The 60,438-nt window shown below is 34.9% G+C and overlaps 2 protein-coding genes across 2 annotated transcripts in view; both read right to left on the bottom strand.

Annotated features, from left to right (window-relative positions):
• Positions 1-1,853: 1,853 nt before the first annotated feature.
• Positions 1,854-30,105, bottom strand: LOC129217001 (aldehyde dehydrogenase, mitochondrial-like). Its single transcript, XM_054851229.1, has 12 exons — positions 29,978-30,105; positions 28,089-28,193; positions 25,570-25,710; positions 24,492-24,571; positions 23,086-23,197; positions 22,040-22,282; positions 20,803-20,905; positions 20,525-20,709; positions 15,846-16,010; positions 4,857-5,014; positions 3,464-3,578; positions 1,854-1,987 (listed from the first exon to the last, which is right to left on the bottom strand). Exons 1-12 carry the CDS (start codon positions 30,083-30,085, stop codon positions 1,955-1,957), a joined length of 1,548 nt encoding a protein of 515 aa, XP_054707204.1. The 5' UTR covers positions 30,086-30,105; the 3' UTR covers positions 1,854-1,954.
• A 15,594-nt stretch (positions 30,106-45,699) lies between these two features.
• The window catches only part of LOC129235258 (EF-hand domain-containing family member C2-like), a 40,192-nt gene continuing 25,453 nt past the window's right edge, over positions 45,700-60,438 (bottom strand). Inside the window, exons 8-14 of the mRNA XM_054868971.1 lie at positions 58,529-58,680; positions 55,867-56,060; positions 53,654-53,787; positions 51,636-51,845; positions 50,319-50,411; positions 49,749-49,848; positions 45,700-45,786 (exon numbers count right to left, since the gene is read on the bottom strand). Of these exons, the coding sequence (XP_054724946.1) occupies positions 45,700-45,786; positions 49,749-49,848; positions 50,319-50,411; positions 51,636-51,845; positions 53,654-53,787; positions 55,867-56,060; positions 58,529-58,680 (970 nt within the window). The remainder of the gene's footprint in view (positions 45,787-49,748; positions 49,849-50,318; positions 50,412-51,635; positions 51,846-53,653; positions 53,788-55,866; positions 56,061-58,528; positions 58,681-60,438) is intronic.

Raw genomic sequence — 60,438 nt, forward strand, 5'->3', positions numbered from 1 at the left:
AAAGATTTATTACTGATATCATATCTTTTGAAGCATCGGATAACATGGCATTTGAAATTTTTCTACTTTTTCTGCGAGAAGTGTGGCAAGGGATCTTAAAAATTATTTCTGATAATAAAGACCGTCTTAAAGGTACAGAAGTAACTTGCATGACTAAACTGCTTCGAATGTTTGGAAGAGCACCCAATGTTTTTCAAAGTCTGCTCACGCTTTTAATAGAAACAGAGAAGTTGATTTACATCGATCGAAAAGGCAAACTTAAAGAATTTATGTGGACTGCTAATTATTTGAAATTGAAGCAGGATCTCCAGCAAATTGCTCCCCATAGGTGAGCCCTAAAAGTATTCGGGGATGGTGAATTATTGCAACTGGGAATCGCGCCCTTCGTTTGAAATGCGAAAGATTGCTGATCCGAGAAAGGACTGCGAAAGAAGAACAAAAGGAAGAAGTAGATGGTTCTGTTACAAAAGAAGAATCAAAGTCATTTCATTCTTAGATCGTGCAAGAATTCCATCAACTGGATCAAAAAAGATGGTACTGTTACAAAATAATCAAAATTTGGCATTTTCTTTAACAAGCTCAAAGAAAGGGGTCTTGCTACAAAATAATCAAAATTTAGCATTTTCATTTAATAAATAGTACAAGAAGTCCATCAACTAGATCAAAGGAAGATGGTTTTGCTACAAAAGCTGAATCAAAATTTGGTATTTTCGACAAATGGATCGTAAAGGCTACAGCAGAGTCAATTTTTCTTCCGAAGAGATCAAAAGAGAAATGTAGTAACTTGAAATTTGAGCTGACGAGTTACATCACAAACATTATGAACAATAACTGATTTTGTTTAAAAGTTAAGCAAACTTGCTTTGTAGCAGAAGTTTAAAATGTAAGACTTGATGCTGATCCCTTAGATTATTGAAAGCGTTTATAAAAGGGTAAAAAAATAATCTTTTTAGGCTCTACGTGTGAACGTGATAGTTATTTTTGTTGAAAAGTGACTGCAGAGAGTGGAACGATAAAACAGAAAACAAAACAATAGTGCAAATAGCAATAGTATCTGATAAAGAATATTACTATCTTATCGATCTCCCGTTCGAGATAAAATGCTTGATAAACTGGTTCAAAATTATGTTGCTCATTCATCAGTGTTTTAAGTCACAACATTTGTTAAAATATATTAAAAGTAGCCACTGAAATGCATTTGAAGTTGACTAATTTTATGAACTCGATTGGAACTGTTTACGAGTTAATGCATGCAGCAGCAAATAATTTAACTTTATGCTATTTCAAACATCAATAAAACTGAGATTCATTAGAAATTTAGTTGTTTTCTTATGTTATTTTTTCAGCTATTTCAGACGCTATAAAAAGTTATAAAACAGTGGCAAATGTTAAATTTACGAAGGCAATCTTTCTATTTCTATTACACTGTTAAAGTCAAGGTTGATTAAGATTATTTTTATTTTTTGCATTTAAGGTTGAAAGTAATAAATGTCTCATCAAAGAAGTACACCACTGTACTGTTTCAAATCATGAATGTTTTAGCTCATAGTCCGAAAAATAATAATGCTGCTCAAAGTGAAGTGTCATAGAAAAATTACAAGTCTAATGCTCCTTCATGTCTACTCTATTATGAATGAAATTTCACATGATGTAGTCTTTACTATTCCCACAAATTATCCATTATACTAGAATTTTAGTTACAGCTATCAAATCATATATTGCATCCGTGACGAGTTGTCACCTGTCTATCGTCTGTGACTTCGGCAGAAACGAGTCCATTACCTTAAAATTGGTAGATTAGGAAAAAAAGACGTTTGGCTGTATTTATAAGTTAGAGTCACAATGCAATAAATCGCAGCGAACATGATATCAATATTTATTGCCAATAACATTTCATACATTATTCTATTATGAAATGTCTTCCTTTAACATTTCATACTAGTTCAAGGTTTTTTCAACTGTTTTTCTGGGGCACTTTCATTGTCACCTGAAATGAAATGTTTAACATGAGCAAACATTTGAAAACCAACACCAGCTGTGGAAATACGCACTATAGCAGGAATATGTACATTTGAACTTACTGATCGGGTAAGTTTAATTTATTTAAATGTTAGGTATGATCTTTACATTTAATGTACGGGATGTTTTGTGTATTAGTTCACGTAGTAGAAGAACTCCCAACGTACTTCATTGATAAATTCAAAATTTCTTCCATATGTTTTAAGATAACAGCAGAATATAATTCGATATGAAATACTGCTCTCTTCACGAAAAAGATAGACCAAACGTAAAAAACAGTTTGCCAAAAGTTAGCCACGATACTATTTTTTAGGATTTAATACATGAAATACACCGCCAGCTCAGTCATTCCAGCCGAGGACTGCAGTTTCGGCAGTCCTCTGCTGGAATGACTGAACTGGCGATGTATTTCTTGTATTTCTGCCTTAGACCTGGTATATGGCGGTAACTTACTGACAATGGTAATAGCACTCGCCTGCTGCTTGGAACCAATTTGTTCTTTTGTGATTGACCAACGTATGATTGCCGTCGCCAAATGGTAGATTTCTTTGTTTACGTCTAACCTATCTTTCTCGTGAACGTAGCATAGTTTGTTTTGAAGCACATCTCACCGCATTAGTAGGATATGGAACAAAAGATCTACTATTTGTGCTTTTCGCTGTTGTTGTTTCTTACTTTACTCCTGAGTTCAATTTTTTATTTTGCTTCTGGGTGATGAAGTAACTCCTTTTTATGACCAACAAACAGTCTTTAGGAGCTTTTCTTATTCCCGTCTTCTCAGCAGGGCACCCCGATGGGAGATCACTGTGATCTTCCAAAAAATTCCTTATTTGGCAAATTTTGCTGACTATTCCTTAAATTTAGACACATATTGAAACATTAAGATTTTTTTTTCCTTTTTTTTTAAAGTTTTTAATTTTTTTTAAATGATGTCTAAAGTTCCTTCTCATTCGGTGTTATGTGTGTATGATAACGTATTGTATCATTTGGTAAAATGAAAATTACATTCGAAAAATTGAGAATTTTTGTCCCCCCAAATATTTTAGTTCGGGGCGCCCCTGCTTTTCAGTCTTTAAATATGTAGCGCAGTTGCTTGAAAGGCACACACACTTTAGATTAATTAATTTAATTTCTTAAAGAGCAATTCTTCCTAAGCCTGTGAGGTATAAAGACTTCGAACTTATGTTCTTCCAACGTTTTGTCATCATGTTTGAAAAATAATGTTTTATATGCACAAATTCGTGAAAGCTTTTATGAGTACAAAAAACGAAAGATTTTCATCAATCTACCATACTGCATAAAATTATTGTAATAACTTAATGCGCATATTTTTCCGTCGCTAAATCTCAAAATATAATCAACGGATACCTCCAACGGTTACAGTTTTGACCAGCGAACTGAAATATGATTTAAACCAAAGGCACTTAATAAGAACCAAACTTACTGTTTTTATTTCAGTATATGCTTGCAGTCCATAATCGCCCATTTCTCTTCCAACTCCAGACATCTTAAACCCACCAAAAGGAGCCTGTGCGTCGAAAACGTTGTAGCAGTTTACCCTATGTGACAAAACATATTTTAGAATTCAATAATTGCTGTGCCATAGTTACCATTTAAAAGATGGTGGGATAATACTTGGCAAAAGGAAAATTCATAGCAGCATAAAAATGAAATAACATCTGAATTCAGTTTTAGCCCGGGAGCAGAAGCAACGTGCGTCGCAGATTCTTAAGAAAGGCTGCAGCCTATTTTCTAATTGGTGTAGAAAAATAAAAAAATAAAAATTAAAGGAAAAAAATCTTCAATTTCAACGAACAAAGGTTTGTATTGTATTTCTTGGGTTCTAAGATAAAATCCGCAGACATCATATACTTGTAGTTTTTAAGCTTAGCATCTTATTTTGATGTATTTTACGATAATCCAATGTCGCAGACTATTATTGGGATTTTTAATCTGTGTCGCAGACTGCTGAAAAAAATTCTGCTCCCAGGCTAAATGAAAAAATAAATAAATAAATAAAACCTGAATTAAGTTTTAGCCCTGGAGCAGAAACAGCGCGACGCTGTAACGTGCGTCGCAGATTCTGCAGAAAGGCTGCAGACTATTTTTAAATTGAGGTGCAAAAAAATAATAATAATAGAAAAATACATTTTTTGAATGAAAAAATAAAACTTGAGTTTCAACATTCAAAGATTTGCACTGTATTTCTTGAGTTCATGGATGTAATGCTCAGATTTCATGTAATTGTAGTTTTTAAGTTTAACATTTTATTTTGATGTATTTTGCGATAATCTAACGTCGCAGACTATTATTCGGATTTTTAATCTGCGTCGCAGACTACTGAAAAAAAAAATCTGTTCCCGGGCTGCATGGAAAAAAAAAAAAAAAATTCAATTTTTTTGAACATACAAAGATTTGCACTGTATTTCTTGGGTTCAGGGATATAATCCCCAGGCATAATGTACTTGTAGTTTTTAAGTTAAGCACCTTGTTTTGATGCATTTACGATTAATCTAATGTCGCAGACTATTTTTGGGGTTTTCAAGCAGCGCCGCAGACTGCTGAAAAAATTTCTGCTTCCAAGCCTTCTCGAAAATTGTTTTTCGGGAAGTTGTATATTTTCTGTCTTTTTATTCTAATCTTAAGCAAAAAATATAATTTTTAACAAAGGCTGATCCCAATTTTTTCTCCATCGTCTTTGCGTGTTTTAATTAGTGAAAAACCGACAAACGACGTGAAAAATAAACCAAATAGAAATATCTTCTCAATTAAATGCCATCTGAAGGCGATTTTTCATTCACCAATGCGCACACGATTTGCATTTAAAATATGCTTACCACACGGTACCAGCTTGCAGTGCACTTGAAAAATACGTGATCTTATCAATATCTTGTGAAAATATTCCTGCTGCCAATCCATACATGGTGTTGTTAGCTCTTTCTACTAGTTCCTCTATTGTTTTGAATTTAAGAATTTGCATCACTGGACCAAATATCTATGAAATAAATAGTGTGAGATCAGTTTTAAATATTCAAACAGAACAGAAGTCGAACTTAAAAAAAAGCATAGCAACCTGAAATCGTTTTTGACGAATTAAAGTTTTCTTAATCAGGGATTGCCGTCAAGCGATTGCTCTGCATTACTTTGCTTAAATTTTAGTTTACATTTTGAAATTTTTTCATTTATTCGCAAATTAAGGGGGTCCGGGACACGTTTTGAAATTTTTTTTATTAAATAGTTTAGAATTTTAAAAAATTTTTGCACTGATTCACCATCTATTTATAAAAGCAAAATCATAGCAAAAATATTTAATAAATCATTTCTTTAAATTTAAATGTATTATTTTTTAAAGAAAAAAAAGGGTCGCTTTATATCGCAAGAAGTCAAAATATTCTTGCTAAATTTTCAAATTGTTTTCAAAAAACTATGCACAAATATCTAAGCTATAAATTTTATTCGGCGATTTAAAAATATTAATTTAACCAAATATGGAAAATATCTGAAGAAAATTTCAAAAAATTCTAAAATACTTTTTTTTAAATTATATTATTAATTAATTTCCAGCCGAGGAAATGACTGAGCTGGCGGTGTATTTCTTGTATTTCTGCTTTAGCCCTGGGCTAATGGGCGGTAATTTACTGAATATATACCATGCCTTGCCATCAATTTTCGAGTAGAACCGAACCATTGCTTCGGTCACTCGGCTGGTCTGTGCTAATTCTACATTAGCTACCAGTTTGTTTGGCCCTCTTGGCTTCCATAAGAGGTTTTCCATCTCCAGCTCAGTCACTTTCCTATGCCGGGCTGATGAGTGCTAATAAGTACGAAACTGCAGTCCTCGGCTGGAAATGACTGAGCTGGCGGTGTATTTCTTGTATTTCTGCTTTAGCCCTGGCTAATGGGCGGTAATTTACTGAATACTGTTACTGTAGTTCATGGATTAAAATAAGCTTTTGTATATAATTGATGGCAGTGAATAACGTTTATATGACGCGAGTTTTTTTTACTAGCGTTAACTGCATTTTTAGAAAGGCGAACGGAAAAAAATTAGTTTTAAACAAGGATGTTTTTTTTAAATTATAAATGTGTGATTTAAGTTCCAAACAACTGTAGAATAAATTGAGCTATTTTCTTGAAACTTAGATGTGTTGATAGATTGAAAATTTTCCAATTTTTTGAGTTATATGTTCTTGGATGGTTTTATAGTGAAAGTACATTTTTGAATGTTTTTATTTTTGCTTCAATGACGTTATTGGTATAGCGTATTTTCTGTGTCAAAGTTAATTTTATCAAAATTATTGAAGTTATCCTCCACTTTACTCTACCTTGGAGTGAAGTGGGGGTATCAAAACATGCTCTTTTAAAGGTATCATTGAGAGCAAGCAATCTAACAAAAGATTAATGGTTCTGTTTCATGCTTAATCTACGAGGGTCATTCAATAATTAAAGATTCAAACTGACAGGAAGATAAACCATTTGTTTCTACAAAATAAGACTTTTCCTACTATTCAACATAATTCCCATTAAGTTTATGCGCTTGTCCCAACGGTTTACTAGCTTTTTGTATACTGGCTGCAAAGAACTCTTTGTCTTGATTTCGGAACCAATTTCTCACACATTTCTTGACATCCTCATTGTCCTGAAACCCCTCTTTCAGTAGACTAATTAAATGAAAATCAGAGGGTGCTGCATGGGGATTATAAGGCGGATGAGGCAGTACCTCCCAGCTAAATTTATCATTGGTTTTACGGGTTTTTTGAGCAACGTGAGGACATGCTTTGTCTTGCTGGAGAATCACACTTCTGATATGAGATCCACGACTCCTCTCTCATGACCGTTTTCAAATTTCTTTTAAAGCATATCTGGTGAGGGCTGTTAGTTGTACGCTGTTCCTCGAGATAATTTCCAAATCCCGCACTTTCAATAGGCCTGCCAGAACGGTATTTGTCAGACACTGATTCTCAACCACTTTTGAGCTGTTCTACTCACTTGAAAAATATTCCACGGTTCATACAGCTTTCACCATACACTTTAGTCATTCTAGAAGATGATACATTATCTGGTTTATTACCCCCAGTAATCAAAAAACGAATTACAGAACGTTGCTCAACCAATGTGGAATTTTCATGAAGACCCGTTATCGTTTATCGTAGTTTTGAGAGTATAGACAGAGCAATGTTGATCAATTGGCTGATTAGAACTCACCTCAATGATGCCAACTTACGATCCCAAGTGTGTCAAACTTTTGTTCTACCAACAGCCCCACAACAATTTGTGTCTTTAAGTAGGGGAAAACCACCTATATTGGACCACTGCTGAAATTGGACCGGGAGCTTAAAATCTATCGTAGAGTTCTGTGCTACACTCTACCGATGGAAATACAGAGATTTGTGTCTGAAACCTTTGAGGATGAAGTTTCGTCACATTTCGATCTGTATAGCTTGAGTTACGATGTGATTTGTGTTGAAAACGTGTTCGATCTTATTTTGAGAACTTGTATCTAGTAGAATAATACTAAAATTTGTGAACTGAGAAAATTTCTTTTATAGTATTATAAACAGTATTTAAGGGGGAGAACAGCAATGTATTTACATGCACAGTTGAGGTAGCGAGAAACAAAGGGATGCAAGTGGCAATATTAAAAATTTGGAGATAATCAGTACAAATGGTAGGTGAACCTCTCCTCTGTCTTGGGGCAAGAGATTGTACTAGTAGCCCTGGTAGGTGCTGCTGTACAGTATGATTTAGAAAAAAAATTCAATGAAAGCTTACCTAGGATCTGATCTTTACACGCGTTTTACTCGAAGCTTAAAATAGTCCATTTGCATCCCTTTGCTTCTCACTGCCTCAATTGGAAAATTTGTTGACAAGGTATAATTAAAAGAATAAAACATGGCGTGTTTTCCTTTATTGGACCGAAAAAAATTTCCTACATCGGACCGGTGGTCCAGTTTAAGAATATGTAATCAAGCAAGCCTTTTTACTTATCAGGTTATAAAATAATTGATTAGTCTAACTTAATAACGTAGTTAGGATTATTTTGAGCATATTTTAACACTAATTTGGTAAATTGATTTTGATTTTTTGTTTTTTTCAAGCACACTTTCTAGAAGCTGCCACCCATAAAATTAGGTGTTTATCCAATAAGCTTCAATTTCAGTTTTTTTTAATATAGTTTTTTAATTTGACTACAATTTGTGCTAGTTCACGTAACTTGTTGACTGGTTATTTTATTAATTGCAAGGACCGGTAGTCCAGCTTCAGAACATGAAATTCAAACGAACTTTTTAATTTTTTTATCGAAAATAATTTATTGGTGACATTTAAATGCGCATTTAGGATTACTTAAAATATAAATTAAGGCTTGTTAAAGCATTCACACTGGTTTTTTCTTAAGTAAGTTGCTTAGAAGCTTCAACCTCATAAAATAGAGTTTTTTTTTTTCTTTTTTCTTTCTTTTTTTTTTTTTAGCCAGAAGTTTTAATTTTAGTTTTAATAGATAAAATTCCTTATTATTTTTTTTTAATTTGACTGATATTTGTGCTCGTTAACCTTGCATTCTCTAGAACATCAGTTTGACCTTCTAGTACATTTGTGTTTAATTACTGCGACTTTGCAGCAACCGAGTCAGAAGTTTTCAGTCTAGATAAGACTACCAAAGTAAACATGCTACATGTTCGGTTTCAGCTGTTCAACATGCACAAGAGCAATGTATGGATAAAATTAATACAAGTTCCGAGGAATCAGTGGTTAGTTCTCATCAAGTTTTGATCGTCGGTTTTATTGATGATTTTGTTAAGGTGGCACACATATTACCTATGCATAAAAAATGGAAAGTAGAAAAGGAAACCTACTTCGGCAAACGTTCTAACGTCTTCGCCACAGAAAACGGACACAGAACAGAAAAAGCCGCAAAAGAAGGAGCAAAAAACCACACAAAGAAACTGGTATTGAAATATTTGCTATAGAGACGAAGGGCAAAGCATGATTCAGAGTATGAAATGCCATCAGTAAGTTCATCAACACTGCGCAAAGTTAGCCCAGAGCAAAGGAAATTCTATTGTTCATCCTGTAAAAAGACTGTACAGTTCTAATGCAAGTTATTATATCATTTACTGTTACGGTCTAATGTAGGAAATGCATGGTTCAATATAAGCGCATATATTCCTAAATTGGATTTTTGCAACTTTGTCAAAAATAATTTAAAAAAACAATTACAATCATATTTTCAGAAAATGTATGTACCTATGGCGGTTCCTAATTAAATTTGGCTTCAGATACCCTATTTTTTATTTTTGTTTTGCTTCACATTTAACGACACGGGCCTCTGGCTCTTAAGGGGGTCCAATATACGTTGTCTTTCCCTACACTGATAAGCAAGAAATTTCTCTTTAGAACTTCTAACAAATTTAAGTAGCTATACTTAAGCGAATTAAGAAAGCATTCATAAAACAGTGACGTTAGACCTCATTTCAGAGATAGCATCGCTAAAATGTACCAATAAAGCTTTTTTTGGGGGGGGGGGGGGTCAGGACTTTGTTTTAGCAAAAAAATGATCATGATGGTGAGTTGCAGACGCCATTTTGATGGGTTTCGTCTAACAATATGTCACTAAGTGAATTTTATCAAGAACTTGAAGAAAAAAAAAAGATTTGCATAGTATTTCATGACCTGGAAAAAGGTCTTTTTAAAAGTGTATTTGAGAAACATTTCGTGAAGAAATATAGAGGTCGTTAATTGGATGCGCCGATGAGCAATGGTTAATTGCTTCTATTGGTTTACCAAGAGAGAGAGAGCATTCTGAGCAAAATTATAAATAAAAACAGAAAAACAGGTAGTAATGTACATGGGCGCCCATATGCAAAGTTGAAAGGGGGGGAGGCTCATATATTTTCCCTGTGGTTTAGCTTGATATTTTCCATGTGGAAACCGATTTCAGGGCAGATTAGAGTCATTAAAATTTGACATTTTTAATGACTTATTCATTAATAGCTGGAGAAGAAAGGTTTTTACATTTTTGTAAAGAAAAAAGTACTAAACGCAAAAGGAAGTTCTAATTTCAAAGGGGGGGGGGGGGCTCGAGCCCCCCTTGCCCCCTACATGGGCGCCCTTGGTAATGTACTTGGTTTAATGTAATTAAAATGTTATCGTCTGTGTAAAATGTATACCAATACACTTCAGGCAAGTTAAAAATTTTAGTTTATACTCTCTAGAACTGATATTGCAATAAGCAGTAAGTTACCGACCCTAAGCCAGAGTTAAGGCAGAACTGCTTGCAATATACTGACAGTCAGGTTATCACATCCATAGTCCGGGAGCAAATGGTTTCCCGTGCGATTTTTGTGATACAATTATAGCAGTTAGTTTTTCTGAAAGGTATTTGCATGAGGAAAACGAATTCAGATGTTGCCACCCCCCAAAATGGTGCAGGGGGGCTGGGGGCAGCTATAACTGCCGTGGGGGGCAAGTGATTTCCCGTTCAATTTTTGTGATACAATTGTGTGACTTAGCTTTTCTGAAAGGTATTGGTACGAGAAAACCAAATTTCGATAATGCCAACCCCGAAAATGGTTCAGGGGGCAGGGGGGCGGCTATAACTACATTTGGGGGGGCAAGCTGTTTCCCGTTCAATTTTTGTGATACAATTATGGCAGTTAGTTTTTCTGAAAGGTATTGACACGAGGAAACCGAATTTGGATGATGCTACCCCCGTAAATGCTGCAGGGGGGCGGAGGGGGGAAGGGATTATAACTGCATTTGGGGGGCAAGCTGTTTCCCGTTCAAACTTTATGATATAATTATGCGAGTTAGTTCTCCTGAAACGTATTGGCACGAGGAAACCGAATTTAGATGCTGCTAACTCCGAAATTGGTGCTGGGGGGCAGGGGGGGGCGGTTATAACTGCGTTGGGGGCATGTAATTTTTCGTTTACTTTTTGTGATACAATTATGGGAGTTAGTTTTTCTGAAAGGTATTTGCATGAGGAAAACGAATTCAGATGTTGCCACCCCCCAAAATGGTGCAGGGGGGCTGGGGGGCAGCTATAACTGCCGTGGGGGGCAAGTGATTTCCCGTTCAATTTTTGTGATACAATTGTGTGACTTAGCTTTTCTGAAAGGTATTGGTACGAGAAAACCAAATTTCGATAATGCCAACCCCGAAAATGGTTCAGGGGGGCAGGGGGGCGGCTATAACTACATTTGGGGGGGGCAAGCTGTTTCCCGTTCAATTTTTGTGATACAATTATGGGAGTTAGTTTTTCTGAAAGGTATTGACACGAGGAAACCGAATTTGGATGATGCTACCCCCGTAAATGCTGCAGGGGGGGGGCGGAGGGGGGAAGGGATTATAACTGCATTTGGGGGGCAAGCTGCTTCCCGTTCAAATTTTATGATATAATTATGCGAGTTAGTTCTCCTGAAACGTATTGGCACGAGGAAACCGAATTTAGATGCTGCTAACTCCGAATTTGGGGCTGGTTTTGTTGGCATGCTGCATTCTTTCAATGATGTCAAACAGTCTGGAATTTCAGTAAGGGCTCTATTGTTTGATGATATGGTCAAGTTTATAGCCGGTGAAATGTCATCTGGTTCTCTTTGTTGATAAATTGCAAGGGCTGTTGCATCCGTTGTATTTTTCCCATCTGGCGTATCCTCCATGAAATCTACGTTGTCCACTGCGAAAAAAATATATCTGTCCTTCACTTTATCTGATGGCACATAGACCCCTTGGTTAGCTTTTATATCATTTAATATCGTCTCAGCTATTTGAGTTTCACATCTTCGAAGACGATCATACCCAATTGAGAGACCGTATCCATGCAAAAGCTCAATAACCTTTTTGTTTCTCACAACTTGATGTACTGATAACCCTATAGCTTCTTGCTGAGGCATTATACGTCTAGATTGAATATTTGAAGCAGTGCGTTTCACTTGTCTCTCATTATATGTCATGGCTATTGCAGTTTGGGATATGCTCATAACAGCCTTGTTAACTTGTGATTGCTTGCGTTCTGATGACATGTGCTCAACAGTACCACAAATAAGCCATCTGAAGAACGAATACACTTCTCGCGGCACATGGTCTTCGTTTACATCTAATGAACCTGAAAACTCCCACTTCTTAGTATTCATAATAGATTTACGGAGATACTTAGCAGCATCATACAAACTCCTCATGGTCATGTTTAAATCTTCATCATCATTCTGGGATATCATGTTATTGTCTCGTGCATGCTTCATACTAACAATTTCTGCTTGATTTCTTTTCTGCGGACGGTGAAATTCAATATCTGCAACAGATTTCTGTAGCAATTCTTTTGTTTCTTTCCCTGTAATGGATGGATAAGGGACGTTATTCATAGCACGAATGTTTTCATACGTGGTTTGTACATCAGCCATACTCAATGTACCTGTTTTTAAACATTCTTGAATCATACAAGTAAATTCAATCTCTGACGCACTCTCAGGGGCTCTAGAAGTGTTGGGTGCACTGGCATTAGGACATCGTAGTACATTTGTCACATTCTTCGCAAAACATTGTAAATGGTATCGAATGTCGATAGCGTGACCATCTTCAGGGTTTATTGCTGTATTAAGTTTTATCTGGAGGGCTTCATTTTCACTTTTAGCAATAGCATCACTCAGACTTTTTTGAGCATGATCAACCGACAGTTTTCTGAGGGACTTTGCACGTGTCTGACCTTTGTCACAGAAAAAGCATTTCTCTTTATTGAATGGAATGCAATGTGAACGTGTCAGTCTCGATGTGCTACTATTTGTAACAGGTGATGTATGCTGCGCTTGACTTTCATATCGCTTTTTTATGCGTTCAAAATGTCCCTTATGAGTGACATCTTGGTAACAACTTCGATGCCATGATGCCTTGTTGTCAGCCAGTATTTTTGCAGTCATTCCACGCAAACGGATATTAGATGAAACATACTTGACGTTTTCATATTTAGCATTTTCTAGCACACTCTTTAAAACCTTTTCATGTGTGGTAGGGTTAATGATTAGTCCTTCGGTGGATTTCTCTTGACATATAATACATAATGTATAATTAATTCCTATTTTTAGCTTTGTATTTGGTTCAGTGAGATCCATCTGAAAGTGACTAATTGCTTACTAAACTAATAAACGACGTGCGTCAAACTTCTGCATACAATATTTTTATTTTAAATGAGCTAGACTAAAATAAGAATCCCTTCTCCTCTCTTTCTTAAAAATAAATGATACAACGTTCCCTTGTTGACGAATTTCCATTTCATGTGACTCCAGAGAAAAAGTGGCCAATTAAAGTGTCCAATAAAATAGATAATACTGGTGACAGCAATAAATTTCTGTTTTGACAATTTAAAGAGATCTGCTGTTCCCTCTCTGAAACTTGTTCGTGAGAATTTTCTTTCAGAAGAATAAAAAGATACGGTGTGCTTCATAGAGAAAAGAGATATTGTAAAAAACCAATACTATCACGATCTGATTAGGAAAATGAGACCCATCAAGTTGCTTTGTAGAATAACTAGAGACATATAGGTTGTAAAACTGGACATGCCGATTCCGTGAGAACTGGATCAGATTTTGACATTGTTGCTTTTGGAAAAACTGACCGCCAACCAAGAATTGAAGATGCACTAGGCCGCAATACAAAGGGAAGGAAGAGATAAGCAAAATTAAAGGCGGCGGCAAGGAACTCATGTTAAGCTCTCGTAACAATGCCTTTGTCCTCCGCTTCTATGAGTACAAAGGAGAAAGGAGAAAAAAGACCTCCTTCGACATATGTTTGTTTCTTTAATGTACGACCACCATGGTGTTGGAAATTTCATCCAAGCGCTCCCACCACTTAGTTAAAATTTACTTTAAAAAAAAGGAGAAAAACTCAAACGAAAAAACATTATTCTTTCAGAGCTGGGGCCGTCAAAGCCGTCATTTGGGGGGGGGGCTTAACACTGCCCCCCCCAAAATGATAGGCCTGGGTAAATAAAGGGTACAAATTTATTTCGGAAGAGGAAATATATACAAAGAATAATAAAGTACACAAATACAATTTTGCATTTTTTTAATCAACGGGGGGGGGGGGACCCCCCCCCCCTTCCTCCTAATATTTTTTGCTGAAATGATAAACTTTGTTACCAGGAACCCATTATCAATGGAAAGATCGTCTTTAGTCGGATGAATTTTCATTCATAAACTCACATCTTTTACAATGAAAAAGGAGCTCTTAATAGCTTCGAAACACGTGTCAGCAATTTAATTCGGAGTTTTTTGCATTTAATGTTGTTATTAGTGGATTTAAGCATATTAAACTTTGAAAACTTGTTGTAAACCGAGAAATTTTGAATATATAAGTGTGTTATGTTTGCAGTCATACCCCCCCTGCCCCCCATCAGCATTTTAGGGGATAGCAACATCCAAATTCGTTTTCCTCGTGCCAATACCTTTCAGCAGAACCAACTCCCATGATTGCATCACAAAAATTGAACAGAATACCTCTTGCCCCCCTGCACATTTATAACCGCCCCCGCCCCCTGCCCCATTTTCGGGGTTGACAACATCCAAATTTGTTTTCCTCGTGACAATACCTTTCAGAAAAACTAACTCCCATAATTGTATCACAAAAATTAAACGAAAAATTACATGCCCCCAACGCAGTTATTACCGCCCCCCCTGCCCCCCAGCACCAATTTCGGAGTTAGCAGCATCTAAATTCGGTTTCCTCGTGCCAATACGTTTCAGGAGAACTAACTCGCATAATTATATCATAAAATTTGAACGGGAAACAGCTTGCCCCCCAAATGCAGTTATAATCCCTTCCCCCCTCCGCCCCCCTGCAGCATTTACGGGGGTAGCATCATCCAAATTCGGTTTCCTCGTGTCAATACCTTTCAGAAAAACTAACTCCCATAATTGTATCACAAAAATTGAACGGGAAACAGCTTGCCCCCCCAAATGTAGTTATAGCCGCCCCCTGAACCATTTTCGGGGTTGGCATTATCGAAATTTGGTTTTCTCGTACCAATACCTTTCAGAAAAGCTAAGTCACACAATTGTATCACAAAAATTGAACGGGAAATCACTTGCCCCCCACGGCAGTTATAGCTGCCCCCCAGCCCCCCTGCACCATTTTGGGGGGTGGCAACATCTGAATTCGTTTTCCTCATGCAAATACCTTTCAGAAAAACTAACTGCTATAATTGTATCACAAAAATCGCACGGGAGCTAAAATTTGACCGTTTGCTCCTCGACTACCAGAGATTGCGGTTTCGACTTTGTTGTGTGCTCATCAATTTGGAATAGTGATTAACTGAGCAAGAGTCTGCCTCATATAAACTGTTATTGCTCTACTTTCTACCACAATCCCATAACATACTTAATTCTGGTACTGGGCATATTTTCATACTAGTGGTTCCCGCACGGCTTTGCCCGTAATAGAAAATTAAAAGATATTTGGTTCGCCTGTATATTTACAAATAATGTATGGTGAATTTTCTCGCCAATTGGCTTGTTCCCATGCTACGGTTCCACGTTATGATAATTTCGTAATTTACTTGTCCATCTTATGATAATTTTGTTCTTAAAGTTGGAATAAAAAAAGAACCACATCGAATTTTCGAAAAATCGCTTCGAGGTGCACACCCCTATGCTACAAACTAACTTTGTGCCAAATTTCATGAAAATCGGCCGAACGGTCTAGGCACTATGCGCGTCACAGAGATCCTGACAGACAGAGATCCGGACAGAGATCCTGACAGACAGAGAGACTTTCAGCTTTATTATTAGTAAAGATTAATAAATGACGATATTTTAAATTATTTTTTTTTTACTTACTTCTTCGGTTGCAATTTTCATATTATCTTGAACATCAGCGAAGACAGTTGGCGACACAAAGTAACCTTTGTCGCCCAGCCGACCACCGCCGCACAGCATTTTTGCACCTTCTTCTTTTCCACTGCCAATTAAACTCAATATTTTATCCATTTGAGTTTCACTTATCTGAAATAGTTTTTATTAATGAACATTTCAGCAATTTTCGAGAGATTATTTTAAACTATATGACAATATTTGGTTTTCATGAAATTTGAAGAAAAAAAAATCATTTTTTCAACATGTATTCAGTTGTACAGAAAGTATTTCACCTGGAGAAAACCTTTTAATTTAACCCTCAAGTTTATTCAATTTACAGGAAATAAAACTGAATATTTTTCACCCTGACATTCAGACTTTAAAGCGAAAATAATAAATTTAAATTCAAAGGAAAGTATAATATAACCAAGTTTAATTTTTAAGAAATATATTCAGTTATAGAATTCAGCTTAAAGAAATATATTCAGTTATAAAATTTAGCTTAAAGAAATATATTCAGTTATAAAAAATCAGAGGTTTACTAAAATACATTTTATAGCGGGAAAAAAAATGGGCACAACACAATGGTGTTTTCAGAATGAAATAAAATTTCATATTCGAAAGGGCAATACTGATCTTTGAAGCTGATTACAAAATGAGAGTGGAACGATCATTTATTAATGGGAAATACCAAACGAGTGGAAGTTTTAGTACCCTGTTGAGACACCTCTAGCGTGAATTTACGAGGCGAAACAGCCGAGCATTGAGGCTTAGCTGTCTCGTAGGATGTCCTACGTGATCTCGTACCACAGTAATTGTAAACGCGCCACTAATTCAATCAAACTCGTCAGTCGTCCAACTTAGCTTCTCAAGTGATCCGAGATATGCTCGATTTGTGTCTAATCAGGGCATCGCGTAGGCCAGAGAAAGCAACAATTATGGAAAAATAAGTCCCCTGACACCCTTGCTGTGAGTGACTAATCATTGTCCTGTTGAAAAATGGCTCCTGGAAGCCCAACTATAATGCCACTACATGTGACTGAAGTATGACATTCACGTACCGTAATGCTGTCATGGTGCTATGGATCAGTATTAGGGGTGACCACGCTTCTTATATGATAGCACCCTATAACATCATCCCATCTATAATTTCGCTAAGACACTGAAAAGCAAAGGCACTATTTGGGAGTTCACAATGGATTTGCCGTAAGCGTACAAAAATGTCATCATTGCCCGAATTCGATCTGGATTCATCGTTGAAGACGAATAGACAATCTGGATCAATTCAGTTGTAATCGCATCCCGTCGAATTCGACCTACTCCAAGGGGAGGAGACAGTTTGAATGTCCTAATAAAGTCTTTGCTTTTCACCCACAACTGGAGTGACGTAATGATGTGCTATCGTATACAAAACATGGTCGCTTCTAATGTTGATTCACAGCACTATGACAGCCTTACAGTACGTTTGTGTCATGCTTAAGTCACATGTGTTGGCACTCATGGTGGGGCTATTAAAAGCCATTTTTTAACAGGACAATGCTCGGTCACACACAAAAAGGGCCTCAGAGGAGTTCCTCTTTCCCTGTATCAACTTCTTTGGCCTGCACGTTGCGCTGATTTGTCACAAATCGAGCATATCTGGGTTAACTTGAAACGGTAAATTGGACAGCCAACGAGTTTGCTGGAATCAGTGTGCTTTTACAGTAACTGTGGAACTAGATGACGTAGAAGACTGCCCTTACGAGACTGCAATGAATCCATGCCAGACTGTATCACCTTTTACATTCATGCTAGAGGTGACTCAACAGAGTACTTAAACCTCCATTCATTTTTTATTTTTCCAGTAATAAAGGATCATTTTGCTTTCATTTTGGAATTCCTTTCTAATACCAATTTTAGGCGATAATATTCTCATTGAGGGGTTAAAACTATGTATTGAATTCAAGTGAATTGTTCTATGCAACATCAATGTTTTAGTAACACGTGGAAAAATAATTTAAAATAAAACTGAAATTACACTGGTGTGCAAAAATTAAGGACGAGACGGTTTTTTAAATATAACTTTGTACAAAAGCTTTCCAAATCAACACATTTAATACCGTAGGACCCCCAATACGTAAGGACATGTGTAATGTAAGCAACACTTACTAAAAGAGAAATCAGAGGGATACAAAGAAGCTTTATTGAAAAAGTAGCATGGAGCGCAATGCGACTGAAGGCCGAAATATCCCTGTGATGGGTGTCCAGCAAGAAACATCCGGTCTTTAGTAGGGGATATGATCTCCCCCGAGGCAGGTTTCACATCGTCTACCCATGCTGAGAATGAGGGTGTCAATGAGTGGTTGAGGCATTGCTGCCCATTCGTCTTGCAGCGCCAATCGAAGCTCCCGAATCGTTACTGGTGGTAAGGTACGAGCTGCCAAGCGTCTGCCTAGAAAATCCCATACATGCTCGATGGGATTGAGATCCGGAGATCGTGCCGGCCAATCCATACGTTCAATATCCTCACTCTCTAAGAGCTGTTCGGCAACTACTGTGCGATGACATGGTGCATTGTCGTCCATGAAAAGGAACTGTGGACCCATAGCGCCTCTAAAAAGACGCACATATGGAAGATGAATCTCGTTACAATAACGGGTCCCGTTGACTGAACCTGCGTCGAAGATGTGAAGGTCTGTAGGACTACCAAGCATGATGCCACCCCAAACGAGAACACCGCGACCTCCATACCTGTCCCTTTCAAGGATGCTCGAGGGATGATTTCGCTCTCTCCCCCGCTCTCTCCAGATGAGTATGCGATGAGAATCGCTACTCAGACTGAATCTGCTCTCATCTGTAAAGAGTACTCGTCCCCATTCATTGTCTCTCCAATTCTGGTGTTCCTGGCACCACAGAGAACGCCTTCTCCGATGGGCAGGCGTTAGAGGTACACATCGTATAGGGCGTCGTGCAAACAGACCACCACCGTGCAGTCTTCTGGCCACGGTAAAACGCGATATCGGTCGCCCAGTCGCCTGTGTCGTGTGTCTAGCGATTTCTCCCGCTGTCTGCCGCCTGTTTCTTCTGGCCTGTAAGACAATATACCGGTCATCTGCGGGTGTGGTTTCTCGTGGACGACCACTACTGAACCCACGGATAGCTGTTCCTGTAGTTTGAAATTGTCTCCAAAGTCGTGAAACGATGCTGTGAGCAATTCCGAACTCTGCAGCCACACTTGTCACACTGCGGCCTTCCTCCAACTTCCCAATGATTCGACCTCGGGTAAAAGCATCCAGGTGTCGTCTAACAGATTGATTATTCGCCATTTCCTGCTGAGGCAGCAACTCGGTGTGATTTTAACTGCTATACGGCGAGCAATCGCTTTGCCAGAAATACTGATCTTACACCGACAACATGCTTTATACTACTCAGACACTCCCCCATTACGTCTGCCTGTATATCTGCGCATGGGCTACCGTACATCACCTTACTTAATCTCCTGATTGGTCTTTCTGTCCGCTCTGCCTCTTCGTTCAGGTGATATGATAATTTTTCGACTTCGTCCTTAATTTTTGCACACCAGTGTATAGTACGAGGGTCGATCCAGAAATAATGCCCGTAAAGAGCTCCAGCTGAACGGGAAGGTGTTATAGAAAATCCGGCAACACCGTTGAGTTCGGCTTTTACCTGTTACCCTATTCGCGAACCTTCAGGCTGCACTTCTCTATGCAGTTCAGTTTTGACTCAGCAGCAGCCAGAGATGAAAACTTCCATTGTTGATCCTGCCAAATAAGGAAATCAGTTACAACTCAGGCAATTATTGGGCAACGCTAAGAAATCTCAGGCGAGCTCTCCAGAACCGCCAGCGCAGACGACTTACAGCCGGTGTAATAACGCTGCTTGGAGGCAAATGGCATGCCTCGCGACTCCTGTCAAATCCAGGAACTTTTCACACACTTTCGATGGCCTGTCGTGCCCCACCCACCTTGAAGTTTGGACCTCACACCTAGTGATTATCACTTGTTTGCCAAGTTAAAATAATATTTGGGAGCCAACGCTTCCAGAGCGATAATGAAGTGCGCTTCCTCAACGGGCTGGCATTAGAATCTACGACATTGGAGTACAGAAATTAGAACAAAGTCTACGAAAATGAGAAGAAAAAGATGTTAATTAGCAGGAAAATGGAGTAATTCTTCTTTCTTCTTCTTTACGATGTAAATTTCTATAAGAATAAACAATGCAGTCTATTTGTAAAATTTATGGGAACCTTATTTCTGGATAAGCCCTCGTATATATAGTTATACATTTATTAGTATAGTTATAGCTTAGAGCGTATTTAAAAAAAAATAATTTTAATTTACGCAACATTATCTAACACCATCTTCATTTTTCATGACTTTAAAAATTATTTCGTTAGGAGTGAACCAGTGATACCATATTAATCGGGAATCTTTATACTTCCAACAAAGTTAATGCAATCAAAATGATATAAATCTCTCTAACATGTTATAAATTTTAGCTCACATTGGAGTTTATATAGAACATTAACTTGCTGTTGAAAACATTTAAGCTATATTGGCAGGAATGCTTGAATTGGTAAATTATGGTCATGCATTTTTCTAGCAAAATAAACGGACAATTTATAAAATAAAAATACAAAAATGAACAAACAATTAAATAAGTACTTGAGGGCCTTGTTGCGTGTTTAGATCAAAAGGGTTTCCAACTTTTCTTTTGGATGCCAATTCGACACTTTTTTCCACAAATTTATCGTAAATACCTTCTTCCACAAAAATTCTTGTTCCTGCGCAGCACACCTGTCCTTGATTGAAGAAGACACCTTGATGTGCGGACTGAACAGCCAAATCCACTAGAAAAAAAGACGATATTCAGCATTAGAAATCTGAAAGCACCGAAGAAGTATTCTAGTGTAACATTTTATTTTAAAATTCCAAAGCTTAACAGTCTGCATCGTTGAATACTATGTTGGGACTTTTCCCTCCAAGTTCCAAAGTCACTCTCTTCAAGTTCGATTTGGCCGCCGTTTCCATGACAATTTGACCAACCTATAAGAAGAATGTAGTACATTATTTGAAGTTTGAAATCGGAGAAAGATAAATAAGTGTAGTTTTAGAGGAAGTTATATCGCGTTGCTACTTCAAAAACTGATTGATTAGTTTATGCCAGAATAAGAATGTACCCTATATTAAAAATTTATTGAAAATAATTTTAAGATAATTCTTTATTTTACACACAGTAGGAATTTCTAATATAGAATATAATTCGCACAAATATGAGTTCAATGGCAAACATGAACAATTTGGTTAAATAGATGATGTTCGTACAATGTTCACACCTTTGGAATAATATCCGATTGGATTACAAAAAATTTCTCTTTTTTTTCTGAAAACAACATAAATGATAACTTTAACTAATTTGACAATCAAAAGACCTGGATGAATTTTGCCAATCCCTCCTATGTTATTCGGTTAGCTACTCTACTTTCTTTCTTTGGCTAACCATCAGTTTTTGTTGCAAAAGTTATGATTCTTCAGATTTGCACTATTAAAAAAAAACGAAAAAAAACTTCTACCCAAGAAATCTAAAACCAGGATAGGAATTAGTTGAATAAGAAAAACATTCAACAGAGTAACTTCAAGCAACTATGGAGCACAACTGTATGATTGACAGAGAAGCGAAACGTTTGTCCATTTATGGGTGAAACTTGCCATGATACTTCTAGCACAGGTTCTGATTTAGAAATCTTTTATACTTTGTGAAACGTGTTATTCTTTCCACACATATTGCACCTCATAAAACAGCTCAAGTTTTAAGTATAAAGTAGTCAAATATACAATGTTATATTTAGAGCAAAAATATAAAAGGCCACATACTGACCCTGATTCCAATATAGTGTGTAATAACAATCAAAAGAAATCCATACGTACTTATGGCCCCAATTATCTTAGCCCGAAATCCAACTTAGTTAGATTCGTGAGTAAAGTTGGCTTCAATTGCGTACCTATGACTGTATTGAAAGACGGACAATATCAAAGTTTTCCAACAAGCTCATGTGTTTTTAGAATTCTTTTTTCTCAATTATAAGCATAAATTAAATTTACAAAAAGAGATTTGAGCATACGAAAGCAATTTAATGTTGTCCCAGAGCAGAGCGAATTACCACGACTTGCATTACTTACTTCAGTAGATCCAGTAAATGCAACTTTGTTGACTCCTTTGTGGGCAGCAACTGCATAACCCGCGGTATGGCCATAACCAGGAACGATGTTTACGACACCTGGTGGAAACCCAGCTTCCTTAATGAGTTTCCCAATGTACAACGCAGTTAGCGATGTCTGTTCCGCCGGTTTGAGAACGACAGTGTTTCCAGGGGCAAGAGCTGGTGCCAATTTCCAAGCTTGCATTAGAAGAGGTACATTCCACTGAAATAAATAGAAATTATTTAAAAATAAGGAGTAAGTTATTTCTTGACAAAATGCTAATCTCAACTTTGTGTTGAGATTAGCACATTGTATCGTTGAATACAATTTTGGGACTTTTCTCTCCAAGTTGGAACTTTTCCTCCTAAGTGTTGAGATTAGTACATTGCGTTATTAAATACTATTATGGAACTTTTCCCTCCAATTTGAAACTTTTCCTCACAAGTGTTGAGATTATCACATTGTATTGTTGAATACTTTCTTCCTTTTCATTAAAACTTTTTTGCTTGTGTACCAGATCATACTTAATATAATTAGATGTACAGGGTACCTGTAAAAGAACTCCGGGGTTATAAAAATTCATATCGAATCAATGCGTTAGATCAGATCAATTAATTTTGAAGAAACCAGTAACTCATCAAATTTTCTGCACACAAGTTTCAGTTTGTGTTTTCAACATTAGGAGACAGTGACCTTATTGGATGAAGTACCAGACAAATGCTGAAGTATTGATGATATTTGAAGGAACTGTGAGGAATATTTATCCAACACATTTTGATAAACATCATGCAACAGAAAGTATAAGAAATGTTTGTAACATAATCTGGCGATAATTTGTTTCATGCAACTTGAATTTTTGTTCTCCCGTTTATTGTAACCCATGAACATTTCAGGACCGCTCCTAATTTAATCTATTATTAACAATATCCATTATATATAATACAATTGTCTACAAATATGTAATTTGCCCTGATCTATGGAAAAAAAAACTGTTTTACAAATAAGTATCAAAATATCTTACATACAGGGATGATTTGTCCACATACGCCTACAGGTTCGTGCCTGGTATAAGAAAAATAATCTCCGTCAATGTTCAACGTCTTTCCACTTATTTTATCACAGTATCCAGCGTAATACCTGTAACAATAATACATAGCTTTTCTTATGTAATCGAGTGCAATAGTTATTTTAATATGAAAAAGAGGTTACTTTTTATCCAAATAAAAACAAAAAACAAACAAAACAAAAAAATTTATATGAATGATTAACGTAACTTTTGCAGAATTTTACATTTTTTTTCTGAGTAAGTATTCTACTTATGTGTTTTTATTCATTAATGAATTAAAATAGGCGAAAAACAGATGTTCCACAAGTATTTCGATTTTTTTTGCATTGGCCGGAATTTTTTAAAAAAGAACGGGGTAACTTCAGAAAAAAAAATTCAGAATGTCGGTTTTATAAACTTTTTAATTAATCTCAATCTAATTTTGCTTCAAATGTCCTATTATAAAATTTAGATTGACAAAGTTCTCATATGAAGGGGGAGGGGAGTCATAAAACATTCAAAAGGGCTTATTTTAGAGAAAGGGCTTAGTTTTTTTTTTCACTGCTTTTTACTTCGTTTTACAAAAAAGAAAGTAATGTATTCACGAAAAAATTTTCACTGAAAAATCGACCTTAATTTTCATTTAGCTCACCCCCGAATGAATGTCGAGTTTTTTTTCAACCCGACCACACGTGCATATATACCTAAGAACGTACAGACGCCCGAAGTATCCATTTTGACGATTCCCGAGTTAATTACAACAAATTTTCTCGTGACGTCTGTATGTTCGTATGTATGTGCGTATTTATGTATGTGTGTATGTATGTCGCATAACTCAAGAACGGTATATCCTAGAAAGTTGAAATCTGGTACGTAGACTCCTAGTGGGGTCTAGTTGTGCACCTCTCCTTTTGGTTGCATTCGGGTGTTCTAAAGGGGTCTTTTGCACCTTTTTTGGGGGGGAATCATTGTTAATTTCGATGCAAGCTCAAGTGGTGTTATAATTTGGATGACACTTGGCGATATATCGCCAGTCTTTTGGTCGCCAAGTTTTGTCGTCAACTTGGCGACAATTTGGCGATTTTTTTTATTTAAATCTGGTTTCAATTTGGCCAGTGTTGGTAATATTTACAGAGTTAACTATTGAATCACATCAAAATTGCCAATAATGAGGAAATAACATTAAGTCGGTGTAAAAGGAAGTCATGTGATGCGCACATCAGCTCGTTTTCAATAAAGATAACAACTTCAAGGAAATTTCTTTTAATAAAGAAAAATTCTTGATATTTACATTTAATACTTCATACACTAAACGTTAAAATGTATTTTCAACATTAATAGTTAATTAATATACAACACGAACATGAAAAAAATATTACAACATACCTGTAAGTTTTCAAAGTCATGTGAAGATCGATATTAAAAGAATCAGAAAAGGGTTTCCCACCATCCAAGGTCTCTAAACTCTAAAGTGGAATGAAAAGTGTCATGTAAATAACACATAACAGAAGAGTACAAGTAACTGGAATAGCCGAAAAAATACTTATATACATTTGAACTAGATGTAGTAAAGGCAAAAGGATTTTTTATTTTATAAAATACATCAAAAATATAACTTGTAAAACTTCATAAATGAACTTTTCCGGTATTTTAAATACAATTTTACAATTTTAAGTGGTAATTTTATTTTCAAGGGGAAATAATTTATACTTAAAATATATATATATATATATATATATATATATATATATATATATATATATATATATACACACACAGCAATTTATTGTAAATGTAACATCAGTCACAAAACCTTTGTATCATTAGTCACGAGTGTTAAATAGTTGTTTTACTTTTAGTTTTTAAGTTATTTCAATAAAACAAAGTGTTTTCATCAAGTCTAAAGTCTCTATTTTAAGGGGAAGAAATCTGTTTAGATTTTACGTTATTAGTTAGAAGAGAATTTCAAATGATATCTAAGTCAATTTTCTCAACGTCTCTTCTGCGTAACATCAGTCACGTTTTTTTTTTTATTCCCCTTAACCAAAAATTTTTTCTTCAAGTCTGAAAACGAGTGTGAGGGCAGTGATGTACCATATCATGATATTTTAGATCAATTTCAGAAGAAACAAAATTTATTTTCAAGACTGTGCTGAATTTATAAGTTAAAAATAGAGTCAAATTGTAACTTCAGTCACATTGGACAGACCCATTTTTACTTTTCATGCACAAAGATATTTATTGCAGTAATCTGCAATTTTTGTGCAATTATACGTTGTTTTTCCTTATTTTACTTTTCAAGCAGAAAGATCATTCAACTTTATGAGGTAAATTACTTTAATAATATGACACAAGTATCGATATGTGTCTTAGAGGGCTGTTTCTAACAAGATTATCTTAACAAGAATTCCAAGCATCACTGACTTAATGCATTACAATATCACTCAGACTAAAGAAAACTTACTGCTAAATAAATTCTATCTCTTTCTATTAGATCTGCGAGTTTGTTCAGCAGCCTTCCCCTGTCAGACGCATCCATTGTACGCCAAGGAGATCCATATTCAAAGGCCTTCGTAGCTGCTTTTACGGCTTTATCCACATCTGGCTACATCAAGTTAAAATTTAAAAAATGTTATGAGAGTTCAACATTATAAAGTAGTCATGTTAAAAAAAATGCATGCATGTTTGTATTTTATAAAACGTGTTATGGTAAACGTGTTCTGTCGAATGAAACGATTTATGTAAACGTGTTGTGTCTCATAAAACGATTTATATAAACGGGTTGTGTCTCATAAAACGAGTTATGTAAACCTGTTGTGTCTCATAAAACGACTTATGTAAACGTGTTGTGTCTCATAAAACGACTTATGTAAACGTGTTGTGTCTCATAAAACGAGTTATGTAAGCGTGTTGTGTCTCATAAAACGTGTTATATATGTGTTTTATAAAACAAGTTATGGCATACCGAAAGGGTTTACCACCTGTGGCAACATCCGGCCCATGAACAACACAATTTTTCCTGTCCGTAGGAAGCTTACAAACTGATGATATATAAATATGAATTTGAAAGTATACAAGGCGTTTACAAAGTCTTGCACTCATAAAGAAAAAGAAAAAAATTCATAAAAAAAATCTTCGAATTTAAGCATAATTTTTTCGTTTACCTTGATCTTTATCTCAAAAAGTTTTTTCATAACGTTTTTACACTTTTACGTGTGCACCTTTCGTAGTTCTGAGAATAAGACAATTTTAAACTTCGTGCCAGGCACTGACGCAGCCAGAATTCATCTTCCGAGCGATAAGGGTATAATAGTGCTTAATAGTAATCAGTGCTTTATTGGTGCATATGCCAATAATAGGGATTAATGGGTATTATAATAGTGCTTATATGGATAGAAACTGTCATATTAGACAGTCACATTTTCGCCCTCGTAGTGTTCCTGGGAGTATTTCTTTCATTGAAGTAATTTTCAGTTATCGACATTAGCGCCACCTAGATGTCTTTAGTCAATACTGTACAGATGGAGGAATAATCTTGGTGGAATAAGGATCATAAATAAATTTTCTTTATCAGTGCAAGACTTTACGAGTGTAAAACTGCCGCGTTTCCTTTTAAGCATTTTTTTAAAAGAAAACTAAGTCCAGAAAATCTAAAAACCAACCACTGAGAGCTTATTTTATAAAACGAATCGTGGGTATATGGGGGGGGGGGGGAGCTAACTAGATCATCTGAACAGAAATATTGTTAGATTGTTGCTCCCTATTTACAATGTGGTCCATGAGTAAGAAACGTTGGAGACTCCTGGTGTAAATAGTAAATGTTCGTTTACTTGTGTTTTGTGGATAAATAGCTTAGCTGTGGGCAGGAAGCTTTATCTTTAAGTGTTTTGTGACATGTAATGACCACATATATGTCTTCAGAAACGTCCTGAAAAGTGCAAGTTCTTTGTAAAAACTGTCCAAGGTATCTGGGCAGCCTAAGTATAAAGGTGAGAATAAAATTTTCGCATAACCTTATGTTATACATTTTAAAAAGCGAGTGAAATAGGTTACGGGTTTGAGGGAGATAGCTTATCTCGGTTACAAAGCACGTGAAAAACCAAAGCGGATATTTTGACTGGATGTAATGCTATCGACTTTGAAGGAATGTAAATTTCAAGGTCAGATATGCATTTTATTGCAATTATTACAGATAAATTTGGAAATACTATCACTTTATAGAAAACTTTTGGGTGAAGTAACAAAATTTAAGTTTCACCACGCAAAATTACCTGTATTAAGCAAATAATCCTCCGAATAAATGCCCAGTCTAAAACTATGACTACTTCAAAATAATTCGACATAATTGCCATGTACTTTATATTTCAAATGGCTCAGGATTAAATTTAGTCACAAAACTAAGGGAAATTTAATGTCAATGAGTGCAAACTAGACGAAGAAATTTAAAAAAAAAAAAATTCTAAGAAAGGTGCACTATGAAAATAAAATCCAATTCAGAAACTAAATGCAGAAATTTTCGTAAATATAACGTTATAATGTTTAGCGTTAAAGTGAACGAACGAATAGTTTTTCGTGCTGCAACAGATTGAACGCATTCAGAACTATTTTTTGACTTTTGTGACTGGACTTGAAAAAAGTAGGTCTGTTCCGGCTTTGTGGTCAAACCCTTCTTGGGCGTTTGTGATTATTTATTTCATATTTTGTCTACTAATTACACCGATTTCCAAAGATCTTTCTTATTAAATATTTTACAGTTGTTTTGCTGCACGATACAAGAGATAAACTTATAACTAATTTTGAGTTAATAATTTGATACAACTTCAGTTCGTAATGATGAAATTTGTACGTACTTGAAAAATTTATGAAACACCGTACATAAGCTTGTAATCACATCGAGGAGTTTATGAAATTGGTTAAGATTTGTTTATGTAAAATGTCAAAACTCCAAATTTTTCACTCATAATTACGGATAAATTAACTTACCGCATCTCCTTCTTCAACATGAGTAATGACCTCACCTGTTGCAGGATTCACGGTAGGGAATGTTTTTCCCAATATGGCATTGTGCCATTCGTTATTCACGAAAATCTAAGAAAGAAGAAAGATTATATCAATGAAGGAAAAATAAATAATTAGATTGCGTCTCATTTTCAACTCTGCATCAGGGGAAAATAAGACGGTAGTAACTTCGTAATGAAACAAAAAGTAAAGTAGGACACATTTGATAAACAAAATGGATAGGATCAAATTTGAACATTTTAAGCAAACATTTTGAGAAGACACTTAAAAATTATAGATGAAGGATCCTTTTACTTTTGACCCCGGGACGCATATAAAAAACCTTTACTTTGTTAGAGATCAGGTAAGAAATTTGTAGACTGCTGATTGGCTACCACGTAAAAACGTCATACGTAAACACGTCATCCATCTCCTTCATACACTCTAATTATTGTTTCATTTCGAAACAAGATCTTCTAGACATTATTCGAAGGGGAGAGGAGGGTGTAAACACATTCAAAGGTGAATTCAGAACTTTTGAATCACGAAATATATTTACAAGCGTTGGATGGGGAGGGTGGGGGGGCATCTGACGCATTTGCGTTGACTGGCCAATCAGAAGTCTCAAAACTATTGCAAGGTCTCTAGCTGAGTAAAGGTTGTTTCTTGTTTATATGCGCCCGGGACATCCGCGAGCACCACCGTCCACCGCACCCTGCAGGTGTTGCCCCTCTGGACCTAGGCTTCCACCAGCAGAACCACCGGAATGTCAACCGGAATATGCTTCTCCTGGGTGGTGGTGTCTATGTTCACACACGTCACCGCCCAGGAAGAGGGATATGTTCGAGTGCCCCTGGACTGGAGGACATGGACCCCACCTGTTTTTGTTTGCTCATGCTGTTTTTGTCTAAAAGGGATTGTGTAAACAGTCGAGAGGATCAGGTGCAAATAAAGTCGATTCCGGGGGACAGCAGCCGTTTGTAGAAACAGTACACCAAACAAAAAGGATCCTATCGCAACTCGTGATTGCGAAACCATAATTCGAATTCAAGATGTCAAAATTCAAATTAATTTTCCACTCTTTTTTTTAAAAATTTTACTAGGTAGTAAGTTTAATCATACCTGCTGAATGAAACATTTTTAGCATAAAATCAAAAAATCTTGAAAGTTCAATAAAATAATATTTAAGTGAAATTGAGCTAATTCATTGATTCTCAAGCTATTCTGAAGCTGTGAAGAAATAAAATTTTCTCATGGCACCCTTTATATATATCATATACATATACATAGTATATTAAAAACAGCATGGACACTTCGTGGCAACTCTGGCATCTTTCTCCCAGTTTAGGACCCCTCATATATCAAATGCATAAGTTTGCAGTACATTAAAATAAGACAGAAGCTGCACAGTCATTCAAATTTGTTGCATAATAATTTCGCATTTATTAAACAAATGCATTTGAAATTAGAATGGGAATTTAATGGTGGGAGAAATTTTTATGTTGAGGTTTTGGCACAATCACCAAATTTTGGGCAATTATCGGTTCATTCTGACATAATCATTAACTCCGAAAAAAAATATTGTTCGAAATAAGTTTTCATTATGAGCAGACAATGGAAATCGCATCCAACAGACAATAATGACGTGGTGAACGAGCGAAATGAGCTCGAAACGGTAAATGATCCGATTGGAACTGCTCGCAGGTCCTGGGGGTTGTTGAGTAATAATTTCAGAGTGAAGTAATAACGAGCACAGGGAGAAATCACTACAATCTCTAGTAATCTCCTCCAATATTCAATACAATGTAAAGAAATAAGCAACATTTTTAAATAAAACATTTGTTCTATAATTGTGTTAATAAATGATTTCTAACCTGCCTGCAAAAGATTTCCGGGTTTAGAATTGGTGCGATAGCTGAAGAATAGAAACGATTTAGACGTGCGAACCTTGCAATTCCATGCCGTGCTATAATGCTCAACATTTTCTTCTGTATTTTTCTTCTCTCTAGACACCGACAGAAACAAACTGTGTGTTTTGATTTGTCTGAGGATTCACCAAGTCTTTATCACGCAAGGTTGCCCTTGCGCAATAAGCAGGTCAAGGAGAAAAATTGACCTTCTTTATCAAATGTCCAAGTAACTAAATTGGAAAATCTTTAACTTGAATACAAAAGAATGAAGAGGAATGATAAGCTTTCTAGGTTCTCTCCTTTAGGTGAGATAACAGCATATTAGCATATCTTTTTGGGGAAGAGGTGAGGGAGGGGAGGTGGCGATAAGCACTGTTGTATCAAAAATTAGAAAGCAGCTGTGAAAACATTCTTTAGAAAAATTAAGTTTTCTTATATAAAGAAACACTTTACATGTCAACTCAAAAAAGATTAAACTTTGACAGCGAATCAAACGTGATTAGTTGAAACTTTAAAGATTAAATGAGGTTTTTTTATTGTAATATTTAAATACAATGTTATTGGCTTTTACTACGAATTTTTCTTCAGATTATCAACTTTATGTTTGATCTATAAAACTTTTTTATACTTATTTTCAGTATTTTGTCCTATTGTTCATTTTGTTTGGGTAGTCTATCGTCAAATAATTTGATTGATGAGCAATTTAGTTAGAATGATTTATTGAGTTCAATAAAATTCAAAAAATGACAAAGATGTGGACGAAATGAAATTTAAATGAAAATTTCCAAAATGTACTCGTACACAGGGGCGTGCACAGGGGAGAGGGGGACAAGGGACACCTGCTGGCCCGGACCCGAACCTGAAGGGGTCCCAATATTTTAAGAATTAGGTGTGACATTTAGGGGTAAACAATATGGAAGGGGGCCCGTAAAAGTCATTTGTGAGGGGCCTCAAACTTTCTGTGCACGCCCCTGCTCGTACATGTTTTTTATCAAGTAAAAAAATCTGATTTTTTTTTTTTTTGAAAAAAAAAATCAGACCAATAAAAATCAGAACACCAAAAAATTAAACCAAAACTGAGGATAAAATCAAAATACAAATGTTAATTGTACTAAGAAAGATTTTTCTCTAATCAAGCATGAACACTGAAAAACAATTTCTGAGCGAAGTATAGAGAGTTGCGAAAGAAATACAACCACAGTTCCATTAAATATGCTATTCGTAATGTAACGTATGAGAATGACATTTTTCCGAGGAAAATTTGTTTTCGAAGTTTGGGTTCAATTACATAATCGCAATTTATTTATTGTAAAAGATATATTTATACCTAATTTTTCCGCAGGCATCCAGAAGTAAGTAAGAAAGTACTATTGATATAGAGATTTTTTTTTTTTACTATTTCGTGCATTTTTTTTTTTTTTTTTGCAATTATATGAACGGTTATATGATTTGTTTCCTTCAACTCTGTTTTGAACTTGGTTTATTATTTATTTGATTATTTATTCCTTTCTTTGTTCCTGAGACATTGAGATAGACCGTGACGCCTTTTTAAAGACCGAGTCTGAGCAGAAACAAAAGCAAAATCAAAGCATTCGCAGTTAACCAATTCATAACTCATTCGTTACGGCAGCCAATTCTTTTAAACAATGAGCTTAACATTTGATTGCTTATTTAGTAGGAACATAATCAAGATAAGTCTCGGGGGGAAATGAATATAACTGATTTGATGCTTATTTTGGAGGGGTTTTTTTTTTTTTTTTTTAATTCTAGCTACCAAATTTCTCAGATTCAGTTAGTTACATTGATCAGTTACATAGGCATATTACTTAGGTACCTGCTTCTAGTTAGGGACTACGTTTACTCATTGTAGCTCGTAGTAAAGCCACTTTACAAGACAGATTAAGTTTAGCCACTTTGGAACGGTTTTTTCATTGTTGCGGTGCTAATGTTACCACAGCTCCGATATTTTCAAATCAGTCAAAAATGAAATTTTATTTTATAAACAATTCATGTGCCGCAAAAATTGCTCGCAGTAAAAAAATCTCCGAAGGCGATAACTCGTTAGAAAAGACAGATACTCAAACAAGCGCTGAAAAATGGCTGATCTTAATCTGATACGGCGACTTGTCTCTATACAGGATGTTCCGTTTTAACCAGCAAGACCTCTATTTTAAAAACCGTAAGTCTTAGATGCTTACTTCCAATTGCAAAAAAGTTCAAAATCAGATGCGGAGTTAAGATATTAAAAGCTCGAAGCAAAAATAAAAATGAGTCAAAAAATACAAAATTTATTTTTTTGTACGGGCCCTAGGTCTCCTAACTTATGTTTAGAGAAATAATCTCCATTGAAAACTAGAACTAACACAAAATACTTGACATTTGTGCGACCAAAACTCAATTAGATATTGCAGTTCAAAGTTTTAAGGGACCATACAGAAGATAAGATTGGAACTTATCGCCCTTTCAGAAGAATGAGAGGTTGTCGAAGTAAAAAAACGTATTTTTCATTGCATTCAAAAATAATTGCAAATGTTATGCCGTGATGCACAAAAACACACTGAAAAACCTCGAACAATTTGAAGAACTGCACTCTATTCACACATATAACTTTAACACTTGTTAACTGCTATATTTTCTCCTGAAAGGTGTTATTGACGGCGAGTGTAAAGTGGTATAAGTCACAAAACGTTGCGTTTCATATATCGGTGAATATTTGTCTTACTAATTTCAAACTTTTTGTGTTAATATTGGTTTTCAATGGAAATTATTTTCCTAAATAGGACTGGGGCCCGTTAAAGGGCAGGAATAGTTAAGTAAAGGACCTGGGGCCCGTATAAAAAGTTAAATTTTATATTTTTTTTACTGATTTTTGTTTTCACTTCAATTTTTCAATATCTTAACTCTGCATCTGATTTTGAACGTTTTTGCAATTGGAGGTATACATCTAGGACTAACGGCTGCGAAAATAGAGGTATTGCAGGTTTCAACGGAACACCCTGTATACGTATAGTGGTCTTAGCCACCACCACACTAGAGTCTGTGTGGTGATGCCTTAGCTCCGCAATAATTAATTATTCAATGCTGAACTAGATACAGTAACCTAACTGTTACCGTGAAAGATCAAGTTCGACCTTGCTTTATCTATTGTAGAAGTACTTAGTGAGAACGGGGAGAAAACGCTTGAAAATTAGTAAAAATTGAAGATAAATCTTGAAAGTAGTTTAAAACAACGCATTATAAAATTCGGTGGAGGGACTAAACATTATATTAGAAACTAAGAGAAAGTCGTTGCAATTTGGAAAAACTCAAATTGAACAGAAACGTTTGAAAATGTCATGATTTCTATTTTAATCCGAAATGTCAAAGGTATGTGTTTTTAAAAATGGTACACACGTTTTCTTAGAGTGATTTGATGCAGGAAAAAGTATTACAAACCTTTGTATGGCATTAAAAGTTTGGTTTTTACATTAATTTAGTAAAATAATCCATTACTTTTTGAATGTATGACAGTTCAGAAAATGGTTTGAGTATTTTTGAAATAATAATAATAATAATAATTTTGTTAACGATACTTTTCCGTTTTAGGAACACCAAGACTCATTTTTAATCTTGGCGATAAATTTTCATTTTATTTATTGTCGCCATGTTTGGTCAAAGTTTCATAGAAACTATTTACTTGACTATACCAAACATTATTTCTTATTTTAAATAGACTTTTAAACAAAACAAACTTGGATACAAGGTTACTTTGCCGTTATAGCAACGTCACGTGGGTTGGCGATATCGTCGTCATGTTTTCTAATTTTACATTTTAATAGAATTTATAATGTCTTTTATGCCTCGATAATTGGCTGATTATTTTATTTATTAATGAGCATTTAAAGTTATTCGGTGAAATATTTTGTGTGGTTTTTCATTTTATTTAATACCTTTTTTTTTCTTACCTCGGACTACTTTACTGTTAATGGCATGTAATAAGTACGCCAATTGGCATGACGACTGGCTCATTTTTCATCATTTTCTACCTTGGCGAAAATTGAAAAATTACGTTTACATCGTCATTACGCTTGCGCCTCGCTTTAATTTTGTGTTTTAACGGCGTTTTTAATATTTAAATATGGCTGGATGTGTTTGTTTGGTTAATTATTTTACGCGTAATGGATCATTTAATGTCTGGACATTTATTTTAATTAGTTTTTTCATGTTATTTAAACGCTTGTTTATTATTTGATGGATTATTCTATTTTTAATGGGTTTTCACGGCTTATTTTCCATTTCGATGTTTTGATCTTGATTAATGGCATGTATTCTTGAAAAATTCATTAAAAGACAAAATAACGTATGGTACTGTCAAATAATGAGTTCCTCTGTTATTTTACAAGACATGGCGGCAGTATAAAAATTGAGAAACAATCGCTAAGTTAAAAAATATGCCAAGTTACGCCCAAAGCATAAACAGGAAAAGAGATGCAAACAGGACAGGTCAGACATTTTTTTTTTTTTTTTTGCTTAGGTATATTTAAGTAGCCAAGCCAGGCAACGTACCCATAACGTATTCATAGGTATATTACCTGGTACGTACCAAAATTCAAAATTTGGGAAAACATTAGTAAACATTTTTTTACTACTGTCTTAACTAAGAGTGATATAATATTGAATTTGCTGATTCCTGTTTAGTAGTCCTAGTAAGACATTGTTATAATTTCCTTTTAAATATTTTTTTTAGGTTAAGTTTCCAGCTGAAGAAATTATTGGAATAACTAAAGCTGTAAGTAAGTTTTATCATTATACTACGAAATTACGATATTTTATTTTTATTTTTAATTTTAACTGTTTTTCGATTTGAGAAAGTAACACTTACAACCAAGCATACGTATTTATGGAGAAAACTTGATCCAACTCAGAGTCTACATGCAAAATGTCAACCTTCTACTGCGTACCGCTTTTGACTTATGCGAGATACACACGCACATAAGCACGTCCCGAGAAAACTCGTGATAATCAATTCGCGGATAGTCAAAATAGATATTTCGGCTGTCCATATGTTTTTAGGTACTTATACACGTGTTGTCGAGCCCAAAAACCGCTCAACATTCATTCGGGCGTGCGGAAAATAGAAATTCGAGCCAAAATGTGAATGGGAAAATGTTCGTGATTATAATACTTCCTGTTTTAAGTAAAACACCGTGTTGCACAGATGAGTTAGATGGAATTAAAGAGTTATCTATGAAGAACGTACGGACTTAATATTTATATTTCTTGGGTTATTACGAAAACAGTTTTACTATTTGGAAAATTGTTATTTTAATGTATTGACATGTTACGACCAACGTTTAACTATGGTTTGCTTTAAGCGTTGGTCAGTTTAAAGAGGCGAATATAAAATATAAGAAAGAACCGAGAAGTAAATGGCAAACATTGTTAAATATTCTCATAGCTTTTTTCGGATAACTTGAACTCTAGACGGATAATTAAACAATACCTTTTGTTAAAAGAGAAGCGAGAACAGACGTTTAGATTTGCCAAAAACGTTGACGATAGTTATAGGCTTTGTCTAGAATCTCTTTCTTCTCAGGCAGAAACGATTTCGCCGCCCAAGGTCAGACGTTTTCATATTACAAGGTTCTCAGAGCATACCACAGATGCCGACAGCGAACGCGCAGGATCTCCCATCGGTTGGGTTCGATGGTAGACGATAGATCATTCGTGTTTACTAATGGTGATTGGTTCACGTTAAATCTGTTGCAGTCCCAAAGTCTTCCAAGTTCTCACTCGAAACTATACCTCTGGGGTTGCTTAGTTCCTGGTCTGGTTCAAAAAAAAAAGAGCTGTTTTTATTATTGCTTCATCCAACCGGTTAAGCCAAGTGTAGTGTTAGGTACGGGGAAGCCTGGGGTGTAGTAGAGTGCCTACCCATAGCCTCCTCAACTACTTTTGGAGGCTATGGCCTATCATAGAAATGGTTTAACCTGTTTACGCTCCTAAAAACAACTTGGTGCCTTTTTATCCAGACTTGGAGCTGAGCAACCTCTGATCCAGCACCTGCAGAAGTATTAATTTGGAATGGGAACTTGGAGACTTAGTAATTCGAACTAGGGGCTACCACCCTCTGCTTGCTACCGCTCAAAACCACCGAAGCTGCTCACACAGTTTCCATCGGATCGTGTCGTGATCGAAACTCGCTTCGCTCGCTCATTTTACACTGACATATTTAATCTACCAAAAGTCACTGAACTTTTTTGATTGTTTCTGGAAAAAAAATAATTTGAATTCGGCAATTTTTTAATTCAAATTATGTTTCTCGCAATCACGAGTTTCGGCAGGACCATCCTCATTGAAGTTACTTTCTAGAAACGGATTCTGCCCTTTCAAGCATGCCTCCTCCTCCTGGGCGGTTACGTGTGTATTCGGAACTCCAGCGCTCGAATACGCTACCTTGCGGTGATTTATAAAACTGCGAATGCAACTAAAACATTGCCACGTTGCGCTCCACGTGTATCTGTTGACGTAAACGCGGTCAGTTTGTTCTGAGTAACGCATTCAACATGTCTAAGAACGCCTTCAACAACAGAAATTAATTCATCCCTTAGTAGTATTCTCGAGCTTCTCAAAATAATGTTAGTTTTCCTTATTTCTTTCAAAAAAGTATTAAATGGTGGAAGCGTAAACAAGAAAACTCTGGATTAACAAAATTGGATAACGTTATACCAGGTAAAATTTTTTTATTGTTTTGTATGAATTTGTAAGAATATGAGTTTTTTTTAATCTTAAATTAATTTAACTAATCATATTTTACAGCAGCATTTAGTTGGAATGGACAGTATGCAAAATATTTTCTTGAATTTATTATCGTAGAACAAAATGAAAAATGTTTAACCGAGAAAGAATTTACTTTATTCCTTTTATTCTCAGCTGAAAGGTTTCGCCAAATTTGTTTAGGGTTATAGTTTTGGAATTGTGCAAGCAAAGTAGCCTTGGCGAGATTTCGCGTTTTTAGTTAAACCATTTTTAATTTTTATCATGAGGGGAATAAAATGATAGTAAGATTACAGAATTCGATAAGTAAAAAGAAATAATGGTCAATCAACTGAAAAGAAAACTACCACCATATATAAACTGTGAGTACACATTTTATTTATTTTGTTCTGAGTGAATTTGAATAAATATCACTTTTTCAATTCGATGAAGAAAAAAAAACGAACTTAACAACATTGACTGGACACTTTTCCTTAACCTAATTCCACATAAATGATTTAAATAACCTTTGTTACTACAGTATCCTACTGAAATAGAAAGTATGCAAATAAATTTTCTTGAAAATATTTATCGCAGAACAGATTGAAAAATCCAGAAAGAACGTTAAGAATTTGAACAATAAAAAATAAAAGTTCGCCAAAAATCTGTTTATAAGGTTATGGTTTTAAAATTGTGTGAAAGAATAATGTATCTTGACAAGATTTCGCATATCAGGTAAATCATTTCCATGACGAATGAATTAAATGCATGATTTCTTTTTGATATCCAATCATATAGTCATAGAAATAAATTATCTAGTGTTAAACGTTACTCTTGACAGTCTGCCACGTATGTGCACTATGTGACAAAAATGTCAACAAATGCCGGAAATGTCACGAAACTGAACTTAATATGTACTAATGTATAGAAAAAACGGTACAAAATGAAAATGCCGTTCGAAGCGAACCAAAAATTTATGAATTCCGAATTCAACATCGTGAAAATGGCTGCTTCAGAACAACTTACTGTGTGTTCTGCATTAATTGTTTACTTTCGTAATACTTTTTGGTTTCTAATCTCTTTCTATATGGGTCAGAATAACCAAAAGACTTTGAAAAATCTTTTCAAATGAATAAAGCGAAAAAATCATACATGACAACAAAAATCACAACACTTTTAGCATTTTCTTCGTTACCACATGCGTTTGTTTAAGTTTTTAATTCCGCCATTAGACAGTGACTGCAGTGCCCCCTATAGTTCGTTGGAGTTGCGAATAGCTGTGTGCGTGTGTGCAGGCGTGTAGGTTAGGCTTGTGTGTGTGCGCAGACCTGCGTGTATGCACGTAGGCGTGAGCGTATGTATGTAAAGGCAAGTGTGCGTGTGTCAGTGTGTATGTGTGTAAAGGTGCGCGCGTGTGTGTGTGAATGTATGAGCGCGCGTGTGTGTAGGACATGCACACCACCGGATTCTGGGGGACAGTGGTCAGGACAAGATGAGGCGCGCCTGCAGAGGCCGATGGGAGGTAGTGCTGCAGAGGCCCCTCCCTGGTCCAAGCTGAAAAAGGAACGACAACGTCAAGGATGGTCAAATGAGAACAATAAGCAATCGATATTTTTCAAAAAAAAAAAAAAAAACGATATTTAACCTATACCGTTTATAATGGATCTGAATTTCATTGACTGCTGCTATGCTATCATTTAATTTTTCTTTCATATCCAAAACGCTTAGAGACAATCGGGAAAATTGACCAGGATACTGCCCGACCATGGATTGTATGGAAAGGCAAACATCCGGTTCACAGGCGGAAATGGACGTATCTATTAGTTTTTAGGGATGTCAGCGGGGTATGAAGATGTGTGCTATCCTCTAAATTAAGCAGAGTCGCATTTAAATGAGCGGAACACACGCATCAAATATCTACTTTTCACCCTCATTCAGATAGAATCGTCTTAATTGGACGTTTGCCAATTCCATATAATCAGTGGTTGGATAGTACCAGTTAACAGAACCTAGAGTGAGTTTTTATTTTGTAGAGGCCTAAATATGAAAATTTTTATTTCAAATTTGTTGTATACTTGAATTTTTTTGACTTACATAACATACTGAAAAATTTGGAAGTATCCAACAACAAAAAAATCACAAAAATCACTAAGCTTTCAACCCGAGGGAAAAAAACCGTGACGTTATAAGGGACGTGCTACGAACTGCAGCATTATAGGTTTCTATATTATTGTAACAAAATTTTAACAGACTTTCATGTGCATAACAATGATTTTTTAACCCTATTCTTCCTATTTAGTTCTCACAATCAAAGGTTTAACTTATTGCATGGTTAGTTGCGAAAACACGACAAAACAAAGCATTAAAAATTTCTAGTTAATTAAGAATACAAATGTCTAAGAAGTTTCTTTTGGCCTTTATTTATAGGAGTTCAGTAAGACCCCATTTGGAGTATGCTGTGCAGTTTCGGTCGCCTTATCTGAGGAAAGATATTTCTGTATTGGAAAGGGTTCAAAGAATGGTAACTAGACTAGTAAGGGGACTTTCAGATTTAGATTATAACTAGCAAAAATACCCGGCGTTGCCTGGGTCAGTAATTATTATGAGAAAAAATCGTTACTTGCTTTTGTTTTCTGTTTTAAGTGAAAGAATTTAAAACACATCTTTTTGACGTGATTAAGAATCGAGTTTCTTCCTTACCCATAAAACTAAAATAGCAATAAGTATAAAGAACAAAATAGTATTGCTTTAGAAACGAAAGCACTATATTTAAGCATATACAAATTTCCAAAACATGAAATTAATCTTCTCATGTTTAAAAAGATTAATCTGTTGATACTTTTTTTTTTAACATGGAGTCTAAAACCTTCTCTGTATGGCTAATGAAGTACGAAGTGATTAAAAAAAAGTAGCTGCGCTCGTAATCCCCTTATACTTGCTTTAGTTATTTTGGGAAATTTCAATCATTGTGGGCTCTTGGTGCGATTTTACCGAATTTGCGAAAGTCGTTTTGGGGTACCTTCGATGGTGCTCCCCCATTCTTTCCTTACTTTGTAAAACGATATGATATTAATTTTCGTTACAGAGATATCGTCGCCAGATGCTGAGATACTTTTGGTCACCATAAAATGGCGCTAAACAGTTTCATCCGAAATGTTTCCAAAATAAGTAGTAAAATTTGGTGATTGTTTGAAATTGTGCAAAAAGGAAAATTAATGGAAGTTTTTGTGCTGTTTATGAAATTTGCCTAATTTAGTTGCTGGATTATTTAACACAGTAAAAAAAGTCTTTTGAAAATTCTTTGATTGGCAATATTTTGTTTACATGGTGAAAGCTAAGAAACATTATGACGTAGTCTTCGGCTTCAAAAACAGCGACGTTGAAAAAACTGCCAAATGCATCAGCTACGGAAATCTTTCTGCAAAAATTTTGGCGATCTGCTGGTTGATTGGATAATGAGTAAGTGTTCAATCAGCATAAATAATAATAAAAACCATTAATTACATTAAAGTTCCGTTTAAGTGGAAAATGATCAGCCAAATCATGTATTATTTGCCAATCTTGTGCAAAAATCTTACTTCAAGATTTGACTTGAGAAAAGCCTTGAACAGTCACGAAAAGCAAAGATAGTCAACAATACAACAATTGTCGCTATCGACAGGGAGTTGAGATGATACACTAAATACTGTATTGAGTTGAGGAAAGCCCTCGAACATGGAACTAAAAAGCTCATAACTCGTTTTTTATTCTACTTAGAAATTTCGAACAGGTACCATCTTCAGCAGAAAAATCAGAGCTTTCGATGGACATATAATGTAAATATGTGCAAGTATTTTTTCATCCCAATATTGGAGAATTTATACAAAAAATTTTTTTATTGCCCCTCTAAGGGGGGTTTGCCCCCCATGGCGGGACGAAAACTACCCTATGTGTTATTCTGATGCATAAGCTATATTATTGTAAAGTTTCATCAAAATCCGTTCAGTAGTTTTTGCGTGAAAGAGTAACAAACATCCATCCATACATCCATACATCCATACATCCATACAGACAAACTTTCGCATATATAATAGTAGTAAGATAACAGACTTAATAGGCTTAATATGTATAGCCTGGAGCAAAGGAGGATGAGAGGGGATATGATTTAGTTGTTTAAATTTATCGAAATGAATGATGTTAATGAATTAAATTTTTGCACCGAAAGCAGGAGGAGGGGTCATTGTTTTAAGCAATTCAAATCTCAAGCTAACCTGGAAATAAAGAAAAACTACTACTACTTTAGTAGGGTTGTGGGCACTTGGAACAGCTAACCGGAAGAGGTGGTAATGAGCAAGGGGGTGGATAGCTTTAAGAGGCCATTGATCTTCATTGGAGACTAATAAATTGACTAGAACCAGCCCAGCTGGGCCAAGAACCTGTTGCTGGTCGTGACATTTGTATTTGTATTTGTAAATGTAAAAACTTTTCATCGGTTATTACATAATTCATTAAATTTAGACACATTTAAAAATATATATGCTTTTTATTTAAAGGCTATAAATGAAGTAATTCTAATTCCGGGCGTATATACGGACGTTATTGCTGAAGACTGGGCAACCAATATTGAGGAAAAAATTTTATGGAATCTTTCAAAGCTTGGTCATCCATACAAATATATAGGTAAATATGTTTCTTTTCTTTCGATATCGCCGTCCCAAAAATTTTATTACTCTGCGCCTTTGACTGTAGAAAGTTCTTTAAAGTGATTTTTAGTTTAATAAATATTATCACAAAATGTAGAGTTCACAATTAAATTTTGTAGTTGCAGGTTTGACAAGTTTTTGATGCTGTCTTTTACAGGTTTAACCCTGGTTTTACCTGGAAATGTAAGTGAACGCTGAAAATGTAGATGTTTGACATGGCAAATATAGCTATGTGAAACACCTACATTTCAAAAACTGTACAAATCTACTAGTTTCACAATTAATTGCAGTAGTGTAACCAAAATTTTTGCCATCTGAAATAATGCATTTATTAAATGGTTGCTAGGTACAAAAATATGTTCAAGTATTGATGAAACTTTTCTTGAAATAACATTGACATGCATGAATTATCTATACGAATAAAGATGGGGACTGTTCTATTTTTTCTTCTGTTTCTGATGAACTTAGTTGTAAAACATCAACTTAACTAATTGCTGAATTTCACTTCAATTCTTTATTTTTACTTCCTTTTACAAAAAAGGAAGTATTGTATTCGCGAAAAAAATTTCACTCAAAAAACGGCCTTAATTTCAATTTTTCTCACCCCGAATGAATGTTGAGTTTTTTTTTTTTCGACTCGAAAACACGTGGATATATGCCTAGGAACGTACAGACACCAGAAATATCCATTTTGACGACCCGCGAGTTAATTACAACGAATTTTCTCGTGACGTCGGTATGTACGTATGTATGTGCGTATGTGTGTATGTATCTCGCATAACACAAAAACAGGATGTCCTAGAAAGTTGGAATTTGGTACGTGGACTCCTAGTGGGGTCTAGTTGTGCACCTTCAATTTTGGTTGCATTCGGATGTTCTTAAGGGGGTCTTTTGCCCCTTTTTGTGGGGAAATCATTGTTAATTTCGATGTAAACTCAAGTTGTGTTAAAATTTGTCGGATACTTGGTGATATATCACCCGTCTTTTGGTCGCCAACTTTTGTCGCCAACTTGGCGACAAATTCGGAGATTTTTTAATTTTTTTTTTTTTTAATTTGGTTTCATTTTGGCCACTGTTGGTGATATTTAGAGAGTAAAATTGAATCATATTAAAATTGCCAATAATGGGGAAATGACATTAAATTGGAGTAAAAGGAAGTCATGTGATGCACACATCAGCTCGTTTATGTATTGCATTGATGTACAAGTACTTTTCTTTTTGTTTGAGGATTTACAGTTAAAGTATGAAATTCGTTACTTCATAGAATACCTAGTTATTTCATGGAATAACCGATAGTGTCCGTTAAAGTGTAAAATTATCTTGTATTTCATGGTTTAACTAGTTATTTCGCAGAATGACGATCTGCAGCCCGTTAAAGTGTAAAATAATCTATATCATATATCTTGCAAGACAAATACATTTACCATTCACCCCTACTGCATTTATGAAATCGTGTAAAATGTTCGTGTAAAATCCAGCGTGTCAACAAAAAATGTTTATGTTTTAGAAATATCTTTCTTTGTAATTACAAGTGTCATTTTACTAATCATTGTTGTAACAAATGATTTTATGGTACGTTTTCATAAATACCATTTATACACTGTATAAATTAGATAAATTGCTTATTTTTCACTTTAATTGTCTCTCATTAGTTTATTTATAGAATACCTAGTTATTTCATAGAATAACTAGTTAATGCGTCAAATTAATAACATATTACACACTTTAACGGACACGATCAGTTATTTCATGAAATAACTAGGTATTCTATAAAATAACTGCATTATATACCTTAACGGTAACATATATACAGTATCAAATCAATTACAAATTGTTAAAAATAAATAAATAAATAAAAAATTTTTTAGAAATTTAAAAAAAGAAATTAGCTTGTCACGTTAAGAGCTAGTTTTTTACGTCAAAATGCCTACCCAGTGTATATGATCATAACTTGTCATTTACCTAAATTACCTGGTGTTTCTGTAAAACCTACGATTTCATCTTGTTAATCAATATTATACAAATGTGCTACTAATGCACGGAAGCTAAAAATTAGCTGAGAGGTTTTAAATATACCCTATTTCCTTAAAAAAAAATCTTAAGCTATAAAACAACAGCTTATTTTACATCTACTACGCTAATTAGATTTTTAAAAAAAGTACTTCAATTGAAATGTATATTTTATGAACAAAATTTACTTTTAATAAGGTTTCTCAATCCGCTGAATATAACACTGCATCATTTTATTTTTTAGCTACGTGTTCCATTATGCAAAAATGTGGTGTTGGATTTCATAGTGCTGCGTCATGTCATTGGAACGGCAGTACTGATGGTAATATTGCAAAATTTTGTTTTTTCGAATATTAGTAGTCTTAGGGCATATCGTAGTGACATGAGGCTAGCAAAAATTCGTGTAACGGGAAGTTCTGCCCTGAACTAAAGGAGCCTATTTTCCGGTATTTCAACATCGACTTTCTACTATTTAATCAATATTTTTTTCAGTAGCTAAAACAGCAAATTGGGTCAAACGTTTAACATTTTAAGCTGATTTACAAAACATTCCTCGCTTATCTGATGAAATAGATGCGTAAAAATATATATAAACAAACAAACAAATAAAGTAGTAGCATCTTTTAAACAATGGAGCTAATTTATTTATGCCATAAAAAAATCTTTAATCCTTATCAAATAGGAATACCGAAAGAAAAACTAATGTACTGCCCAATAACTATTGTTCCGCCGCAGGCGGCAAGGAGGGGGCGGGCCTTATCAGAAGGCAAATTCTAGCTACACTAGTGCCCGGCACAAAGTTGAAAATTGTCTAAATCTTAGAAAGGTGTAATAACGCAAGAGAAAAACGTTTTGAAAAGAAAATGATCAAAAAGAAAAAGAATTATGTTTAATGTTAAGAAATGATTTTGAATTAATTTTCTATATCACCGCAAGACTTTATAAATACACCCTATACAAGTGTTAATAATATACTATTTTATGCGTTATTATTTTTTCTTTTTTATTGCAGGTAGTTGTACAGTGCTTTGGCAAAATCACCTGATGTACTGTGTCGTAACTGTTTATGGTTTATCAATATAACATTTGAAAGAGAGGCGTTTTTGTTTTCTGATATTGTGAAACTTTCCTTTCTCTTCATAACTTTATTTTTTCTTAATTATTAACTTTATAATAAAATTGGAAAATGTATCAATTAAATTGTTTTGAGTTTGCTTGTTACATTTCTTCTTGGAACCAATTAATACGAATTTTCTATTCCTAATCAAATTGCCTGGTAGATGCTGCAGTAAACTGAGTAATATATTTTATAATTCATCGCTATGTCCCTTTACTTCACATTTCCCAACATTGAAAAATATTTTAGTGCTGAGTTACTTTCTTGTAAAAAAACTTTGAAAGTTAGAGGTATTAAGATAATGTTTTTAGCAAAATTCAATAAGGAGAATTATTTATGAAGAATTATGTACTAAGATAGTAGAATGGTGTAAAAATGTTCTATATGGGCCATTTCCAAGTTCTTTTTCATAGCATCAATACTTAAGTCTTAAAATTAAACTGAAAGTGCAAATCTTTTTGATAATATCAGTTACTTAGTTATACTAAATTTCTCTATTGAATAAAAGTAAAGGATGTTTTTTTTAGAGGCATAGAACTTTAAGTTGACAACACTGTTTGATATGTGTGCTATTTTAATAGCTGTCACTTGTTTTGTGTTCAGTTTGGTTTGCCATTTCATCATGAATAGACAACAAGGCGGTGAAACATGCCACACAGCGCGTGTCACAATTGATTTATTGAAAGAAACGATCGGTGAACGAATAATTTCGCGTAATGGACCCGTGAATTGGCCTGCAAGACGGTGCGATTTAACACCGCTGAACTACTTTTTGTGGGGCTATGTGAAGTCTCTGGTCTACCCCGATAAGCCTCAGACAATTGACGCCTTGGAAGAGAACATTCGCCACCTTCTCACTGACATACGGCCTCTATTGCTGCAAAAAGTGAAAAAATTGGACTTTCCACTTGGACTTTCTCCAAGCCAGCCGAGGTGACCATATGCCAGAAATCATATTTAAATAAAGATGGCAATGAATCATCTTTCGAATAAAGCAACATTCATGGCAATTAACAACATTTAACTGTGTTTTATTTGAACCTAAAGTTCTCTACCTCTAGAAAAAACACCCTTTATCAAGAAAGTTAATCAAAACTGAATAACACCTTTCATTATTGGAGGTAGTTTAATCAGAGTATTTATTAGGGAAGAATATCGTTCAGGAAACAAATATATTTAATCTTGTTTAAGTTCTTTTCTTTTTCCGTCCTTTCCCAATTGATCTGTATCTGGAAAAAACAGGAGTAGAATTAAATTTAAAAAATATTCCGTTACAACTTACTTTGATCTTCGAAAAATGTAGTTTTACTTCAATAGTCTCAAGTGCACTTGGAGCTCAAAGCGTCGACGTTATTATAAAACGAGAAAACTATGCCTTTTAATATCTAAATACACAGCGTACTTCATATTATGTCCGCAGCATTTTTCACTTACGTAAAACTCGCTTTTCTGCAAAGATACAGACTGAGCAGTGAAAATCTTTCTCGGGTATTCAGCAAAAGGACTCCAAAAGTCGATTAACACGTAAAATTCAATAATTCAAAGATAAATGAGGCATTGAGAAGCAAAGGGATATATGTGGACATTTTCAAGTTTAGAGTAAAACGCGTTTAAAGATAAGGCCCTAGGTAGGCATTTATTGAAATTTTTTTTATAAATCACGCTGTACAGCATCACCTACCAGGGCTACTAGTACTATATCTTGCTCCAAGACAGAGGAGAGGTTCACCTAACATTTGTGCTGGTTATCTCCATTTTTTTAATCTTGGCATTTACAGTCATTTGCTTCTCACTGCCTCAAATGGTTTAAAAGTTAAATTACTAAATTGTCACACATTGTGCCACTAAGAAATAATTACAGAAAATGGTCATAAAATGACTCTTCCCGTACTAACAATCACAATTAATAGCCTTACAAATAATCTCCCAGTAAGGCTGATGTTCAACACGTCGAGCGCCATTTATCAATTCCTGCGTCTGAGGGACAAGATTGCAAACAGGACCGTGGTTTTGTGTAGAAGTAGGCCATGGTTAGTCTAGTTGTTAGGGTATCAGACTCGGGGGCCCCAGGCTCGATGACCGAGGCCATTAAGTACATCAAACGAAGTATATTCAGATTAACCATGTATATGCAGGGTACGCGCTAGTTAAGCCAGTAGGTACGAAAATCCTGTGGTCGGTCACGAAGCAACAACTTACAAAACTATTAAAAAAAAAAAAAAAATTCATTCTCCTTCAGTCTCATGTCCAAATTGTGGATGTGAAGGTGGGTGGTGGTGCCCTCTGTTAGTGGTTAATACATTTGTGTACGCTATGTGCTGGTGATAATTATGGCCGCCTCCTAGATTTCCACCAATGGCAGTTTCTTCATTGTGTTGGACAAGGTGAAGATTGAATAAGCAAGTGCCTTTATGTTAAACAAGGAACATGAACTTTGAGTTGAAAAATTTGGTCCATTTCTTTATAGTGCACAAAAACGGAGGCATTATCTACAGCTGAGGCAGACCAAACCTGATACCGTTGTAATGCTGTAATTTTGGGTTGTGTAGCCTTCACAATGCTGCCAGGTTTGGTTTGCCTAAACTATAGTTTCAAAGCGAGAATCTTGAATGCACTAAATGTTATACTAAAAGCTAATCTAAAATTAATGTAAAAATAACGTATTCTCTGTCAAATGTAATTTTTAAAAAAATCTCACTCTGGAAAAATAGGTTGTTCTCCGTAAAGAATGGAAAACTTTAAAAAATGAATTGGTTTCCGACGAATTAGCTTCGCAATCTATACTAATATAATAAAGAGAGAGGGCGAATTTTTGTGTGTTTATATGTTCGATGTAATCTCTGGAACCACTGCACCTATTTGAAAAATTCCTTCACTATATGAGAGGTGCTTTCTTACTGAGTGACGTAGGCTATAATTCGAAAAAATCCGATAAATAGTTATTTTTTTTATTCCAGTTTAGGCCCAAATTTCATATAAATTCCCAAATATGGGAGTGAAAAATTACTTGCGCACATTAATATTATCTGTCGTTGAAAAGGGTAGAATTTTCCGCGCTCTAAACAATTTGTTTCAATGCTCTAGCTTTATTACGGCGGAAGTAATTTCCGTTTTTAGATCGAACTTTTTTAGGCTTAGCTGAAATTTAGGCACTACTTTCTTCATTAAATCTATCAATAAAAAGTGAAGAAACTGTCTCACAGTTTTCTTTTTGACACCATTGGGAAAAGCGACATTTTTTACTCCAGATCTCTCTCGAACTATGGTCGAAAAACTTAACTTCTATTTTCAAAGGAAAAAAAGTTATGAGCATTTTTAAATTTAATTCGAAAAATGTCATTTTGATTCATTTTGTCAACCATTTTATTTTCGCGTTTCCGCGGTTACGCTTTTTAAATCCATTGTTTCCTCCCTTATTTTGCATTTAATTTCTTAAACTTATTTTATTTCGTGTTTCCATGGTTACGCTTTTAAAATCCATCTTTCGCATTTTAATTTCTTAAAAGTATTTTAATATCTGTCGTCATTGTTTAAAAGGGTAATTTTACATGGTGTTTTTTATCTTTTATTTAAGCCTGATAGTTGAATATATGTCACTTGACACAATTTTTGTTCTCAAGGTAGACCGGGCAAAGCAGCTCTTAATATATAAAGATTTGAAAGCTACTGTTAATGTGATTTTATACTTCTTTGTTTGCTTGGCGAAACATTTATTATTGCCAAAGAAAAAACATCCGCATCACTCACAAAACTGCTGGCTTCTGGTAGCGTGGTCGCTTGGGGCGTTATTAGGCGCTGAGCAGTTCAGTATAGGATTATCGTTTTGAAGCAACCGTAAACGTAATTCATTATCTTGGCGGTTTGTTTTGAAAGAAAAGAAACTTTTGATTTGTTTTTATCCGAGTGAAATGTACGACATTTTCTTCTTTTTTTCTGACGATGATTTTTGAATGTTCCACTGGATGCTTTTTTTTTTTTTTTTTGTTTTCGTTAGACGAATTTTATAAGATAGCTTGGTTGCTGGATGAGTTTGGCGATAAACAATAGAGTTGCGGAACTATTTTTACGTTTGAAAGATATTATTTGATGGGTCTTTTTTTGTTTATTTGGCGAAATATTTTAAATTGCAGCAAAAATCGCTTCACTCGCTAAATAGAGTTTTAAAGCAACTGTAAATCTAATTTAATGATTTGAAGAAAAGTTTTAAATTTCAAAGAAACTTTAATAGTTTTTTTTTTTTTTTTTTGAAAAATTGTATAATCATTTTATACAAAGAAAAATATGATCATTTCACATAAGAGGGGAGGGGACGTCAATTTTTTTATTCAACGGATTTCCATTAAATTTTTTAGCACGGGCATCGCTGTGCAGTTACTTCCAGTTAAAGATAAGGCCAGGTTTGGAAATATTGCTTTTAATTGATTTGTTTATCTATTTTATTATTTTGTTTCTGTTTATTGATTTATTTGATTATGATTTGCTAACTGCTTTATTTTTGGAGGCGTCTTTTCAAAAAATATTTTGAACCTCTTAAGTTTTATGTTCCGCGCTTATAATTTGTTTATCTATGTATCCAAATATTTGTTTATTTTATTGTTTCGTTTCTGTTTATTGATTTATTTTATTAACTTAACTATCTAATTTATTTTTTAAAAGCGCGTTCTAAAAATATTTTGAAGCTCTTCAGTTTAATATTCTCCACTTTTAAAGGTTATAATTTTGCATAAATTTCAGTCTATCTTCCCAGATTTTTTATTCATACTAAATACTATGCATATGATAGAAAAAGAATGCAAAGAAATTGCAATCTTTTGATAATTAATTCATTATACACGAAAAAATCATCAAAATTCGATTAGTAAGAAATATGTGAAGTTGCAACCAGTGATTGTAGTATACCCTATGGGAACACACCTGGTTTTAACTATTAAAAAGTACAAGCAACTGTCAAAAATTGTAATATTAAAAAAAGCTATTCATTCTAAAAGAATCAAACCATAAAATTGAACGAATAATCATTCAATCATCGTATCTAATATATCTAAGGTCCTTAGGATAGCGATCCATTTTTAACCTGAGATTCACTTCCCACATAAAGAAACGGATTCCCTATCGACCAACAACAAGGCGATCAAATTTGAAGCCAAGGTCTATAAAGCACTTGGATTAGTTTTTATGAGATAATACTTACTACTGAAGGTTCTTGAGTTTCATATCCGCCGTAATTATTTATCCAGTCTAATGCTTCAAGTAATTCATTATAATTAATCAAGCCTTCTTTTGTTGGAAATCTAAGAAAAAAAATTACTAGTACTTAAATTATTTTATTTCCAATTTATAAAACTGCAAAACGAAGTCATAGGCAAGGTAAACGAAAAGTCCGTTAAACCAATTATGTATCAAGGTTAATGGTGCTTAGAAATACTCTAAATGTGGAAAGTTAATTAACAAGTTTTATGTTTTGTGATTTTAACACAGATGCCATCACTCCATAAAAGGTGATACACAATTAATTATTCGTTATTAATTAGCTATTAAATGAAAGTTAGAGTCTTTTTGTGTTAAACTTGGGTATAGCAGGAACTTTGCTGAAACGAACAGTTTCTTAGATATTGTAGTTTCTCGTTATGGCGCACTTTGACTCCAAGTTAGATATGAACATCCAATTCAAAAATCATTGAAAAGTTTCAACGAAACAATATCATGGACATTACGCACACCAATTTCTATGGCTTAACGTTTCTTTACTGAATGAACTTACTTATAAATGAAACTTTTCAGTAAATCTCTGTCCAAGGGCAAAGATGAAGTTCTCAATACGTAGTAAATCCTATCAGGTTTCAAATGTCCAATCCTACAATAAAAATAAAGATAGGAATCGTTCTAAAATGCTAGCATGAAGTATTCATTCGATACAAATACATTGGACAATGCATTGAAAACAGCTTATTTGCGAACTTTGTTTGGTGTTAAGACAATTATAGTTATAATTAGAACTCGGATTTTATGTAATTAAAATCTGCATGCAAATATGCAGTAAAATTTGAAAACTGTGCACTCATATATTTTTCTCCCTAACGTAGAGAAAAGTTGTTACATCCGAAAAAAATTTCCTACTTTATTTTTCATTTCTTAAATAAGGTGATAGTATTGTCCATTTTTCACAAGAAGGCACTTGACTCCTCCCTTGTCACGTGGTATTCGACGATTCTATTTCGCTATTTTCGGCAAAAGTTATATTCGGATCAGAGCAATTTTTTTTTCTTTTTTTTTTTTTGGTAAAAGCAGCAGTTTTTAAAATGCAAGAATATAACTAAAATGACAACAGACAAGTGATGTAAAGGACAATAATACTTTTTTGCTCATTAAAATGCACGCCCAAATTAAGGCTGTCTGGTTGTCTTCTTCAGAAGCGCGTGGATTGCGTACCAATCACCCCGCATAAAATGGAACTCTGCGTTTGAGGAGGCGTGGCGAAGTACCTTCTCCTGAAAAACGGACAATACATCCGGTAGGGTGGTTCAAAAAAACTTTTTTTCAGCTTGAGTCCAGAACACCCTATATTTTTCTTAGATTTACTAATAGTATTATGCTGAAAATGTTTTTGCTTCTTACTCAAACTTAAAGAGGGTGCTCAATGACCCTTTAGTTTAACATTAGCCGTAGCATAGAAAATGCCACAAGTTTAAAAACATTTAACTTCCCCAGTTGTGTTTTTGTAAATAATTAATTTATTGCAATGTATATGCATATTACTAGTGTATATTATAATATGAAGCATTGTTTTTTCAGTTCAATGTATTTTTCAACCCCCCTCCCCATACTTACGAAGTTTGAGGGAGGGGTTTGAACACCCTGTTTCAGTTGAAATAGGAAGCAAAAATTCTCCCAGAAAAATATTGAGGGGTGTTCCGTTATCTAGGCGAAACTTTTTTTCTTTTATGCGTATTTTTGAACCACCCTAATATCCAAGTTGGATAGCCCATTTGGTTGCAAAATGAAAATGCGTTTACCAATGATTTTGCACAATTATGTTATACTATCACGATTATGTAGTTATCTGAGGATGAAATCTTACTTCTCTTCATCATGATGAGCAAAGTTGAGTTTGAGATCATTAAAATCATAAAACTTCTTTCTGTACAACTCAGTCTTCACTTTGGCTACTAAATCTTTCAGACGAAGGCCTATATAATCTTCTTCTGAGTAATATCGTGCGAGAGTTTTAATGGCATGATCTGGATAGTTTTTAGAAAGTTCATCGGATAACACGTCTGTTATTGCATTTCTGAAATTTTTAAATTCTTCAATTAGTGATATTAATGTTTTTATTAGTGTTATCTATATGGGCTTCGATTATATAATAGTCTTCCTTGACAAGGAAGAAAAGTTATATTTGTCACTGTTCGGAGGAACCCCAGTTCAGGATCTGTGTGAACCCCCCCCCCAAACCGCATTGCTTAGTTATGTAGCATTGTCAACAAAAGGAAATTTTACTTTCCATTTAAACAGTAGTGGCTTAGCAAACTGCATGGCACTATAGCATGATTTAATTACTTTGCGAAAGGTGTATTTGAAAACTGCAGGAGAACTTGGAAGACTTCACGTCCATGGCAGTTTTAACGCACGCCTGTCATCATTAGCGTCCACAGAGGGTCTGAGTTAATGAATCGCTACTCTTCAGCCACATGAGCTTGGCGCTGAAACCAATCAGGGCACCTCCATCTTATTTATTAAACTAGAAGACCACGTCTTCATCTACGCCAATGAAAATTTTATACAATGAAAAATCGGCTGTGATTTTATCGGTATTTGACTTCAGAAGGGCACTGGCGATATATGACAGCAGCGAGGAGATAATATATCAGTGCTACGTAAAATATCCTTACAAAATACGCCAACGAGAAAATTTAACAACAAGGCTCAAATCAATGTTCTTTCCAGCGCGAAAGGAAAAAAAAAATACTTTTTCCTATACGCGAAGAGATTGTTCCACGTTTCAGTTAGAATTTTTACCACTCGCGAGTATTAAATCAAATTCGAAACATAGATGCAGTTTAACTAGATGCACAACTCCGTAGCGAAAGCCACTGGGAACGCGCAAACTGAAATGGACGAGCAAAAGCGTAGCCAACGAGGACGAAACGCTGTTGCACCCCATGAGGCTACGGCAAAATTTGTTTACGTGCATGCGCTAAGCCGTGCGCATGCGCGTTTCGGACATTTGCCCGTCCATAATAGAAGGGTTCGTTGCCCATGCAACCGGCTTCTCGTTGTGTATCTAGTTAATATTATATCTATGGTTCCACATAAATTCAACTGCGTGAGAGCTTCATTTTCTTTTCTGAAAAATGGCGTAGCTGTTAAGATTTTTTTTTTTTTAATGATTGAATATATATAAGTCCGGAACAATTTGAGGTATTTTTTTCACACTTGGATATAACGATAGAGAAAAAGGCTGTCTGTGTGATTTTCAAATCGGTGGACACATCACTTCCACCATTCGCTTTTTTTAGTAGGATCGATAAATATCGATTTACTTTAAAATGTGTATTGAGATAAAGAGGCAAAACAGTCAAATTATTTTTAAAACAGATCAGGTATTTTCCCTACATTTTCACTGTGAAATTTCTTAATGAATTGAGCTGCAAGACCGAGATTCTAGCATTTTTAATCAGTCATAAATTCCTCTGACACAACTGAGTAGCAAAACCAGATAAAAATCGAACAGCGTTGAATATCTGCATCCCAGAAGTAAAGCGCCATAACAAACACAGCAACTGAATCTTTTCGAAAAAATGTTTTAACATGATTCCATAACAAAACATGTAAACACGCTTCGTCATGTAATGGCATGTCATTTACGTAGCATGTAAACAACAAAACGCATGTGTAAGCAATATATGAATTGCCCTTATAACTATATAGATTTTTCACCTTTACGCTAGCAAAAGTAGGAATGTGATAACAAAAAGTGCTTAAATCGATATTCGGTAAAAAATAAAAAATATCATTAGCTAAAAATATTGAAAGAGCCTCAAACGGTTTTTTTTTTAAATAAATTTAAGCAGATCAAGTAGGTTAAAGATAAATTACCTGAAGTCCTCATAAGTTATATTACCAGATTTTTCTGAATCTTTCTCTTCAAACCTCGATTTTAAATCAGGAAATTTATCTGGTATCCATTTTCTAACAGAGTCTAGGACAGCTTTGATATTTGAATATGGAAACTGAAAAATTATACAGAATAATTGCTATGCTTAACAGGATTAGATTGCATTAAATCCTAGAACATTTTTAATTTGTTAATAAACAAAAGAAATCAATGTTCCTAATTTTTAATTCAATAGTTATTCTGAGTCAAACAATAGCGACAAAGTTGATGAACTATGTACAGAACATTTTCCAGACTAATGATTTTTTTAATCTTTATTTTGAATGTTTCACGTCGTTGCACCACAATCCAAAATAAAAAATAAACAAGTGTAAAAATAAAACTAGGAGCCTTTTCATTTCTCTCTGGAAAAAGGAGCATTATGCAAACTTAAAAGGTACCGTAAAATGGGGCTACTTGGATCCGAAATTTCATACCTGCGAGTTGTGCACTGAAAGCTGTGTTATACCCATAATGTGAACCGATAACCTTGTTTTTACCACTTTTCAGACGTTCTGCTACCACCTAAAGTCTTTTGTAAACAACAATTTTGACTCTTTATATTTATATTTTATTCTATTTTTAAAAATTGGGTTCAAGTAGCCCCGCGTTGGGACTACTAGGTCCCACTCAGCAAATCATTAGAAAAAGATGCAAAACAGGTGGTGGTATCAAGTAGGACCAATAATTTTGAAAAATAAACTCAAAACGTACATTCTAGTGAGCAAACTATTTATATAAATTGCAAATTATTTATAAAAATTAATATAAAACCAACGCAAACATAAAAACATATTTTTAGGCAAACATAATTTCACAAATAGAAACATAATCTAACTCCAACTAAAACCAATTGAAATACTCATTATTTAAACATTGGAAAGAATGAAAACAACTCAACTTAATGGCTTTAATGGATTTATTTGTCTGATATTATTTAGTACCTGCTCTTCCTAGTTACTAAATACTACAGGATTCCCAAGCTTGTTTTGCGAACGATCTTTTAATTTCCTTTTTAGAGTTGATATACCTGAGTCAAAATGGGCTGATGCCACTCTCTAAGACTCCGGGATTACTTGAATCTGGACACAATTGTATTTTTTCCTCTTAATAATTCGTATTAATTCCTACTTCAAGGGGTTTTAAATAGTAACTATTCTCTTTATTTTAAAAGATTACAATCTTTACTTAGCATAATTTAGTGGTGAAATGTGATTTGGGGCCGTTTTAACGCTGGGTTCAAGTAGCCCCATTTTAAGGCAACCAGTGCACTTTTACTAGCTTATATTAGTTACTGTGTTAATTATACAGATATAACCTTAAAACACAGTTATTTTATTAAGAAATATAATGCAAACATAAAACTATCTTGACCTTGATGATATCAGATGTTTCCATGAACTTACATGTGAAAGTTTTCAGACACAAAAAACAACTGTTTAGACAACTTGCAATCATAACCTCAATCAGAAAGAATTGGGAATAGCAGAAACTTTGTTTCATGCTCATGCCTCTACCTAGTACTGCTACCTGTCATGGAGAAAGTTTTTGTAAGCCTATACATTGAGTTATATAGCACCAGGACGGATTTTAAACACTTTTTTCTTATGGGTTCAAGTAGCCCTTGGAGGCTTAAGTAACCCCATTTTACGGTAGATGAACATAACAGCGCTTCATAATATCCCCTACAGCCACGACAAACGTAAATATTTATTTATTTCTGAATACTCTTCATAAAAAAAATGTTATTTTAGTAACATGGGGGGGGGGGGGGTAGTTACACTTTAGTCATTTACTTAAGAATGTACACTTTAGTTAATTTAATTATAGATAAGATTAAACTGGCATGATTTTTATTATACTAATTTATGACTTTAACGTCGAATCATAATAATTTTAATATTTGAAAATGTCTCTTCGTATAATTTTGAATAAACGTAATATTTACAACTTGCGAATAAAACAGTGACTCCCCTCTAAAATTTGAATGAGAAAAAATAAGTAGATATTTGTTTGGAAGAAGAACATGAAGTTTTTCATAAAAAATTTTAATAAAAGGTAAAGATTATACAACGAAAAAAGAATTTCTTAATACAAATGGGGGAATTCATTTCAGGATACTTAGATTTGAATAATCGGTTAGAGCATTTCATACTTGATCACAGTGTCTCTCCATGTAGTCATAAGTATATTCATCTGCATCGGTTAGCTTGTACGATTTTCCACGAACGAATATAACACTTCCAACAAACAGATCCCAAGATTGATAGTAACATTGCCCGAATTTTCCAACTGTTGAACCTGGTCTCATTATTCTCATTCTTTTCAGATATTTGTGCTCCATTATGCCTGTGACAAAATTGAAAGAGAAAATATGTTATTAATACTTGAATATTGCGAACCCGGGCAGAGCAATGAGCAGAAAATTGCACTGGGCACCCCGGTGGCCTCAGAATTTGCCACTTGATTAGGTTTATTGGGTTTAAATACTATGGTAAGTGAATCAGTGAAGCCTTACAGTTTCGACATAGAACTGATGGGAAGGGAAGGTCTCCAATACCAAGTAACAAAAGTAACTGATATCGGCCGATCCCAGGATTTTCGGAACCAAGTATTTTACAAGCAGGGGCGGATCCAGAAATTTTTGAAAGGGGGGGGGGGGTCAAGTTTCAATGACCAGCGTTATAACAGTCAAGCAGGGGTTCTCCCCAAAGATGATGGCGCACTCCCTTTTACGCTTAGGAGCACACCCCTCCCCAAAATTAGACCAAAACCAAAACCTTCCAAATCCCTCCCCCCCCCCTAATTTTTTCCAACGAAGCAACCTGTGTTGTGGATTTTCATCAAAAGTGATATTTCTTTAGGAATAAAGCTGGTCACGTTAGCTTTGAATATATGAGATTACAGCAAAAAATAGCTGGAATAAGCCGGCACAGCACACACACACACACACACATGTGGTTTATGGTAGAAGGGTGCTCTGAAGAAAGGTTAAGCTCATTAGAGATGATTGTTCTTTTGAAAATCAACAAAATAACTCAAAATAGCAATAGCCCACTAAACGAACCCAGTCAGTCCTTTGAATTATGATGCGCTGAGAAGAAATTTCGAACAGAACCAAGCAAAGAAAAAAAAGGTTAACATTGATTTCCTGTGTACTATTTTTCAGGTATAATAAATTGAAGTTTAATAATAATCATAATACAATTCTTGTCACAGGGGGTCAGCTGACCCTTTGACCCTCCCCTGAATCCGTCCCTGTTTACAAGCAAGTACTCCGAGCAGCAAATGAGTAGTTCAATACAAAACTGAACGGAAACTAACCCTCTTAAATAGCAAAACATTTACTTTTGTGCAGAAAATATGAAATAAAAATCAGCTTTGAATGCACAGGTAGCAATTACACGTATTTCACAGCTAAAAGACCTTTTTTTTAATCGACAGATGTAAGATGTTGGGTGAACGTCATCCGAGTCGAAGCTTGGCTTTTAAAAACCTTATTTGTGAGTTTAAGTTGATTTTTTCTCTCCAAATACACCCCAATCAGTCAGAATAAACACACGTTTTGGTCGCTCGTCTAGACAGTGCTAATTCTATATTAGCTACCAGTTAGTTTGACACACTTGGCTTCCTTAAGAGGTTTTCCACCTCCACCTCAGTCACTTCCTATGCCGAGCTGATGAGTGCTAATAAGCACAAAACTGCAGTCCTCAACTGGAATGACTGAGCTGGCGGTGTATTTCATGTAAACACACGTTTTTCAGGTAAAATATAATGAAATGATAACTACTTCTGTAACTCAGAACAAGAACAATCAATATCACACTTTGAGCAATTTAGTTTACTATAGCTATCCGTTAATGAAGCAGTAAGCTTTCTGGCGCAATAAAACTCAATGTGATGCAGCACAAAAGTATACAGTGAAAGTAATCACATTCACCTAAGTCCTCAATCTTTGTTATTTCAACCATCAGTCTTTTTTTTTTTTTTTTCAGTGCTAAAACAACCGACGTCACTTGTAATTCTAGATTAATTTAATGAATGTAAATATTTCATTTTTTTGAGCAATCACGATTGCTTATTGTTCTCACTTGACTGTTTTGATGTCCTATGATTTTATTTTCCCCCGCTTCCCTCTGCAGCACCATCGTCGACCGGCCGCCTCAGGATGCTGCTTTAAAAAAGCTCATCGCGAAAACCATCTCCAGGTTGCGTCACTTACTTGCGCCTACACTTACACATACACCTACACACACATACGCTTACACATACACTTACACATACGAATACATACACACATGCATATATACAGACACACAAACACATACACGCAACTACCCACATATACACATACCCCCACACAAGCACACATGCACACAACTACCCACACACACACACATGCTACGCACACATACACATATACACATACCCCACACGCACAAACAAACATACCCCTCCCGACACACACACACAAACACACACGCCTACATACACACACACACACTCGTGATTGCGAAAAACATAATTTGAATTTAAGATGTCAAACTTCAATTTTTTTTTTTCTTTTTTTTTTCAAAGCTAAAACAACCGGTGTCACTTGTAATTCTAGATTAATTTAATTAATGTAAATATTTCATTTTATTTCTTTATTTTTTTATTTATTTTTGGATACATTTTCGCAAAATTTCTCTTTGGACAAATGCCTATGAAGCAAGCAAATGCCTCTCTTGTCTTGCTTTCCTTTACGACAGTTCAAGGGTGTTAAATGAAAATCTCTGCGTTAACCAACTTTTGAAGATTCTATACCGAATGCTTACTTGTCTTTTCGAAGTCCAAATCAAGTGCTCTTATATCCATTGTATCATCTTCCAAGAACCACCGCACCAAAAACCGACGTCCCTTTTCTACTGGATCATCAGTATTTATTATTTGAGCTAGGAATTTCAATTCACTGATCTCATAACCACATCTGTAAAAAATACCGAAAATAACAGTTAATACTAAAAGGTAGTTTTATGTAGAAAAGGAAGAAAAAAGAAATATTAGTATATGCATTTAAGAAAATTTGACTATCAGTTTTGCAAAATTGGCAAGTTGGACTATAGATGATTTTTTGGTAATCTCGTGTGGGGAAGAATATTCTTTAGATACTAGAAAGTTACCCGTCATGGTATGACCATTGAGAAGAAATAGATGGAGAGAGTGCAACCCTACTATCCCGATACGGCAACAGTACCATGTGACTTGGGGAGCAATTTCGAGTTGACCGTAACCGCTGAAGAAGTTTTCATTAGCTGAAGCTATGCATGATAACAACCTTTAACTGTAGAAGGGAAAAATTAGATTTATAGTAATAGTGCAGTATTCTAGCATTGTAAACTGTGAGGAAAAAGCCACACCAGGAGATCCAGTAACTTTTCCCCAATCATGTACGAATGTTTTTTACTTCTAAATAAAGAAAAAAATAACATTTATATGCATTCAACGAGTACATATTCCCCAGTTGCCTATAATTTTTAAATTTTTGTACTTATTTTACCTATAAATGTTATAAAACATTGTATATCTTGAGTGCAAATAACATTTTAGTTCCATAAAAACACTTTTTACTTAACTAGTAATTATTTTAACACATTTGCTTTTTTGGCGAGTATCTTCTCGCCAAGCTCCTGTGAACAGCAGATGCGCAAGAATAAAGATTTGATATTTTTTTATGCTTTAAGTTAAATACTAGTATGCCTGCGTATGAAATCATTTCAAAACATTGATTACAATACATAGGAATCCATAAATTTTCAGTCAATAACAGAACACTTTAAACTATTTGTACATGCCCGTCATTTTCAAGGAATAAACATCAAAATACATGAAAAATGCAATTACATTATATTTTAAAATCCGGAAAGAAGTGGGGAGAGGGAGTTTGAATGATAGGCCTGTATTTGTATCCGTTATTTATTTATTTATTATTATGCGGTAAAGGAGTTGGAGCCAGAGCTGCTCTGATTTGTAGCCCCGACTTCATAATAAGCGCCGTCGCGTCGTGTGAAAAATATTTAACGCCAAAAGAGCGATTGCGTGCCAAAACGCGACAACTTCCCAGCCAAACAAGTCACCTGACCTGGGAAACATTGGGCGCCAAGCTTATTTCACTTATACATTTGCTATGGCTCGCTCCATTAGTATTCCTTCTCAATGGGTATGACGGGTGAGAATTTGCTTCTTAAACGCAGCCATTGCCTGTTTGATGATATTTTGGTAGTTTTAAGTTTTAACCCTTACTCCAGTGGATTAACCCTTAACTCCAATAGATAACGGTCATTGTTGACCATTTTTAAGTTTCTTCATTCTTCTGAAATTACAGTTTTACCAGTAAAACAGTTCAGTCACCGGATGGAGTTCAGTCTTGTCACAAAGGCTTTCCAAATCATATTATCAAATTATCATGCCCTGGCTCGATTTTCATTGTTAAACCACGCGGGTTACATTATCATCGGCTATTATTTATATGAGAACGTATTGTCAAATGAAAAAAGTAGTTTCTTCCGAGTCAAATAATTAAAAACTCGTAGCTACTCTAAACATTCAAAACACATTAAATTTATTTTAATTGCAGCAGCAGTTTAGTCTTAAATTCCATGGTGCTGATCAAGTCTGACTGGCCCTTGGCTCCGTCTTGTTTCAGAAGTGTCCATTTTCGGGAAGGGGAGATATGGAAAGGAAAGTT

The sequence above is a fragment of the Uloborus diversus genome, chromosome 2 (assembly GCF_026930045.1).
Source record: "Uloborus diversus isolate 005 chromosome 2, Udiv.v.3.1, whole genome shotgun sequence".
Classification (NCBI taxonomy): Eukaryota; Metazoa; Arthropoda; class Arachnida; order Araneae; family Uloboridae; genus Uloborus; species Uloborus diversus.

Excerpts from the sequence above, each read along its gene's own strand:
- LOC129217001 (XM_054851229.1), bottom strand. The coding sequence starts at position 30,085 with ATGTTGAGCATTATAGCACGGCATGGAATTGCAAGGTTCGCACGTCTA. Across the intron at positions 23,198-24,491 it reads ATGACTTTGAAAACTTACAG|GTATTACGCTGGATACTGTG; the intron begins GTATGTTGTAAT and ends TTATTGTTACAG. Across the intron at positions 22,283-23,085 it reads TATGTGGACAAATCATCCCT|TGGAATGTACCTCTTCTAAT; the intron begins GTATGTAAGATA and ends TATTTATTTCAG.